The 71,706-nt window shown below is 45.5% G+C and overlaps 3 protein-coding genes across 5 annotated transcripts; all 3 read right to left on the bottom strand.

Moving 5' to 3' along the window:
- Positions 1–34,934: 34,934 nt before the first annotated feature.
- On the bottom strand, positions 34,935–45,214 carry LOC306757200 (inter-alpha-trypsin inhibitor heavy chain H3-like; the record flags this gene model as incomplete). Its single annotated transcript, XM_079242164.1, has 17 exons — positions 34,935–35,091; positions 35,166–35,259; positions 35,338–35,513; positions 35,592–35,793; positions 35,881–35,994; positions 39,742–39,771; positions 42,440–42,600; positions 42,727–42,866; positions 42,956–43,141; positions 43,215–43,396; positions 43,555–43,689; positions 43,790–43,958; positions 44,025–44,141; positions 44,237–44,362; positions 44,438–44,548; positions 44,652–44,814; positions 44,892–45,214. 17 exons carry the CDS (start codon positions 45,212–45,214, stop codon positions 34,935–34,937), a joined length of 2,586 nt encoding a protein of 861 aa, XP_079098290.1.
- Positions 45,215–48,606: 3,392 nt separating this feature from the next.
- LOC306757233 (inter-alpha-trypsin inhibitor heavy chain H3-like) lies at positions 48,607–67,979 on the bottom strand. 3 transcript variants are annotated; one of them, XM_079242210.1, is made up of 22 exons: positions 67,529–67,979; positions 67,208–67,237; positions 66,977–67,000; positions 65,053–65,207; positions 64,804–64,908; positions 64,536–64,698; positions 64,335–64,445; positions 64,119–64,247; positions 63,855–63,971; positions 54,230–54,398; positions 53,996–54,121; positions 53,744–53,916; positions 53,301–53,486; positions 53,073–53,209; positions 52,747–52,907; positions 52,542–52,571; positions 52,379–52,438; positions 52,156–52,269; positions 51,836–52,037; positions 50,220–50,392; positions 49,211–49,322; positions 48,607–49,118 (listed from the first exon to the last, which is right to left on the bottom strand). In XM_079242210.1, exons 1-22 carry the CDS (start codon positions 67,640–67,642, stop codon positions 48,980–48,982), a joined length of 2,730 nt encoding a protein of 909 aa, XP_079098336.1. In that variant the 5' UTR covers positions 67,643–67,979; the 3' UTR covers positions 48,607–48,979. The 3 variants fall into 3 exon arrangements, with proteins under 3 accessions (XP_079098336.1, XP_079098337.1, XP_079098338.1); XM_079242211.1 differs by having other exon boundaries at positions 52,545–52,571; XM_079242212.1 differs by having other exon boundaries at positions 67,697–67,979.
- Positions 67,980–67,999: 20 nt separating this feature from the next.
- mustn1b (musculoskeletal, embryonic nuclear protein 1b) lies at positions 68,000–71,089 on the bottom strand. The gene is made up of 3 exons (XM_079242214.1): positions 70,956–71,089; positions 70,719–70,842; positions 68,000–69,574 (listed from the first exon to the last, which is right to left on the bottom strand). Exons 1-3 carry the CDS (start codon positions 70,962–70,964, stop codon positions 69,459–69,461), a joined length of 249 nt encoding a protein of 82 aa, XP_079098340.1. The 5' UTR covers positions 70,965–71,089; the 3' UTR covers positions 68,000–69,458.
- Between the last annotated feature and the right edge of the window lie 617 nt (positions 71,090–71,706).

Genomic DNA, 71,706 nt, shown 5'->3' with positions numbered 1-71,706 from the left:
GGCGTCACCCAGCCACTAGATTAAATGGCATACTCAGAGGATTAAAGGATTTATACCCAAGAACAGCAATGCAGTGTAACAAGCCAGCATTCAGCTCACCTACTGTAATTACTACCAATGTGTTAAACTGCTATTATGACACTGTATCGCTTTGCTTCAAGCACCTCAAAAGCACCGAGAGAGGAGACTTCCTCCGATCACGAGGGGTTAAACAAAGAAAACTTTAATATTGTTGAATCTGACATGAAAAACACGGCGGCGACTAAACCTAACCATGCCCGGGGTTTTGACGCCGTGACAGCTGCCCCATGGTGAGAGATCCTGATATTCAGACCCCACCAGACTGGACGACCCTGTTTAGACAACTGGTTCGTATCCGAGACTCGCATGAGGTATGGTAGCCTGAAGGCACGTCGGGGCCGAGCCTCGGTGCGAACGCTGTGGTGGAAAGGTGGCTGTTTACCACCCACCAGCTTTACAGATGCATGTCAGTTTCAGTCACCTCAAAGCGAGAGCCCTCGGGCTGCCGGCGGGGCACTGAAGCCGCTCCAGTGAGGCAGAAACACAGAAACACGTGTAAGGCCTCAAAGAAGACTCCAACTTTACAGAGGAGTGTCCTCCCACCCCCCCATCCTACACCTTGGCCCATCCCGCTCATAGGAGATTATTGGGAGAGCGAGGAGCAGAGGGTAAAGATGGGGAACTGTGATATGAAAGTGAGCGAGTGAGGATGTTGAAGACAGAAAGAGGGAGATTTTGCTCTCCACCCCTCTCTGCAGATATTACTGCTTAATTAAAAGGGCAGCATGTGCTAAGTATTATTCCAGCTGAGATCTCTATCTTCGGCCTATGTAATAAGATCTTCAGCAGGCTTACAGCTAAATTTTCGAGCAAATTTCCTTCCTATTCTTTGCCCTTATTTCCTTTTGCTGTGTTTCGTGCTGTCGCTGCAATCTTCTTGCAGCGCAAAGGTGTGTATGTACCAATTGTGACTGCTTTGCATGTTAATTAATGTAATATTTTGTACACCTCTCGGGAGCGTGTAAGTGTTCTCTTGAATGTGTTCCAATTAAGAAACATCCCTCGGGCGCAAATCGGTTTGGATACACTGGAAACGTTGCAGTGTTTTTACATATCTGGGAGACCATGAAGAACGTGAAGAAAATGCAGAGCTGAAAAGATGTTTGTTCTCTCGAGTCTCCAGGAGAAGCGTCCTTCTCTCCCCGTCTACATCTGCACCGTATCCCCATGATGATTCACATCTTCTGCTAATGCTGCAAATCCAAAGAAAATGCCGTCAAAACGGCCTTCTTTTAAACCAGCATCTGCAGCAAAGTACGTTAGAATATGTATCCGGCTCTGTTGAGCTACATAATATTTACTGGAATACTCCATTAATTTAACTGGGAAATGTTTTCTTTCTTTAAAACGTGCTAACATCCTGATTGTACACAAATAAAAAGCCCGACAGCCAACTCAGTCATGGATCATGTCTGGCGGAGGAGTAGCCATGAACCGCTTTTGCATTTTTTTCCAATAGAGTGGCTTTGGACTCACATTCAATCATCTGGTAAATTAGTTTAATCCTGCAGCAAATCGGTCTCTCTCCTGGGACGTTTCCAGAGGTGTCAACCAGAGATAAGGACTATGCCACAATAAAGCCACTAAACCACTAAAGGTGGCTGTGAGAACGGCGTTTTACATCTTCCAAACATTTGATGCTATTTGATTTACAAAAGCAGAAAGAAAGTGTTTGCTTTTCTTTAAACTGCTAAAATAAAACTAAAAATAAATAACTAAATAAATACATGAATAAATAAAATAAATAACTAAATAAATAAATAGATAAATAAATAATAATGAAATAATAATAATAATAATAATATCATAATAATTACATAATAATTGTTATAATATATAATAATACTAATAATATAATATACAATAATAATAATATTAACAATCATAATAATAATAATAATAATAGTAAATTAGATGAAGTGTAGCTTGTAAATGCAAAGTTTCAGAGGTAAAAATCAAAACAAAGGAAATTTTCTGTATCATACTGGTGTAAAATCAACATTTGTAAAATCTCCACGAGCACTTTATTCTTCATTTTCTGTCTCATGATCTCTGGATGGGGCAAAATAATTAATCCTGTACTGACTATTCTTCGGGTTTATCACTGCCTCAGTTGTTAAAACAACCTTTGCCAGAATGGAAACAGCTGGATCAGTGTTGTAACAATGTTCACTGAAGGAATAAACAAGAAAACATGAAAATACACATGCCGCTCAGAGCTGGCCAGCATGTCTCGTTTCCCCTCATGTTCAGACGAGCAGATCACTTCTGCCCTCTGTTGACTGTGAAGTGGAGTGCGGCTGAAGTGTGAAGTTGATGTGCTGGCTGCGTCTTAAAACTACTTTAAAGGCTGGAAAAGAAGCATTGAGACGTCTTTATTAAGGCTCTTGTGTTGTATGAATGTGACAGCATGCACAAAAGGAGGAAGATGACAAACTTTAAACTTAATAACATAATTCAGTAAAAACTGTCATTTGTATAAACCTGTTTTAGTTTTTCATCAATAAAATAAGTTTTTACAATTTTCTGTATTTTTCAGTTAATTTTGTTAAGATTTTTTAAAAACTTTCTCAGCTTGGTTTATTTTCTCACAGCTAACAAGTAAAGATGAATAAAATCATGATGATAAAAAAAGAAAAGGCAGATTTTATTCAGTAAAGCAGCCAAAGTTTCCAGCGGAGAGAAAGACGAGGAGCTAAAGAGCTGCAGAATGGCATTAAAACAAGAGGAAAGAAACTTCAAAATGCTCTTTGAGGAAAATGAGATCACAGACGGCAATTATATAATTCTTGTCAAGTGATGGGGACGATAGCCGAAGAGGAATGCACCAACACACACACACACACACACACACACACACACACACACACAAACACTAGTTGGAGAACAGCGTCCATGACTACAGTTCTAAACGTTGGAAACTTGGGGGGGTCACATTGGGGTCAGGTACAGGAAGAGTATGTGCATGTGTGTGTGTCTGACTGCGTGTGTGTGTGTCTGACTGCGTGTGTGTGTGTCTGACTGCGTGTGTGTGTCGGCCTCTGAACACTGGGCCCCTGATAAAAGCACTTCTTCTGATTTCCTCCCCTGTTGTCCATTTGGTCCCCCTCTTTCTAGTTCTGATGAAAGTCAAAAAGTCAAGCGTTCCCAAGTGCCCTGATGCCAAACGCAGATTGGAGAGGAGAGCGGGACTTGGGAAGTGTGTGTTGTACGTTCTGCGTGTGTGTGTGTGCTTTTGCATGGCTGTGCTTCATTCGCTCAAGACTCCAACAAACCGTCTGTGTCGATGTGTGTCCATCACACAACCGACACGACTAAATGAAATGAAACTCGTACGACAAACGGTGGCAGCACGCCGCAGCATTCCGCAGCACGCCGCAGCATTCCGCAGCACGTCGCAGCATTCCACAGCACGCCGCAGCATTCCACAGCACGCCGCAGCATTCCGCAGCACGCCGCAGCATTCCGCAGCACGCCGCAGCATTCCGCAACACGCCGCAGCATTCCGCAGCATTCCGCAGCACGCCGCAGCACTCCGCAGCATTCCGCAGCATGCCGCAGCACGCCGCAGCACGCCGCAGCACGCCGCAGCATTCCGCAGCACGCCGCAACACGCCGCAGCATTCCGCAGCATTCCGCAGCACGCCGCAGCACTCCGCAGCATTCCGCAGCATGCCGCAGCATTCCGCAGCACGCCGCAACACGCCGCAGCATTCCGCAGCACGCCGCAGCATTCCGCAGCACGCCGCAGCACTCCGCAGCACTCCGCAGCATGCCGCAGCATTCCGCATCACGCCGCAGCATTCCGCATCACGCCGCAGCGTTCCGCAGCACGCCGCAACACGCCGCAGTTTCCAGCTGAACCTAAAATGGCTAAATCCATGTACAATGCTGGGTGTCAGACACAGAAGTTCAGTCTGAACCCTCGTTACACACACACACACACACAGATACATTTACTGTACATGCGCACACACACACACACACACACACACACACACACACACACACACCAGACTGGTGGTGGGGCCAGGGGGTCTGCTGGTACGTTCCCAGGGAGCCTCAGCGGTCTGGTGGAGGCACTTTGTCTGAAGCCGGTGCAGACTACAGCAGACTCCAGAGGAGATGCCTATCAGCTACTAGCTATGCTCCAGCCGGGAGGAGAGAGGGAGGGAGGGAGAGAGGGAGAGAGGGAGGGAGAGAGAGAGGGAGAGAGAGAGAGAGGGAGGGAGGGAGGGAGAGAGAGAGGGAGAGAGGGAGGGAGGGAGAGAGGGAGGGAGAGAGAGAGGGAGAGAGGGAGGGAGAGAGAGAGGGAGAGAGAGAGAGAGGGAGGGAGGGAGGGAGAGAGAGAGGGAGAGAGGGAGGGAGGGAGGGAGGGAGGGAGAGAGAGAGGGAGGGAGGGAGGGAGAGAGAGAGGGAGAGAGGGAGGGAGGGAGGGAGGGAGGGAAGACTATAACAGAAGGAGCAGATTTCAGACAAAAAACCCAAAACTTGGAAATTAGGTCAGAAAACAGTGAAGAACTGCGCCTGGCCTGAAGCTGCGAGTCATACCTGGCGGAGTTGTGCTGCAGATGTTGACCTCAACGTTTTACTGTTACAAGCTGCTGAATTAAGTTTAATAACACAACCGTTGTTCAGGCACAATAAAATGCTGCAGACAACAGAAGCGTTGAAGCATCGGGCAACCGCTGGCAGGCGACTGATGTATAGTAGAGCTGTTTGGGGTGGGGGGGGGTCACACCAGAGAGACGCTATAGCTCAACACGGAGTGAGACCTCTCCAGGTGTGGCCTCCTGTCTCAAACACAACACAGCGGCTCCTTTTCACTTCGCCGCTTCGCTTTTTATCCTCAAATCATCTCTGACGGGTTGGAAATGATGCAACATGCGGTTCATCCCTCACAATGGCAGGTATTGTAAGGTGCTGGGGGGTGATACGGACAACAAAAAGTGGATACGAGGATAAATGTAATTCCTTTCTTCCATTTTTCCCCCCACTAATCTCTCCCTGATTAGCCAAGGCGGTGCGGGGTTATGGATCGGTTGGGCTGGCTGACGTAGGGGGAGACAGATCTAATGTGTGCTGTCTGCTCCATGGCGACTTCTTAGTTAGACCGTGAGGGCGAGCTGGGGTGGGCAGGAGAGACTCGCACCGTGACCCAAGGATCTCCACGGCCTCTGTCAGCGGAAAATTAGATTACAACAATCCGACCGGGGGGGTGTGACCAAAGAGGGGGCGTCAAGAAGTCTAAATATGGAGGGCTCAGTATGTCCATAATCACTTTATACAAGTTAGATGAACAAAAAGACTTATCTGCTCCTCGCTGTCCAGATTGCCTACGCTGCGTCAAGCCAACGTGTGTGTGTGTGTGTGTGTGTGTGTGTGTGTGTGTGTGTGTGTGTGTGTGTGTGTGTGTGTGTGTGTGTGTGTGTGTGTGTGTGCTGCCCTCTGTGCTCTGAACTCAGCTGGAGAAGGTGGAGCATAAATTTTGGGAGGATTTTGACACAGTGTCAAACCGAACAGGCCGATTCAGCTGGTGCCATTTGGAACGAAGAGTTCTGAGAAACCAACCCGACAGGCTGCTCGCCGTTCTCAGCAAAATGACATTATCAACACGAGGCGGCAAATTGATTTGGACATTTTTACTGAGATCATGGATGCACCACCAACCCCCCCCAATGTCAAAACAACGGATACAAACAACTGTGTGCCGACTAACAGGAAAGCAGACAATCAATTTCTTCTTTCATAAAAAAAGTCACATGAACAGTCAGGAGCTGAGTTTACATGATGGAAGGGCTGGCCGATAAAGTACCACGTTGTAGATCTGAATGAATGAAATATTTTATTAAATACTTTGTTCTCTCCATAGCTGAATGGGCTAACAACAAAATCACACAAAAATTATCAATGAAAACCGTATCGACCCATGGAGGTCTGGATTTGGAGTTCTACTCCAAATGAAAGTGGAAAAACACACTACAGGCTGATCCAACTTTGATGTAATGTCCTTTAAACAAGTCAGAATGAGGCTCAGTAGTGTGTGTGGCCTCCGCGTGCCTGTATGACCTCCCTACAACGCCTGGGCATGCTCCTGATGAGGCGGTGGATGTTCTCCTGAGGGATCTCCTCCCAGACCTGGACTAAAGCATCCGCCAACTCCTGGACAGTCTGTGGTGCAACTTGGCGTTGGTGGATGGAGCGAGACATGATGTCCCAGATGTGCTCAGCTGGATCCAGGTCTGGGGAACGGGCGGGCCGGTCCAGAACATCAATGCCTTGGTGTTGCAGGAACTGCTGACACACTCCAGCCACATGAGGTCTAGCATTGTCTTGCATTAGGAGGAACCCAGGGCCAACCGCACCAGCATATGGTCCCACAAGGGGTCTGAGGATCTCATCTCGGTACCTAATGGCAGTCAGGCTACCTCTGGCGAGCACATGGAGGGCTGTGCGGCCCTCCAAAGAAATGCCCCCCCCACACCATTACTGACCCACTGCCAAACCGGTCCTGCTGGAGGATGTTGCAGGCAGCAGAACGTTCTCCACAGCGTCTCCAGACTCTGTCACGCCTTATACATGTGCTCAGTGTGAACCTGCTTCCATCTGTGAAGAGCTCAGGGCGCCAGTGGAGAATTTACCAATCTTGGTGTTCTCTGGCAAACGCCAAACGTCCTGCACGGTGTTGGGCTGGAAGCACAACCCCCACCTGTGGACGTCGGGCCCTCATACCACCCTCATGGAGTCTGTTTCTGACTGTTGGAGCAGACACATGCACATTTGTGTCCTGCTGGAGCTCATTCTGCAGGACTCTGGCAGTGCTCCTCCTGTTCCTCCTTGCACAAAGAAGGAGGTAGCGGTCCTGCTGCTGGGTTGTTGCCCTCCCACGGCCTTCTCCACGTCTCCTGATGTACTGGCCTGTCTCCTGGTAGCGCCTCCATGCTCTGGACACGACGCTGACAGACACAGCAAACCTTCTTGCCACAGCTGGCATTGATGTGCCATCCTGGATGAGCTGCACTACCTGAGCCACTTGTGTGGGTTGTAGACTCCGTCTCATGCAACCACTAGAGTGAAAGCACCGCCAGCATTCAGACCAAATCATCAGCCAGAAAGCATCGGAACTGAGAAGTGGTCTGTGGTCTCCACCTGCAGAAACACTCCTTTATTGGGTGTGTCTTGCCAGTTGCCTGTAATTTCCACCTGTTGTCTATTCCATTTGCACAACAGCATGTGGAACTGATTGTCAGTCAGTGTTGCTTCCTAAGTGGACAGTTCCATTTCCCAGAAGTCTGGCTGACTTGGAGTTACAGAGTGTTGTTTAAGTTCCCTGCTTAAGACGCTGCTTATTTCTTAGAGCAGTGTATATCGTCTGGACGATAGAAAATGTCTCTTTTCATATGAGGCTCTGTCGTTTACGCCACGATAAGCTGCTTTACTGCAGTATTTGACGGCATACAGGCTGTGATACACAAACAAACATGGAGGAAGATGGCAGCAGACGTGTTTCAGAGGATAATTCACTAAAAGATGAGCAGCCAACCCAAACTGATGAGTTTGTTCCTAAAAGAGGGAAATTTCTGTCTGGATGCATTTTGGATATAAAAAGAGCGACGTGGAACCGACAACAGACCAGCTCACAGTCCCAACAACGGACTCCGACACAACTAACTCATTTTATCACCTGCAGGAATCAGGATAAAGAATCCAGAATAAAGAATAGAGTCAATAAAAGCAGCGTCTAGTGGAGGAGAAAGCTCAGAATAAACTCCAAACACTGCAGCAGGTATTTACCTGTGGAACGTCATACGGCCATAGATCACTGCTGCTGTTGCCTAGCAACACCTGATACATAACTGATGGCTGACACAACATTACAGTTTTATATGGTTATGGATCGTTATGGGGATATAAAATTAGCGATATCAGGATATGAGGTTTTGGTTGTATCGCTCAGCCCTACATGACAGCGTTGATAAAAACCCTGGAAAGAGCTCAGGAGGAGCAGCTGAGGATGAACGGTGGCAGGAGGCAGCAGCCGTGACAAAAAACAAGGAAACAGAGGTGGGAGGGGGGTGAAGGACAGAGACAGAGGAGAAAACTGAAGTACATGTAACATGACACAAATGGACAAAAGTATTTAGCTAATGATTTATTATTAAACAGTGCAGGCAGCCCTCCCTGCCCAATCCCCGGCCTAGCCCTGGCTCTATTGTAGCCAGATGGACAGGCAGATAAGAAGGGCTGTAATGGTAGTCAGATGGCAGGTGGGCTGGCCGAATCCGGGGTTAATCACTGCTAAGTGCTGTGGAGAGCGGGCCTGGCTGAAACACTGTATCCTGGGGGGCATTGGGAGGCCAGGTAAGTCAGCCCAGGTAAGCCACCTCGACGACTCAGGCAGGCAGCTGGACGCTCGCACCGGTTGGATAATGGTGTTAACTCGGGAGAGTCACCACAACGATACGTTACATCAACACGCTCCCCACCGTCTCCCTCTCCGTCTTGCTCTTTCAAACCATGTTAAGCTCTTTTGTACGAGCTCCATCCTGCCTTTCTGCTTGGATCATTTCCGAGTAACACGAGTGATTTAATCTGTCGGCGAGGGTGGAGAGAACAAGGATGTAACAGAGTAACGCAACAGGGAGGCCTGAGAACTGAAGTCAAACGAAACAACGGCCAGATCTTTCCCTCACAGAGGAATGGAGCTGAAAATATCATGTGATGCGCGTTAAAGTTGGATTTTAGACATGATGCTGACAACTGAAAAGGCCAAAGACAAGAGAAGAGTCAAACACCAAAACCATTTTCACTTCCATGCGTGTTTCTAACCTAAATGCCCCCTAATGCCGGGCGATTTCGAGGCGATTTCACCAGGATTTTGCAGTCGCAGACCACGCTGCGTCATCATGGAAACATGGTGGCGTCGGGAGGTCGGGAGCCGTACAGTGTGAGAACACTCAGGAGGAAGGATTAACTGCTGCTACGTTCTAACGATGATGCTGCGACCTCCCGATCAAACTTCTGGCATGTCAGAAATGTTCGCCGTCGCTCGTACAGTGTGAGCGGTGATACGTCACGATTCTACGTTCGCACCTGCGCAGAAGACACCGGCGGAGCTTTAAACAATGGCGGGCAACCCCAACCTCAGACGTGTGCGGTGGACACAGCTGCTAGAAGAGAGATTAGTAGAGCTATGGAGAGAACACGAGGTTTTCTTTTTTAATTTTGTTTCAGCGCACAAGACAGCGCACACAACTGCAACAACTTGCTGCCCGCTCGCCATCTTGTCGTCAGGCACGCTGTGGTTGTCATAGGAACTAGGAACCTTTGTTTTTCGTTGTTCACACGCGAGCACGTCGTGCCGTCACACGCCGACTGACGGTGACAAGGTTGTCAATAATGGTGTCTGACAGCAGTCGTACAGTATGAGTACACATGTCGTCGGGTCAGATAGAGTACGAGGGACAAACCCGCTCGTGCAGTGGGAGCATTTCCCCGACAGTCAGGTGACACTGGGTTAGAAGCCTGACTCACCATGAAACGCAACCCTCCGTGCGTCTGACAAAGTCACAGACAGTAATCGGGACAATGACCAAATCCATCCTGCATGTTTTGGTTCTGATACGCCTGCCGCCATCAGGCCTTTCTCCAAAATCATTCCCAAACGTCAGGCGAATCAAAGCAAAACACGGCGAAGGGAAAACAGCGTTACTCAGCAGTGGCTTCTGAAGGGCCATTTCTGCTGGAGTCTGTGCAGAGGTGGGCCTTAATAAAGCCGTAACATGAAACAGGCCGCCTCTCTGGGCTACAGGGAGCTGCAACCGTCCAAGGTCTCGGTGCGCTCCAGCACACAAGCTGTTGGAGGTGTGAAAGAAGTGCCTGCATGTGAGGGAAAGAGGTGTGTATGCCCGGACTTTCCAATCTAACACACTCAGACCTGAACGCGCAACTATCAACCGTGCAGCTTTTGCCTCCACTTCCTCCTGTAAAATAGAGTCGTCGTGAACAACAAATGAAGTCATCTTGTTTTAGGAGAAGAAAAGAGGAGAGGTCAAGTTGAACAGAGCGTCTTAGTTAAATCATCTGCTTGTAGTAAACAGTTGAGAGGAACATCTATCAGCCCAGCACGTGCCGCTGACAGTATAATAATGCGGTAGCGAGAACTGAAACGTGCACTGAAAACAGATAAAGAGAAGCACTTCCCTTCAGAGACAGACGGAAGGTGCAGAGGAGCGAAGAAAGAAAGGGGACAAACAGAGAAGTAGCTCATCACCTTCTCCATCAGCATGGCGGGTGGTGCTGGCATGAGTGAGCAGAGTTTCACTGCACACCCGCCTCATAATCACAAGGTTATTGTTCATTGTTCAACATGACCTGCTGGACGTGAGTGACAAGGTGGGCAGCCGGGCTCTGCGCTGCTGTGCAGATAATTACCTCATGACGACAAAGCCAGCTTTGATGTCCAGTCTTCCCGCCGTAATGACCTTAGAGCTGGTATTTCTGCACACCCCTCTATGTATTTGTGTTTTTAAAAAAAAAACCTGCACCACGGAACAAAAAGTACATGCTAATAAATGTGCACACACTTTCTCTTCAGCTGCCAGTGGGCCTGATGTCAATCAAGAGGATGTCTAATTAAAAGTAACAGGAGGAAGCTGCTGGGGACAGCAATCACTATCGGACTCCCATTTTCATATGAATGGCCTTTTTTAATTAAACTGAACAGCTAATAAGCCTCAGTATCCAAACCATGTAGCAGCTTAACAGACAAAGAGACGCAAAGAAACACACACGTAGAGGAGGATGAGGACTGAAAGGTAAAGACAGTAGGATGAATAATGAAGAGTCAGAAGCAGAGTGATGCATTGCCTTTGAACCTGTTGGCTCCTCTTTGTTTGTGGAGGCGCTTTGCCAGAAGCTATTGTTGTCAACAAAGTTTATTTAACACCGATGGTATTAAAGAACACAGTCAAGCAGAATATGCCTTTGCTGTTAGGAAAAAAGGGGTAAAAGAAGAGAGCATAAAACGCTATCTCTCCCTCAGATGAAAAGGAGTGTCGACAAACAATTCGCGCACGTGCTCGTTATTCTGTCCCGCAGCTGAAGGCTAATTAGAAATGTGTTTGAGTTCCGGTTACTGGATCAAACATAAAAGGTATTAAAGCTAAACCAGCTATCTTTCTCCGTCTTATTCCAAAATATTTTGCTTGTTATAAAAGGGAAATGACATAAAAGTAAAACCTAATCTTTTGTCCATTATTGGATTTAGAAGTAATTCTGGAATAAAACTGAACAAGCGCGGCGGCATGATGCTACTCCGCCTCGCTTGCTCCAACAAGACGCTTGTTCCAAACATCATTAATGTGTTGATCCTCCTTTTACATGAAATTAGCAACCTGCTCAAATCCAGCATTTGTGAAAAAAAGACAGGTTTCATGCCTAATCACACCAGGTTGCCAGGATGTTCCAGGCGAGAAGAGACACAAAAGGCCAAATAAACAGGAAGAACAATCCATCCAGCTAAGATTCCTCTGTCGAAGAGATTACGCTTCCCTTCTAACACACACGACAAATCTCCATTTTTCCAACCTTTTACAGCAGATAAAAGGCCTTGGATCCCTTTTCCACACTAAATCCCAGATCAGCTTCTCTTCAGCTATTCAAACCACCCAGCAGGTTGTTTCTGAAAGGCTGGAAAGTGAGCAGAGAGATAGCCGGCTCTCAGCGCCGCCGTGACGTCGGCTCCACTTGCCAATTCTCTCGCTTCTTTACTTCTTCAGAAACTTTTAACATCATGACCCCGAGAAACATTTGCAAACTATAACAATAAAATTAACATGTAATGAGCAAAATAATTGCACATCAAACGCTGCTGGATGGTGGAGCGCAGCCTCGGAAGAAAGAGCCCAATTTACAGATTACATGGCTCATGACTACCAAAGTTCAAAACACAGAGAAATTGGTTGAGAAGTGAGGAAAAAGGGCCCTTCCAAAACGACTCCGAAGCATTCTTTAAACTTGTGTAATGGATACGCCGCGGGCAACTTGGCGAATTTACCATGCAAAGAATCTCCATTCTGCACGCAGCACTTCAAAGGAGGAAGGAACGGAGTTTCAGGCAGCCAGTGGGCACAAGGAGAGGGAACTCAGAGATGCACATTTCTCTCCCGGAGTGACAGAAATTGGGGGAAGTGGGGGTTGCACAAAATAAGAGATTTAGCTGATGTGGGGCAGAGTTAGTTTAGTCAACATCACAGAGCTTCCTTCCAGAAACAGAAGAAAATCTGAAAAGAAAAGAGAAACGGAAGAGAAAACACTACGTTGGAAAGTAAAACTCTGGAATATGAAGTGATAGAAGAGGAAGAACGATGGCTGTTGTGTTGTAGTTCCTCCATCAGGAAGTCTTTAGAAGTAGAACGGAGAACGAGATTACACGAGTCTCACTGTACTTCACCCAAGCGGCAACCTCTGGCGGTTAAAAGTGAAGCCTGTGCGGAAGTGTATAAAACTGCAGTTCCCCCTTCATCCACTAGGGGCTGCAAAACAGAGCAAATCCCCATAGACTCCCATGTTAAAAAGACCAACTTCACAGCAGAAATAAACATGTTTACAGCAGAAATAAACACGTTTACAGCAGAAATAAACACGTTTACAGCAGGAATAAACATGTTTACAGCAGGAATAAACACGTTTACAGCAGGAATAAACACGTTTACAGCAGAAATAAACATGTTTACAGCAGAAATAAACACGTTTACAGCAGGAATAAACACATTTACAGCAGAAATAAACATGTTTACAACAGGAATAAACACGTTTACAGCAGGAATAAACATGTTTACAGCAGGAATAAACACGTTTACAGCAGAAATAAACATGTTTACAACAAGAATAAACATGTTTACATCAGAAATAAACATGTTTACAGCAGGAATAAACATGTTTACAGCAGAAATAAACATGTTTACATCAGAAATAAACATGTTTACAACAAGAATAAACACGTTTACAGCAGAAATAAACATGTTTACAACAGGAATAAACATGTTTACATCAGAAATAAACATGTTTACAGCCTGGTTCAAAAATCCATTTCAGGTTTAATAGGTCAGGTTTACCTTCCTGACAACTGTGGGGGGAGTGAAATTTTCTTCTAATTCGCCCATTTTAAAGTAATTTAATCTCGAAGTTCGGCATATTTAGGGGCGTGTCCTTTTGATTGACAGGTACCCGATCTCCTGCTTCAAGTCAGAAGAACGTAGAACAACCGCGGTTTTTAGCCGGTTAACAACGTGACTTAGCTTTAGCCCGCTTACCTCCGTTAGCTGGTTAGCTCCTGTTAGCTCCGGGTTAGCTCGGTTAGCTCTTAGCTACAGAAAGCTCAGAGTTCGCTCGATGTCAATCATCCACCATGACGCTCACAGCCCCCCTCTCAGCTCCACCTCTTTGACCATGTATTTTTCTCCGGGAAAATACAAATTTCCGGGAGAAATGCGTGTCGTATATTACACGACGCGCATGCCCCTGCCAAGATGGCGATGGCAGGAACCGCCCACCGAGCTTCAATTCAGCTCTTCAGAAACCTACGGGTGACGTCACGGAGGCTCCGCCCATCTTTTATATACAGTCTATGGTTTCACCAGATTACCCTGAAAAAACAGTCAGGGAGACGCTCTGAGCTGCGTCACACGGCTCATCCCACCTCCACAAGTCCAGCAGGGAAATGCGAGGTACGGCACACGGTCACCATCGTGTTGTTACAACATGGAGGAATGCAAGCTGGCGGGAAACACAGCCTCCTCCCATCCTCGCCGCTGCAGCGCTGAAACGGCCTCAGAAAAACTCAAACTGCTCTTATTTAGGTGTCTCAAAATGATTCAACAGAGACGTTTTCTTGGGCTTCGAATCCGCGCTCATTCCTCACACTGCCTCCGCTCTCACCCCTTCCTCACCCGTCTTCCCTCCACCCCCCCCCCCCCCCCGCCTCACAAGGCTCCGTCTCCTGTTCTGCAGCCTTATCTGATGGGAGCCCTGCCACTGTTTGCATAAAACACTGTTTATAAGGGGTTGCATATGTTAAAACATTAAAGCATGCAGATACACTAATGTTGCATAGATGTGCACACACTGGCACGCCGAGCTCCTTACAAAAAGCTTCACAGCGAACATGCAGCGGATTTGTTTAAACACACCGTCTCTTTGCTCATTATCAAGGTAATAAAAAATAAAAGAGTTGGCAAAACACGTGAAAAAACACGTGTTTAAGTTGCTAAACAGCAACGCTTGGCCGTCTCCCCACAATGCTGTGGCCTCAAATGAACTGTTCTGTTGTTTTAAGAAAAAACACAGTCTCTGTTATTTTTCTCTCTGAAATGAAAACATCAATGAACATACAAAAACTTGATTTAAAATGTCTTTACAGCTACAGAGATACCAGATGAGTGTGTGTAATCTCACCTTTCCCTGTCTGAACATCATGACATGAGCTATCAGTGTGTCCAACTAGGCCTGTCACCGTAACAAATTCTGCCACACGATTAATCCTCTCAGAAATTATTGCAATAGACGATAATATTGTGCGAAGCGATATTTGTTGTCATTTTGAGACCATTTTTCAACTAAAATAACAATAAAGCCGCAATAATGCAAGTACACCAGATGAACATACTTTAGTTTCTGAAGGACATTTAGCTCGAAGTGGAGACCAGTTTATGCTCATCCAGTCTCCAGTCTGCTGAAACACATCAGGATTTCTCCTGGAGTTTTGGCAACGTGTTTATCTGGAACAAATGGTCTCTAAACACCATGTAACACCGTTACATAGTCTCTGGTATGGTCTCCATTTGGAGGTTGTGGTCTAGTCAGCAGTTATGTAGTCTATGGTCAGCTCAGATAAGGGGACATGTGTGGACTGGACCAGAGGTGGAATGGTAAAATGTCATTCTTCATGTCGGTGTAAAGTTGTGGAAATGTCGTTTGTAACATAAATGTTCATCCAGGCGATTCATACTGACTGAAATGTTTGCAACATTTTTCAAAATGTTGCCTTTTTAACAATATTAAATTGCAGCATGGCTTTACCAACCATGCTGTCTGAGTGCACGCCATGTTGCACCGTCCTGGTTGTTTTTGATCTGTGGGTTAAACACCGTGATCATGGACTGTGGGGAAAATGGAGCTATCCTGTTTGTTTAGGTCTTTTGTTTCCCAGCTGGGAAAACTGCAGTTGATGGTTGTGTTTTAAGTGCAGATGGAAGCTTGTTGTGTTGCTGTGTTTAATTAATATTTTCTTAAAACAAATGAGATTCTCGAGAGAGAAAAAAATTAAAATTATTGCATCCAGCAATCTTATTGCGCTCATTTTTTCTTATCGTGCGATTAATTGACTTATTGCGACGGGCCCATGTCTGATGCCAAAACTTCTTTTTGGTGTCTAAACATAGTCAGAATGAGGATTAAATACAAGGAGACCAGAAACAAGACAATGTTCCAACACAGGACTCACAGCAGACGTTCTCTGATCGTGTTCCTTCATACAGACAAAATAAATGCATGAATTTGTAGTTTTAACTCCAGCTTTTAGTCCACAAGCTGGGTTAACTCACCTGATTTACTCATGTCAGTCATGTGCATATATTCTTAAATAAACACATTTTCTGCTGATTTACAGATTTAAAAAGTCCTGGAAGGTGTCAGGCGAATGAAGGTGGCGATCTGTGCAAATATCTCCCTCCTCACAGAAGGCCGTTCTATTGAGCATACTTTGGAAAGGCCGGTGATAATTACTGTGGAAACAGTTCACACAAATCATTAGTGTTTCCATCCGTCTCGCTTCATTCTCCCCATTCCGCCTGGTGAGTTGATCACTGTTGCTCTCAATTAAAATTCCACCATTTGTTTTCATTGAAAATTAGGTTAGTTCTTCAAATTTACACTAATGTAGTTAAGTTGCGCAAACCTCAGGCTTCAGATTTTCAAACGGCCTCGCTGTTTGTTTAACACGCAACTCAAACCTGCGATTTTACACCCATCCAGACCTCTCCCCGGCTTGTTTCAGGAATAAAAACCAAAGGAGGTTTGAACATTCAGATGCATGAAGATGCCAGTTGAACTGGACGACCACATCACTTCCTGCGGGAGGCTTTGCCCTCAGCTCTCACCCCTGCAGGAGGCTCCCTTACATCTGAACTGCCAACAATGGGTCTCTATGCTTTGGTCGCTCACGTCAACGTGTCTTTTCCTGTGTGGACAGAGCCCTTTAAAGTGAACAGCCAGGGAGTAAGGTTCCCAGGAAGCTGAGGAGTGAGAGTTGTGTATAGATTGGAGAGGGTGCTGTCAACAGAATTGATCCTTTTACCCTGAAACATGACCCGACAACTTCCGGGTCATGTCGTGATAGCTTTCCTTAAGGTTATTCTGAGTGCCAGCGGTGTTTCACATGACCTTCAGCACATAACATTCCTCATGAAACCTTCTCCCTCGTTCTCCCACACACAAACACAACACTTGTCCACTCAGAGTCTGCGCATGCCAACCCAACCACAGACTGAGTGGTCGTTCATAGACGGGTGACGTGTGAACATTAGGCTGGTTTGGGGTTAGTGTGTGAGCCGCTGAGTCATGGGGTTAATGGATCCATCTGTAGCGGGCTTTTTCTTTGGGCACGCGTGACTGAGGACCATCATCATTAAAGAAGAGAGTACAAAGTTATGATCTCATCATGAAGCATGATGGCGCTCGTTTGTCATGCCAACTTACTGCCCCAAGAGTCAGAAAACTTTGCTTTTAACTTTCTGTTTAGTCGATTTTCTGGCAAAAGACAATGAATGTTTTCACAGTTTGAGTCTGACAGCAGGTGAAAAGCTGGTGTGCATCAAATATTTATCATTGCCTGTTCGCAGGGAGAAATGGGAAGTCAATTCCATAAAACGTTTTCTAGACATTTAATTGAGAAGCTGTTTTTTTATTTTCAAATAAATTTATTAAACATTTTTGAAGGGTTCAGTTATTTTTCACAAACTGGCCAGATTCCCTGTTTCTGCTTAAACCACAATACTTCACATATTGCAAAGATTTTCCTCTTTTATTGATCAAATATCCACACAAGTGCACCTAGAGATGGAAAGTCTGTAAAAACCGGTTTGGTTACACAAAGATCCAACTAAAAACATTCACTAAAACTGTTTCAGCCACCAGCTCAGCAAAATACAAAGTTTTGTTTGTTTTGTTTGTTCTGAATAACATGTCTAAAGCTGTCCGGGTCCGGTCCTGCAGATCTGCTACCCTGCAGCGTTTAGATGCATTCCTGCTCCAACACACCTGAACCAGATGTGTCACCAGGCTTCTGCAGAGCTGAATGACATGCAGGTGAGGGAAGTCAGCCATTTGTTTCAGGTTAGAGAAGGGATGCATCTAAAAGTTGCAGGACGGAAGATGTTGAGGACCAGAGTTGTTCTCCTGCAACAGAGAATCAGCTGATCTGATGAAATGAATTTTTGTTAAGGTTACATTCCCATCAGGACAGTCCGCTAGACTCGGTCTGGTCGGGGACTGGGTCCAGCTGTAGGGGGGTGTATCCATGCAGACCGTGTTCACGCTGCACTTTGGTCAAACCAGTCAAACCATTAGAATAATATCTCCCCATTCCCACCAGAGGTGGCGCTGCACTAGTATTTAGCAGAAGAGAGGACCAGACCGGCGTGAAGAAGAAAACTCTGTTTCCTCCACCTGCCAGTTAAACATGGAGACCAAACTATGGCTGTTTTGGGTTTTTATTGTGTCTTATGCAAGTATACTGCAGAAATCCACTGCAACAATGGACGCAGTATGAACACCAGACGAGGCAGAGGACCCTTAACGCCATCGCTATGGATTTACCCACAATGCAACGCTACGCCACATGCAGGAAGGGACTTGGTTTGTAGTCCGCTTCCTGTGTTTGGTCCGCTTGAAACAAGCCGAGACCTGCGTTTGTAGGCGGACCGAGTCGCTTCTTTGGTCAGGATCAGGAATCGTTTGGTGCGTTCACATTTCCCCAAACGTAGCGACTTTCTGAGCAAACGGACTCTGATTCGGAACAAAACCGCTGGTGTTAGCGTGTCCTAAATGTGTTTTTAATACTTCTGAAAACTATTTTCTCCTAACCTGAGCTCAATAAAGTTCCGCTGTGTAAACATGAAAGGGATATAAGATAATATATAAATCTTAATTATGGTTTGAAAGCCTTTATTAGATTTTAATAACTTCCTTTTCAGCTTTTGTCCCAAGATGTCGTCCTAACCCTTCAGCTTTGCACCATGTTGCACCACCATCACACAGTTTTCTTCTTCTAAAGTTAAGCTGGAATCATCTAAGGTCCTGTTAATGACACAGAGAGGAAAGTTCAAAGGTTTCTTAAGTTCGGACCTTTTGTTTCCATGGTAACAGTCTTAGTGGACTGAACTGGGAAGGTTTGAGAGCAGGCTCCAGCAAAAGGGGCATCATGTCTGCATGATGATGGACTGGAGTCTTACGGCGTTTCCATGGCAACAACAATGCTGAACCGCCGTGTTCGCTTCGTGCTGCTGAATCTTCTCCCATCGGCGAAGACGCAGACATTCCAACACACCGGTTCCGTCTGAAAGTCTGATGTGTATGTTGATACGTGTGTGTAAAGTGTCCTGTGACAACATTGTTGTGAAGTGGCGCTATACAAATAAAGTTGAACTGAATTGAATTGAAGTCTGATGAACGTTGTGTGTGTCCTTGCAACTTTCACCACGCGCTACAGGGATGCACACCACATCATTCCAGTCCTTTAACACAACAGCAGGATGTAAACTCACTGTTTTATGTACGCAATGTGCAGAAGGAAAATTAGTGGGTTTGCATGGAAACATCATGTAAACACGACCTAAAACCAGCAGCAGGATATTCAGTACTGTTAATGTTGCTACTGGACCTTTAACTTGGACTGAAGTGAAATCAAGCTTCAGTAATTATCAGGGCTGCGACGATATGCTTTCGTCCCGATTCAACTGGATTCCGATCTTTTGGATGCCGATTCAGTTTAAACTGTGATTCTCACGATATGACTGATTTTTATGGAGTAAAAACAACAACAAAAAATGTGCAAAACTTTTTTTGCTTGACATTTATTTTTATCATTCTTCATTTCAATGAGGGAAAAAAAAACAACACAGCGACCAGACCATCATTCTGCTGGTATAAGAAGACAAGTATAAAGATCAATAAAGACTATAAAAATGACAAAAAATTAATTTAGAATATTTGTATTTATTTGGGGGGAAAAAAAAGTGTTTTTTTTCCACAAAAAAAAAAAAAAATTAAAATTGTGAAGCAAAAAAATCCCGATATTTGATTTTTTAATTGAATTTCCCACCCTAGCAATTAGATGGGTGTGGATACGGCGAAGACCATCTGCATGTCTGCAAAGACGTTATTAATGCTGAACAATAAATGATCTGTATTGATCTGCATTTGCTGCCATCTAGATGATCTGCTTCCCAGCAACACAACACACATCTACACTCTGCTGCTGTCACAACATCCGGAGCAAACAGTTTGGGTAATACACACAGTCCGGCATCCTCATTCATCAAGCTTCATAAAAATGTTCTAAATTTAATCTGAAGAGTAAAATTTTATGTCCTGTTTCCTTCCTGGAGTTTAGTTGCTTCTCCTGCAACTAGATTAATGTTTACTTCACTCATTCAAGTCATGTTAACATTTATTTAAAAGGAACATTTCATGTATGAGGCAGCAGAAGTTGGAAAAACAAATTAATAATGAGGTTGAAAAACAACTAATACACAAAACAAGTTGTCAAAGAAGAAAAATGGTTTAATGACAAAAGTCCAAATATTAAATCCTGCATGAGAGACGGCCTTGCTCATGATTTAAGATCAAAACAATGATCAGAAATAAACATGATTAAATATTAAACAAAGAAATATTGCTCCACAGCACACATCTGGAGGAGATACTGGTCCCAGTATCACGGCACATGCAGCTGTTCTGCATTAGATTTCAGCTTGCTGTTAATTCTTCTAAAGTCAGTTAAAACATTCTGGTTTCAGGGGAAATGCATCCAACAACGTGTCATTAAACCAGTGATGGGTGGAAAATGTCTTATTTCTCTGCTTCTAGTTTTAAAAAACAAACTAGTTGGATGTGAATAGTTTCTGTGGAGTTAATATCGGTGCATCATGACATCACTCTGCCAGCATCTCTTTTGGGAAGCGGAATCTAATCAGAAGTCACATCCGGTGGTCACTGGTGGGTTTTTCTGCTTGGAGACGTTCAAACTAAACATAATTAATAACTGAGTAATTGTTATTTGGAGGAGATAAAGACCATACTGTGATACCAGAAACACCTTCTTTATGCACTCTTCTGGACATAAATACGGTCACAGTTGTTCAATTTCACGTTTTACCTGCTGAATGAGCAGAAATCTTAGCATTAGCATGGTTACCTGATGATGAACCACGTCTGTCAGCAGCTAAAAATGTCCCGACTGTTATAAAACAAACTAAACGCCCAGAAACGCCAACGCCGTTTGGTCTCAGTGTTATTCGTGGTTAACGTGCTGCTATTTTATAATGATATTTTGGAAAAGGAGTTTCGGCATTTGTCATGTTTTCATTCCAATAAAAAGTTTAAATAATGCCCTGGAAGGTAATCTGTGCTCTGACTTGCATTCTAAAACCTTTATAGCATCTCTCAGGATAAAATCTGCTTTAATGTTCATCATGTGACTGCAGACAAAGAAAAAGCTGCTGCTGATTTTTATTAAAACACTATTATTTCTTTTCTTTTGCTATCACATTTAAATCGTCTCTTATTTTCCCAGTAATGGTGAAATGTCCCAGTTTAAACATTGAATATGTCTAAGTTCTACTGGGAATAAACGGTGGCTTAATGAGAGTTAAGAATCAATGCTTTACATTTTTATTTACATTTTGCTCGACGTCCCGACTTGTAGCGGTGTTATATCTGGCTTTATGCGCTGCGGTTATCCTAAGGGCGTGCTGAGGTCACATGACGAGTCGCCTCCTAAAAGCAACCACAGGAAGCAGAGTTGAGGAACCGACTAATGGACAGCGATTACAGTTTCAGGCTCTGTTCACTCTCATTTGTTCCTTCAGTGCGAGGACGTGAAGTTTGTAGCTCCTGGCACATAAAGACAGTGATATCTGCACTTTGTTCATTATGCTGCAGTGATTGCCCATTTTCCCATTTCTTGGCTTTTATTGGTTTTAATTCATCCTGTAGTTGAGCCATTTCCCCAGCTGCTCTGCTCAGGCTGCAGCTCTGTTCTCTATCTCTTAATTCCCCTCTGACTGCTGGAGCTCAATGAAGGACCAAAGACATTAAAACTGCATCAATAAAGTTTCTGTGTTCTAAGAAGGGAAAGGCGTCATTCATCCCCCGGCAGCTGGTTTCGCACGTGGAGAAGTGGCTCCGATGAGGGCGGCTAATCAGAGCGCAGCTTTCTTCCAACACAGGACGACTCCTACTTCCTCTGTTCTCCTTCCAAACTTAGATAACCTAGCATTGTTTGTTCCACTTGCTGACAGCGTTCTGTCTTCCCGTCTCAGCACCTGTCTAAGCAAAACGGCCAAGGATGGATAGAAGAAAGGATGAGGCACCGGCAATATGGCTCCAATTGTTAAAGTACGCTTGAGAGACAGCCAAAAGAGACAGAGCCACCGAAGTGGGCCAGAAGAAAGCTGGCTGAATGGGGTGTGTGTGATGTGTGTGTATTTAGGGGGCAGCATGGATGGAAGATGTCAACATTCTTTCTTCATGGTGCCCATCTCCATTTGCATAATTTCCATTCCCCATGAGCAACAAAGAAAGGAAGGAGATGGTCATACAAAACCCCGAAGTGACGAGGGAACAATGGTGGCCTGAAGGGTCATTTTGTGTGGCGGCTACAGGTTCTCAAATCGTAGCTTAATATTTTGTCAGGTTAGTTTTGGAAAATGTAATTTAGCCAAAACTCAGTCCAACCTGTGCTTTGTCTGATGTGATGAGCGAAAAACGTCGCGCGCAAATAGACTTGAAACGAAATGAAAAGAACGGCTTTCATTTCACGTGTCAGCAAAACAAAAACGCGCGGTGAGAGACGGCGGCGCCGAGGACTGCGGACGTGTCAATGATTAATGCTCGGCCCTTTTAAATATGAGCTTTAGATGCATAAATCACCGAAGACCAAAACCCCAAACTACACGGGAAACAGAAAACCGTACGTTACAGCTGCCGTGGAATGCAACGTTTCACGCAGCAAAAAGTCAAAAAGAAGAAGATTTGTGTTATTAAGTTTTAATGATGGTCCAAAAGGGCAGCAGAGCTGGCAGGTGTAGGGAGTGAGAGCGGCTGATGTGAGGGCGAACGAGAGGGTGGGCAGGCGAAGATGGATGATGGATGGTGTTGATACAGGAGGAAACAGCCTGGCTTTATCTAAGCAGCACCAGCCAGACCTGCCGGGTGATGGGTGGCCTGTCAACCCTTTGTTTATGGACCATCTCCCATCTCCTATATGCCCCAAAAACCAAGATGAGTCAAAAAACAGCAACCTCCCTGCTCTTTGTCTCTCCATCTCCGACTCGTTTCCATTTATTCCTCCCAACTAAACCACTTTGTCTTCTGAACTTTCTTTAGATACGCATTTAGGAAGAATGATCCTGTTATGGGCCCGTTCCATTTTTCTCCTCTGGCTGGCAAATGTAGAAAAATAAATATTACAGTCCCTGCGATCATTTTAACTTCTGATAATGAAATGTGTCTCATACATTTAATTTGACGGAAGAAGAAGAAGAAGAAGAAGGAGAAGGAGAAGAAGAAGAAGGAGAAGGAGTGGGTGAAAAGGAGACTCTAATCCAGCCATATCCCCACGAGTTGCACGCTTCCAATTAACGAATGCTTGGTTTATCAGGCTCCAACGGCTGATTGCTGTTTTTAATCATTTTCTTTTTTTCCCCAGTCTATCAGTTCTTCCCGCTCTTATCATCTAACCCCCCCCCCCTCGTGCAGTCTTGCCTCCCAGCCCATCTCTGCTTCCGTTTCATCGCAGGTCTCAGCGAGCCGCTGTCTCACGCTGCGTCCAGCATTAAAGTCGGTCTGTTAAACAAAAACTTTGATGTGCTGCTTTAAAACGTGCCTGTGGTTGTTCTCCGACCCTCCACACAGAATTATCCTGCACCGCAGGACGGAAACCTGCTGAACACCTGAACGAGTCGAGCCAAAGCGAGGGGAAATGCGACGGACTCATGCAGGGAAAAACTCTTCTGGAAGTTTTGGCTGAACTTTGTTCGGGCCTTTTCCTCCACAGATACAGACCTGGCCGTCTTCCTTCAGCTGCCTGGTTGACGGGTTGATTTACTGACCTGCGGCGTGCCGTTCTGATCGATCTGCCCGCTCTGCCTGCTGGCGTGATAAGAAATGGCCGCTGATGGATTTAATTTAGTCGCCGCCCCCCCGCCAACGGAGACTCATAACGAGGTGACACGGCGCCGTAATGGTTACGCTCAGTCACCTCCCATCTGGAGGCGTGTGATGAGTGTGGATTTGGTGTGTGTGTGTGTGTGTGTGTGTGTGCTTGCAGAGGGTCAGTGATTCAGTGCTGCTGCCTCTCCTCCCTCTGGTCAAGGTGTTATTGAGAGTGTGGCTGTTATCTGAGGGCGCCCGCCACCTCGCTAACCGGGAGTACAGCAGCCGTAGCAATCCCAGCAAGCAGCGTGCACGGTGGGTCGTCGCGAGCCACATCCTCCTGGGTGGGCTATAACTCATCCGGAGATGGGGATAGGGCCTTATCTCAGTCCCCCTCCGCAGGCCGGCCCCTCTCCGGCTCGGAGGAGATTCTCCGCGCCCTGCCGGGTGAGTTATAGCTGGGGTTAAGGTGACTGAATGGGCCTGTCTGTCTGGACGGTTGGGGGGATTTATGTGTGTTTGGGAGGAATCTGGAGCCTTCCTGCAGCGGCGTGTTCATGCAGGTGAAACCCAGATGTATTCATCACCTAAACATTCCCAACTTGTGAACGCATCTCATTCCCCGCGGTAAAACATGATGGCCGTGAGTTATTTTATCATGTGAAGGGCATTGTTGCCATTGCATCTAAGAGTTGCCCCCCCCCACCTCCTCCTGCACTCCCCTCCGCCCATCCACACCGCCTCTCTCTGTCATCTCGGCCTATCAATCAAAAATGTATTAAGTCCGGAGTCGCGGCCGATCAAAGGCAGAATTCCTGGGAGGAGAGCAGATAAGGCCTATCTCATTAATAAGTGCTTTAGCATCGTAGGCCCCGCGCGCCTCGCCACACCCAGCCTGCCTTCCTTTGATATCTAATTATCCATCCGTTTCATTCTGTCAGAGAGGGACGACTCACAGTGTCATCGCCACAAAATACTGTTGCCTGTGTGTGTGTGTGTGTGTGTGTGTGTGTGTATCAGCATACAGGCTGCATCCAAACACCGTGGCATGCAGAAAATCCAAATGTGCAGACTGTGGCATGTGTAAACAAATGCAAATCGGCATCAGGAACCCCTCCTAACAAACTGTCACGCATACAGTGTGGGTCTTAGATGGTTAAGAGGGATCTGTTTTACAGAGTAATGCTGCTAAGACTCAGTGGCGTCTCACAAATCTTCCTTTTAACAATCTGCAGGAGCGGAGGGCTCCAAAGCGCCGCGGCGGCGGAGAGAAACAAGATATTAAAACATCAAGCTAAAGATACAGAGAAGGGCGACAATGGAAGGAGTTCAGGGGTTAACAGGATTTTCAAGAAACACTGGAGAAAGACTGATGGACAAAAGAAGAAGAAGAAATGCAGGAGGAAGGGAGAAGACAGGAGAAATGAGAGAATGGGGAATGGGAGGGAGAGAAAGAGCGAGGTATTCTTTCGCCTTCTCTCCTTGGTTTTCTGTAAGAGTAGCTCAGGAAGATAAGGCTAAAAGGTCCGTCAGTCTGTTGCGGAACAATCCGTTCTGTGTCTCTCTCTCAGGATCCTGCCTCTCGCTCCGTCTAATGGCACAACTCAGATTTCTAGCGATGCCTCTGGTGATACGGCTCATCTGGTGGCGAGCTTTACTGACATCATCCGTCCAGCTTAAAGCCTCAAATCTAACGTGACAGAAAACACTCGGCTCTGTAAAGGGAAACGTCTCGAATATTCAAACCAGTTTCATGCACTGATATAAAGGAAGACTATTCAAAGCTACAATACAGAAGTGAAATTATGTCTTCATTTACTCGAGCTTTTCCATCCCTAATCGCTCAAAGCAGAGCTGGAGACCACACAAACCGAGGAGGATTTAAAAGAACAAAACCAAGACAAAACGCAGGCCCACATGACCAACAAAGACTCCTAAGTCTGCCTCCCTGTCCCATGTTCTGTCTTAAAACGACACCTTCATCTCACGCCGTTCCGGTTCTGAAGAGACTTTCTTCAGGAGCCGAAAGGAGGCGTGTCAAAGCCACGGGTCACGATGTTTACAAAGAGCACTTTTAATCCAATCACAGCGTCCGCACGCCTTTTATTTCCTGTTTTAAGGGATTAAAATTAAATGAAATATCTTAAACGCTAAATTAATTTACAGCTGAAAAGCGTTTTTGTTGTTTTAAAGGGATGGGTTTAAAAAATAAAAGGAAATCTACAAAAGGTAATAATTAGTCAAAGCAGCAAATTAGTTTCTTTGGTGTAAAATTTGGGTTTTTATTTATATATTTCTGAAGACACACTGACGGAATCCAGTAAACAATACCAGGAAATTACTGCAAAAATATTACAGTCTGGCTTCTTATTAGAGAGAAAATCATCCCCATCTGACGCTGAGACACAAGTTAATCAGTAAATAATCAGCTGCTTTCTTTTCTCTCACTACGTCTCTGTTTCTGAGCGGTCCTGAAGCCGCCTGAGGGCCCGAATAACTGTCTGGTGCCAGCCTGCCTCACCCCAAGGCCTTGTGGGAGACCAACAGGAGGTCAGCAGAGGTGTGTGTGCGCGGCTGTGTGTGTGTGTACATGGGAAGGTGTGTGTGTCTTTGGCTGATGTTTATCCAGCAGAACGAGGAGTGTGTGTGAGAAAATGAAGCAATCTGTGAAGTTTTACATGAAAACTTGGATGTTTTCATGGAAGCGACGAGGCGACGCAACGAGGCGACGCAACGAGGCGAAGCGACGAGGCGAAGCGACGAGGCGAAGCGACGAGGCCAAGCGACGCGGCCAAGCGACGAGGCCAAGCGACGAGGCCAAGCGACGAGGCGAAGCGACGAGGCGACGCGACGAGGCCAAGCGACGAGGCCAAGCGACGCGGCCAAGCGACGCGGCGACGCGACGAGGCCAAGCGACGCGGCCAAGCGACGCGGCGACGCGACGAGGCCAAGCGACGTGACGCGGCGAAGCGACGAGGCGACGCGACGAGGCCAAGCGACGAGGCCAAGCGACGCGGCCAAGCGACGAGGCGACGCGACGAGGCGACGCGACGAGGCCAAGCGACGAGGCGACGCGACGAGGCCAAGCGACGAGGCGAAGCGACGCGGCGAAGCGACGCGGCCAAGCGACGAGGCGACGCGACGAGGCCAAGCGACGAGGCCAAGCGACGAGGCCAAGCGACGAGGCCAAGCGACGAGGCCAAGCGACGAGGCGAAGCGACGAGGCGAAGCGACGCGGCGAAGCGACGCGGCCAAGCGACGAGGCCAAGCGACGAGGCCAAGCGACGAGGCGACGCGACGAGGCCAAGCGACGAGGCGACGCGACGAGGCCAAGCGACGAGGCGACGCGACGAGGCCAAGCGACGTGACGCGGCGAAGCGACGAGGCGACGCGACGAGGCCAAGCGACGAGGCCAAGCGACGAGGCGACGCGACGCGGCGAAGCGACGCGGCGAAGCGACGAGGCGAAGCGACGAGGCGACGCGACGAGGCCAAGCGACGAGGCGACGCGACGAGGCCAAGCGACGAGGCGACGCGACGAGGCGACGCGACGAGGCGACGCGACGAGGCGACGCGACGAGGCGACGCGACGAGGCGACGCGACGAGGCGACGCGACGAGGCGACGCGACGCGACGACGCTGCACGTTCTCCCAGCAGAGGCGTGGTCGCATCACAGCGTGGAGAAGATAGCGGCGTTCCCTCCTCTGGGAAGGAGAACACTGCTCAGACACACATGCTGATGAAAGCGAGGTCGGTCCGCCAGGATGAACCTCTGGTCGGGCCGCTCGGGGCCGGAGGGGCCCGGCCGCCTGGGTGGCAGCGCTTCCACCTCCGAACCAACAGGTCTGGTTGTGATTTGACTCTTAGACACAGCAGAGTCTTCCTTCATTTAGTCCCTGGCTCTGCGGATGCCTCGGCGAGCGCGGGTTAGGAAGGGGTGACGGGGAGGTCAGGGGGCTCCAGCGGACTGAGCCCTGAGGGGGAATCCTGGAGAGGGACAGCGGTGTGATAGTGGGGAGGCGTCCCTCACCCCCCTCCCTGATGAAAACAAACAGAGTGGTCCTCTGATCTAATCTGGCTCTTCAGCCCTAAGAGGACGCTGCCTGGAGCCGCTCCGACTCCAAGCAGCTGCTTTTCCCTTCACTCTGCAGGTTAACAGGTGAAAGTGAAGGAAAATATTACTTCTGTTGCAGTAATGTTCATATCTGCGGCAGAGACGTGCATGCAGCTCGCTTCCCGAAGCAACGGCAGGAAAACTTCGCCGTCGTGTTTCTGCACGACTTCTGGCTCCTTCAGTCTGAGCCCAAACATTCCTTCTGCTTCTGCTGAAGCTTTTCTGTGGTTCAGACAGCAGACTAAACTTCTCGCTGCGTAACTGTAACAACAACACCATGCTGAACAAACCCCTCCTCCTCCGCAGAGCCGCAGCCAATCGCTGCGCAGCGTCCCGTCAGCTGACCAGTGAGAAAAGATAAAGGGTGAGATTAGACCAATCAGGGGTCAGACTGAGGTTATCACAACCTCTCCAAAACTAAAACAGATGGGGGAATGGAGTGCAGCTAAGCTCAGCATCTACTGTCAAGGCTCGTATCTTCAGGCCGTGTTTCCCTGCTCCGCTGGACTGGAAGGACGTCAGAGTTAGTTTGGCTTTTAAATTCTGGGTCATGTTGCTTCAGCAGCAAGGCGTGTGGATCAGCACACGATGCGACACATGATAAGATAACTCAGCTGCAGGGACGCACGACTTCTTCAGCTTTCTGCACACCTGCTTCAGGAAAACTTGATTTTATTAAAAAACCCAAAGTGTCGTCCATCTTTCTCTGCACGCGCAGCTCGAACATTTACCAGGAAGCTTCTCTTTCAGAGACGTTTTCACACCCTAAAGTCTAAATCAAGCTTATTTCAGAACGTCAGTCCTGTCGTCTGTCTGTCTGCTTCGGCTTTTCTCCCCCAAAATTTGTCTATTTTTGCATAATTGTTTGCTTATTTTCTTCATTATCTCAACATCTGGAATTCAACTCCCTGCAGTGATAAACATTCGGCCCCTCTCCGTCTGCTTCCTCCGCTCTCCAGCTCCTCGCACCTCGATGAGATAGAGCCGTGATTAACAACGCCGTGACAGGAGGACACAAACAAACAAAACCGGTGGGATAAAATGCTGGAAATATGTACAGCATCTTATCACAGATGCTAATTGTTTCCGTGTGTGAGAGGAGGGAGCGAGCGCGTGAGGGAGGGAAAGAGGAACTTGAGAATATCCTCCCTGTGCCTTTGGCCTGCGCCTGACTTCAGAGCTAAGCCCTCTCTCCAGAGAAGGTCAACAGCAGGTTCAACTTTTCACCTCGGCAGGCTGAGAGAACACACCACACACCGAGGATTACACCAAGGTGTGCTGCAACATCACACACACACACTCCCACTGCACTGCATTTACCAAGCAGACTTCAGGGATGCAGCTTCTTTCATGCAACATGAGGAGAAACAGCTGCAGAGACAACATGCAAACAAACATCACGACTGTTTCCTGAACTAAGCTGAGAAAGATCAAGCAGCCTGCAAATCTGTGTGTGTGTGTGTGTGTGTGTGTGTGTGTGTGTGTGCAGCGGTGTCATCGCCGGTCAGGTGTAACCAAACCGACAGACAGACAGACAGACAGGCAGGCAGGCAGGCAGCCGGCTGGCGTCAGCAGCCACACGCCTGTCACGACACACCGTACGCCAAGAGGCCGCATACCGCAGCGCCCACGCTGCGTGCACACAATGAGCGCTCAGTGTCCCACATCACGCACCAGCAGCAACAATGTGAAATATTCACACGGGGACAAAAGGTAGCGAGACGGGTGGCTGGGAGGGACAACGCAGGACAGGGTTTAAAGTGAGATGAGAGAAAACACACCTCGCTGTGGGAAGTGTGTTTGACACAGGACAGCTCGCTCCAAATTCTAAACTTTTTAACCATGAAGCTGCAAAAACATCCTCTTCTGTACAGGAAAAACTTTTCTCAGGAAGATTTAATACTTTCCAGAAATGATTCTGCAATAATTACAGCTGTTGTCCTGCTACATCCTCATCATCAGTCATGTTTACAGGAAAGTAAAGCTCCTTTCACACGGCTGCAAAACTATCAGCTGGTGGTAAAATAAAATATGCAGAATAATAACATAAAATTAAAAAAAGAATAAGAAAGTTTTATGTCTAAAGCATTTAATGGAATAATAAAAATATAAATCTGAATAACGGCGAAAGATTTGTGGAAAAACTTAAATTCATCAGTTTACAACAGAATACTAAAGTAGTTTGAGGATGAAGGAATATTTTGGTCTAAAATGTTCATATTGAAGCCAACAAGCTTTGCAGCGCCTTTTGTTCTCATGGAGAGAAAAATAAAAGTGAAAAACAAACAGAAGCTGGAAGCCGGTCCAGACCCGGAGGCCTCCAGCCGGACCCTGCAGATGTTCCACAGCTCTCTGCCGCCCTCTGCTGGAGCACAAGGACACCTACATCTCCATCCTGCTGGAACCCCCCAGGTTCACACTGACCCGGGGTCTCTGTCCTTATGTTGGGGGGGTGGGGGGGGGGGCCCGCATGTCGGACTGCAAACTCATCACCATCAGCCGGGTGTCACGATATCGCCTCAACGCCTTCTGCAACACGACCCAGACACGGTGAAGTGGGGCCCTACAGAGCTACTGCTGACACCCTGAGCCTGTGCACATCTGGTGCTCATCAAGGAAGCTTACACACACACACACACACACACACACACACACACACACACACACACACACACAGGTGAACACTTCTGCAAAGATCCTCTCAACTCCTGAACTTCCGACAGGGCTGGGGTCAGCTTGTTTGTTCTGGACGTATTGGTGCACAAACCACATGGCAAAGGAAGAGTTCTCACACACTCACACACACTCACACACACATCATGTGTTTTAATCTCACTGCATAGAGGAAACCTGAGCATGAAACCAACCACACAAAGGAACATTAATGAGGCCCAACTGTTCCCATTCAGCATAAATGGCTCTAAAACGGCGCGCTACATTTCCACAGGGGCACGTGCACTTTTACCTGCACGTACGTGCACTGACCGCACCGACAGGTAGGTCCTAAAACGCTCCCACCAGTCAGCAGAGGAAGAACATCTGAAGCCGGGTTCTGTTGGACCTGTAGGTCGCCCATCAGACTGGGATGACTGGTGACCAGTTCAGCTGAAACTAACAAGTTTCTGAGGATGAAGACTCTGGAGCTGAATGGAGGTCATGTGGTCTGATGAGTCCGGACCGGCCCTGTTCCACAGTGGTGAGGGTAAGAAGAGAGGCAGACATCATGAGGGGCCCGTCTGAGGCCCGTCTACGACCTGGATTCAGTTCATAAACATAAATCAGACGTGTTGGAGCAGGAAGACAACTAAAACATTCAGGGCAGTGGGTCCTGAGGATCTGGACTGAGAAACAAAGTCCAGATGAAATCAGGAGGTTTTCCTCTCCACTGTCGCCTCGTGCAGCTCAGATGGAGGACTGGACTGGAGCCCAGACTCCATGCAACCTGTTGGTTTCTCCTAGCTGGGATATTGATCATGAATTGGCTCCATGTGTCTGTAAAGTGTCCTGAAGTCATCTTGTTGTAAAGTACCGCGATACAAATAACGTTGACTTGAATTTAATTGAATTTAGGTTGTAAAAAAACCAAACAAAAAACGGTGAAATCGCCCTTTACATGACGAATCAGAAGCTAACTTCAGCGTACCTGTTCGTACCTGCATGTCACGTGACGTCTCCCTGCCTTTCTGAAGACCTGAACCAGGTGAGCGAGCAGGTGTCTTGAGGCACGTGGCCTCCTGCAGACTCCTCCTGGAAGGAGACATCTGCTGAGACATGTCGGAACCGGTCCGGTCCAGAGATTTACAGATGTGGTCCAGAATCCTCTCCTTCATTCACCTCCACGTGCTTGCTCCAGACCACGTGACGCTGCAGGTTTCTCACCTGTTCCCGGCGGTACCTGATCTAAGCAGGCTGGAGAGCAGTCAGGTTGGACTGAACCAAGCTGGGAGGGGGATGGGGGTGGGGCGGGGTGGGGTGGGGGGGAATATCACAGTTTATTTCTGTTTATTCAAGTTTTTCTCAGTTTTACTTCAAATAAGTAAACAAGTGATGACCAGAAGTTTGTTGGAAATGAACCAGTCTCCAGGTCTGGCAGCAGGATGACAGGATGGGGAACAAAACGCCCCCCCCCCCCCCCCCCCCCCCCCCTTTGCTGAACTGGGGTGCATGGCGCCATTTGCATCAGGGTCAGTAATGTCCTCATTCTGTCCCTGATCAGTCTAAATATAATATTCCTTAAAGGCAAAGCCAGTTATTTTAGAACCAAGCTGAACCAGTAGTTCTCTGTGGTGTGTGTGTGTGTGTGTGTGTGTGATTGAGATCATGTGACATTTACTGACGCAGATGGAATTTATGGAACTAATTCTGTGACTTCTGAAGAGATTTTCTGGAGAGGGAGGATGTCTGCAGGAAACTGGACATGCAGGCAGGTAGCGTGAGAGTTACCGCGACACGATGGCTTCAGAACACACTTTTATTGATTAGTAAACATGACAACAACAAAGAAGAAAGAATAAAACCTGTAATGCACCACAAGGATGATGTTTTCCACACACCTGAAGTTTTGCTTTTTTATTTTAATTCTGTTTTTTTCATCCACTGGTTTAAAAAACTATTTTACTTCACCTGTTATCTGTTGTTCTGTTATTGTTATTGTTCTGTTGCATGTAAACAAAACTAACAGTGAAATCTAGAAACCTTACGAAACACCGTAAACCACAGATGATACAACTTAAAGCCGCTTTTTTCTGTACAGCTGAAATCCAACTAGAGGCACGTTCAGAATGTAAAACTTGGTTTAAAGTCAGATTTACTGAAAACAAACAAACAAACCTTTTTTTTTTTTTTTTTTAAAAGCTCTTTGCTCATGTTCATAGCCGTCCAACTCGCAAGTTGTTTACATTACAACAAGCAATGGCGCAACAAAAGTCTGTTCCGTGGTCCAACACTGAGCCGGAGACGTTTCTTTGGTTGCTGAGGAAAGGATACAGAGGGAACCAGATGGAGCGACACGAAATGGAAAAATCTATCAGGAGCTTTCCGACTCCATGTCTACGTGTAACGGAGTTGGTTTGTGATGATTCCACTTGCCATCCTTTGTATTCCTATAATTTAAGCCTTGTGTGTAATTTGATTTATTATGAGTCTGCCATTTTTAGTCAACAGATTTTATTTATTTACATTTATTGTGATGGGTGCTTTAAGTTCAGATTTATTTTGAAGCACTTGAACGCCACCTGTCGAGCCCCTGCAGACTTGAGACGGACGCCCCCTCCGTCTAGCCTCAGTCTGATATCGGGAGGACTCGTGGTAAGTTGGCTTGCGCTGATCTCTACAGTGATCTTTGCATCATCGTGTTTTAAATATTTATTTTTCGTCTGTATGTATTCTGTTAAGTTATTAACTGCTGACGTAATGTGGTTGTGCTTTGAGAAAGGCTATATTACTCAGTAGCAACTTGTTAGCTTTGTGTGGCTAATGCTAGTAACTTGGCTGCGTAAAACAAGTGAGTTTTCTTTTTCAGTTGTGTCGATGCCGTGACTGTCGGAGCTGATGAGCCTTTTTATTTTTATGTTTTGAACCAGATGTCATAATAAAGAAGCTGTGGATTCTAAGACCGGGTACCTTCGTCATTTCACACAGCGCAGAGAAGAATAACCAAGCCGCTACATACGGCTAGCAACGGAGTTTCCAGCAGCGTCGAGAGAAGCTGGAAAAGCAGAAAGTGACCATCAGCAGGTCAAGGACCACGATGGTCGGAGTGGATCAAACAGACGAGACTGGAAGGGGCTCCAACAGGTGGAAACGATTTATGGTTGGCGACCGGCGAGCCGCAGACCAAGTAGCAGGTTGTCTCTAGGTCCTGTGTCGTTATAGAGCTTGTCGTGTACAACTCTGATGTCACAGCGATTTCACACAAACCCCGCCCCTTTCAGACCTGGAACTAAACTGTAATGGAAAAGAAACAGAACCAAGCTGAGACGGGTTGAGGCGAGTTAAGTTGAGACGAGCTGGTACTGATGGAAAAGATGCAATAGATCCAACAGCCAATGTAGTTAGTTGGAGTCAGGTGTGTTGGAGCAGGGATACATGGAAGACCTGCAGGACAGTGGCCCTCGAGGACCGCAGCTGGGCACCCCTGCTAGATGTTTCCCTGCTGCAACACATATGATTGAAATGAAATGGATCTGCTGCTGAGGCATCAGTTCGGGTCAGGCGTTGAAGCAGGGAAGCATCTACAACCTGCAGGCCAGCAGTCCAAGATGTTGGTCTGGTGATCCCTGCTGCAGGAGGTGCAAACTCACAGACTCTGTTCACGCATCAGAACCTGATCAAGATATTGATCCGACAATCATCTATGGTGGAAAGGTAAGCGTGTTAGTCGGCTTGGTTTGGAATCTTTTTCCAACTGTGTGTCCAAAGTCGAAGAAGATCAGACGTTGACAGAATCAGCAGTCCTGGGATTTCCTTAAAGATGAATATTTTATTTCATCGTACAGTTTCAAAGATCAGCGAGCAATCAGTCACCAGTTTCACTTTTCCTCTCTCTCTCCTCGCCAGCTCCCAAACTGACTACCTATACACCCCATTAGACACACACCTGATTAGCTTTAGCCTAAACCATTTCCCCATATCACTATCTCCAGCAACCTTATTCTACACCAACATTAATCAACTAATCTAAGAAGTCACTCACACATGCTGGGTTGGCCACTCCCCAACCTATCCTGCAAGGTGGAGTTAAACTAAGAATAAATTTAAATGGTAACACAATGAAAAATGCAACACAATGCAAAAACGAACAACCCTGCAGCACGGTTACCCGGCAACAGAAATAACAGAATAAAGTTAAAGGGACGAATATGAGAAAAGGTAAATGTTAGGAACAAGTGGTGAACAATCACAGTTTCACCCACTTTGTCACAAGAAGCAGGAAAGTTTTCTGAGTGTTTTTGGATGATTTCCTCAGTTTATCGATCATGTGAGTCAACATTTAATAAACTGCTCAAAATGACCCCAAATTTATCATCATAAGGCACCAAAATGTAGCCAGAACGCCAACATCTGCCTTGAAGCAGACTGAACCATCCATTTGTTTTAATCATTTGTAAGATGTTATAAAGATGTGACTTACAGTTTAGTTTGTGGTCTGTGTTTTGACTTTAGCACCTAATCTGATGTTGCGTTAACCTACAGGTTGCTTTTGAAGCACAACGTTGAACATGACGCAAACAGGCTGCTGCTCCATCATCCACCAAGACTCGGCTGATAAAGTGCAGCGTGTAGATATACCCTGCAACTCGCATTAAGAGGTTTTTTTTAGTGTTAAAACAGTAAAAAGGTCAGAAACGGTGTAGTCCAAGGCCGTCCCGTCAATCAGGCCTCTTCCACCATCGTTAACAAACCAACAGAGGATGTTTTCTCCGTTCCTCACATCACCGCTGAAGTCTTTCTGCAAGCGCCTGTCGAGGAAACAAATGGTTTAGCTAGTCTCTAGTCTTGTGCTTCTATTTGGACGTTGAAACGTAAAACGTACCTGGTCACGTTGAGCGTCTGTCCCTTCACATACACCATGGCTTCACCTGGATGCAGCTCTGTCACTTCGAAGGCGAGTCCATGGTAGAACTGACCTGGAGGATCACATGTAAATGGCGTGTTGTTTGGTTTGTTTTACTCAAAGTGAACCACAGCATGAGGTGAACCGCTACCGAGCAGGCCGTGGACTGAAGGAGACAGGTGGTGGCTGTCCAGTGTGTAGAAACCCAGGTAGTCCTGCTGGTCATGGCGACGCTTCCAAATCTTTCTGTGTTTTATGACCATAAACGTGACTGAATGCCTCAGTGTTACTGTCAGGCTGCAGTTATTTGTCAACGCCAGGTCCAGGCTGGAGAAAAGAGACAAAGCTGAGGCTTATAGCTGACATGTGCGGCTGTATCGACACCTTCTTAAAGCAGTTACTTACTGGAGATCTTTGAGGAGCGTTGTATCGGACCACAGCAGCTTCACCAGTTTGCCGTCGTAGAGAAGTGAGATGTCCTGAGTGTCTACTTCCAGCCTCACCCCCAGCTTCTGATGGCTGATGCCGAAACGGCCAAAGTAGGTGCTGTTCTCGCCATCGGGAGCAAACTTCTTCTTGCCGATAATTTGGCCGTTCACCACAAAGCCTAAAAGCAGTGAATGTTGGATGATGTCCCTTCTCATGTGACGCAGGAACTTTCTGGAACAACAAGCATGCAGGACTCAGCGCTGACCTGATTTCTTGTCTCTGACCAGGTTGAAAATGGTGCCTGGGTTTTCATTGATGGTGAAACAGAAAGCTTCTTCTCTGTCTGGCAGTTCTATGATGAAATGAGGATCTCCATCCACTGTAAAACAAACAGTGAAGTATTTGGTCTGAAATAAAGCAAACATGATAATCTGCATCCAGTCTCGGCCTTTGCGTCGGCTTTGGAACCCCGACGGTCGTGATGATGTGTGATCCTGAGAGCTGCTGCTTCGTAGGACTTTTCCTTGTGCTGCGAAGCTCACTGTGTTCAGTAGTGATATGTGGACGAGACAAACTGATTCCTGTCTAAGAGAGCGGAGTCTTCATCAGGGCCAGGACTTTTTTATGACGGTCACATCAATTCCATACGAGGAAAGACGTGATCATACCACGATGTGAAGAAGGAAGAGCCTGCTGGAAGGAAGTGTAGTGGAACAGACCAGGTAAATGCAGAGAGCTGAAGTGTGTCAGGGGAAATATGGAGTCAAAATGTTCAAATTTTGGCCTTTATTAATTTATTGTCTTGGTGTGGTTCTGTCTTCAGTTGTTTGATTAAAGGTTTGATTAAAATAACATAACTAAATTTTCTGATGGAAAAAATACAAAATAATTGCTTACAGACAAACAAAACACTCTTCATAGATAAATGAGACTGAAGTAGAGTTTCTGAATGACACTAAATGAAGAACGATTTGGGAGCTGAAAGAGCCGACTCTCCAACGGAAAGTCAAAAGTGATGAATCTTCCTGCTGGGCCTCCCCCAGACTCAAGCCTTGTCCACATGTAGCAGCTTTCTCACAAAGCCAAGATATTTTTCTCAGATTTGGCCGATCATCCACACCAAAACGCAGATTTATGCATCATAAACAATTCTTTAAAAAACCTGTGAAGATGTGGGAATGCTCCGTCTGCATGTGGACATATGTCACCGGGTTTTAGGTGTTGAAATGTCACAGTCTGCGACAGAAAATACCACGATGTCACATGTGTTGGAAACAGCATGGACATGCCGTTATCCGTCGTCCAGACGCTTTGTGTGTTGTGTGACGACCCATGGTTTGTTGGGTCGTTGAGTTCTTTCAGTTTGCTTTGATTTCTAATTATGTGTTGTTGCAGGTGGAGTTAATGGCTGATTGGTGACAGCTGGCCAGGATCTCCAACCGGCTCCTTAAGATCTGCTTGTCCCACGGCGCGGCCTGGTCCACAGGAGTTTGGGCCTGGCATTTTTGGGTGGATTTTGGTTTAGTTAATAAATATATATTTTTGTATTCCGGATTCCTTTTCTTCGTTTATTTTGTTATGGTCTTTGCACCCGATTGTAACAATTGGATGCTCGTCTTCATGTTTTTGGGGGGGCGTGTTGCGCTTTTGCTGGTTTTGGCGTTGCCGCCGTCGCACTGTGTGTTGTTTCGCTGTGTGCGGTCACCGCCGGTCTGGGTGGTTGCGGGCTCACTCCTCTGTAGGTGTAGCGTGTCTCCCCTTTGGGTTTTGTTAGCTTGCGCTTGGTAGTGTGGGGTTATATGGTTGGAGCGGTTGTCTCGGGGGCACGGCCATAAGGGGGGCAGCGGGTTTTGCGTTTGTCTCACTAGTGGTATTTAGTGCGTGAGTACCCACCATCCCTAATCCCTGAAGACCAGGGTTGAGTTAGGTATTTTGTGGTAGGCAGTTAGAGGCAGGGAGTTTGGACTGCTAGACCGGTGCGGTTGGTGGTTGTGGTTATGTCGGTCGAGGATTTTCTTAAGGCTCCATTTGAGGGGTTTTTGGATCAGTGTTCGCGAGATCAGCTGGTCCGGATTGCAGAGCACTACGAGATTGATGTTGGTGATAAGCGGTTGAAGGAAAATGTTAAGGCTAGTTTGCGGGCGAACCTGCATGAGATTGGGGTTTTCGCACGGGTTTCGCTGCCTTCTGGTTCCGCTGGTGCGTCTACGGAGCTGGCGCAGGAGTCTGTTCCTGCTGGGTCCCTGGGTTTTCAGTAGCAGAAAGAGTTGCTCTTGTTGCGTATGCAGCTGGAGACGGATAAGGAATTGGCATTGGAGAAGATGCGACAGGAGATGGAGTTGGAGAAGGAAAGGATGAGGCAGCGTACAGAGCTGGGCAGGTTGGATCTGGAGAGTACGCGATTGGATTTACTTAAAGATGGCACACTGGTCATGGGGTCTCGGCGTGACCTTGATAGATCCAGTATGGCTTTTGATGTGCTGGATAATTTACGTTTGGTTCCTAAGTTTAATGAGGATGATGTGGATTCCAAATTCATGCTGTTTGAGCGCATTGCTGATACGCAAGGCTGGTCTAGTTTGGACTGCACTGCGTTGCTTCAGTGTGTGGTGGTGGGACGCGCTCAGGAGGTGGTATCTTTATTAAGTCTGAGTGACTGTGCCGATTATGGTCAGGTGAAGGCTGCTATCCTGAAAGCGTATGAGTTGGTTCCAGAGGCATATCGCCAGCGGTTTCGGACTTGGAAACGAGGTGCAAGGACGCATTTGGAATTTGCCCAGGATTTGACCGTCCACTTTTCTCGTTGGTGCACTGCGGAACAGGTGCGGGATTTTCAGGGGTTATGAAATTTAATGATCCTGGAACAGTTCGCTTCCGGAGCGACTTGCTATGTATGTGCTGGAACGGAAAGCCGCTACAGTTTCTGAGGCTGCTGCTTCGGCTGATGACTACATGCTGACGCACAGAGGGAGTGGTGAGTCATGCTCTGGAGACGCTCGTGTGTATGAACCGGCTGTGGCCCAGTCAGCGTCTGGGCGGTCTCGGGGGTTTTTCCGGTACTCATGGACTGGACGCAGCTTGTCATTTTTGTCACAAAACGGGACACTGGAAGCCAGACTGCGTTGCTTTCAGGTCACGGCTGCAACAGACTGGTTCTGCAGCTTTGGCTGCTTCTACTATACCCCTGGCTGTTTCTGTTCCGGTTGACCACGTTGCGCAGCAGGGGCTGGGTAAGCCTGACTTGGGGTCCTATGCTCCTTTCATTTTACGGGGAAAGGTGTCCTTGTTGGGTGTACTGTTCCGGTGCCTGTTACAATCCTGCGGGATACGGGTGCATATGATTCTTTCATTCTTTCCTCTGCATTACCGTTTTTTGCGGAGTCTGACACCGGGGTGTCGTTGCCGGTGTTGTGTATGGGCATGAGGTTTTCCTGTGCCGGTGCATAGACTCATGTTGCATTCTGAACTATTCAGTGACCCTGTGGAGATGGGAGTGCGTCCTGCTCTCCCTGTAGAGGGTGTAACCGTGATTTTAGGGAATGGTCTCACACTGCCGTCAGCACCGCTCCACGTAGACGACCCACATAGAAGGACAAGATGAAGGACAGTTATTTTCCACCACTAACCAGATCCCGTTGGAGGCATGTTTGTTGTTTTGTGGAAGTGACGCTGTGAGATGGAAGGTTATTCTGATTGGACAGGATCAGGGACGCTACCGCCGCCTGATATGCTGATGAACGTGCTGAACAACGAGGTCATGGAGATCGGTTTGGATTGATTTGGTTTTGGAAAACGATGTCATATGGATTCATTGTTTTTACTGGCCAGGATCCACATTTCAGTGATAATGTACACACTTACCTGTTAAAGCCCTGCTGGTCATTAGATAAAAAGACTGAACATTGGTGTGATCACACATGGTGTCTACCAGCCAATCAGATGGCTAGTGAAGAAACAGGAACGTGGATCCGAACAGTTCAAGCCTGAACAGTGTCATACGTAGCATACGTACCATTTCCTCGGGTTCTGGCAGCAGCGGGTTGACTGAAAGCTGTGGAGGAAAACATGGTTTTGGATGAAGGTGTTCTGGATCATTTAACGAAGAGTTTAAAGAGAGTTTACACACCTCCGCTTCTCTCTGCTTTCTGTCGCTGGTCTGAAAACAGAAAAGAAAGTTGGAAACCGTCTGCAGGTTTTACTGAGAGGATAATAATCTGCTGTTTAACTGCATGGAAGACGTGCAGAGTAGAGCCCCTTGCAGAAAGGGGGCAGCCTGAGTTACCTGCAGCACAGAACACCTATCCTGATGTGAAGACTCTTCCAAGCGCTGCTGTCCAAAACAAACCCAATCCACATGCAAGCAACTACTTCTGATCATTTCTCCACAACAAACAAGCAAGATGGTGTCTCATCACCGAGGGGCATAAACTCCGGGACACGCCTCGTTCCTCGTCACTTTGCTCATTCCTACATGAACTGGGCTGCTGTCCTCTAGTTTTTACTGGAGGGAATGTGTTTTACCTATTCTATTCTATTCTATTCTATTCTATTCTATTCTACAGTCATTTAGACGCTTTTATCCAAAGCGACTTACATATGAGTGAGAACAACACAAGCACAAAATCAAACAGTAGAGGACATGGTAGGAAGGTGTTGGTGGACTGTCCAGTTGGATGCAGATCCTTGCATGAAGTGCTACAGGCTTTTTTTTTTTTTTGTTTGCTCCCTTCTCACCATATAATATCACCTATGTTACAATACAAAGAATTAATATCATAAAGTTTGTTGCAAAGGCGATAAGGGGTCACATTTGATGTACCTACATGGAAACACATCTGGATTCAGACGCTGGTGTCAAGTTAAGTCTTATCTTCTTTCAGTTGATTATTTTAAACTATAAATGGAATTTTATAGTCTTTTATTTTATGTATTCCACCTATTATTTACTTTAGGGTATGTTGTTTTATATGATTTCTTTTTTGTAATATTTCAGTTTTTATGTTGATTGTCCCATGTGTAAGTTTCCCTGATGTGTGTGTGTGTGTGTGTGTGTGTGTGTGTATGTGTGTGAGTGTTGTGTTTGTGCAGGTATTTTTTTTCATGCTTCATGTTACAGATTATGCTGATTTGATGGGAAAAGAATGGTGGGAGCGTGTTCAACACGTGTCTAATGTATTTGCAGGAGTAGCAGTGGCTCAGGTGGTAGAGCTGCAGTCGGCGGTTTGATTCCTGCTCCCTGACGCTGCTGCAGCCCTGAGAAGGATTGTTCTCTGAGAGTCGGTCCCAGATAAGTGCAGAGGGTTGCGTCAGGAAGGGCATCCGGCATAAAACGCGCCAATTCACCCAAGCAATGATTCGCTGTGGCGTCCGCTTCAGATGGACTTTCGGAAAGGGAAACAACAACTTGCATTTGTGCTCTATAAATAAAGATTGACTGATAATCTCAGGTTTGTTCCAAGCAGCAACCTCCAGCGGTTAAAAGTGAAGCCTGTGCGGAAGTGCATAAAACTGCAGTTCTCCCTTCATCCACTAGGGGCTGCAAAACAGAGCAAATCCCCATAGACTCCCATGTTAAAAAGACCAACTTCACAGCAGAAATAAACATGTTTACAGCAGAAATAAACATGTTTACAGCAGGAATAAACATGTTTACAGCAGAAATAAACATGTTTAAAATAAACATGTTCACAGCAGAAATAAACATGTTTACAGCAGAAATAAACATGTTTAAAATAAACATGTTTACAGCAGGAATCAACATGTTTACAGCAGGAATAAGCATGTTTAAAATAAACATGTTTACAGCAGGAATAAACATGTTTAAAATAAACATGTTTACAGCAGGAATAAACATGTTTAAAATAAACATGTTTACAGCAGGAATAAACATGTTTACAGCAGGAATAAGCATGTTTACAGCAGGAATAAACATGTTTAAAATAAACATGTTTACAGCAGGAATAAACATGTTTAAAATAAACACGTTTACAGCAGAAATAAACATGTTTAAAATAAACATGTTTACAGCAGGAATAAACATGTTTAAAATAAACATGTTTACAACAGGAATCAACATGTTTACAGCAGGAATAAGCATGTTTACAGCAGGAATAAACATGTTTAAAATAAACATGTTTACAGCAGGAATAAACATGTTTAAAATAAACATGTTTACAGCCTGGTACAACAATTCATTTTAGGTTTAATAGGTCAGGTTTACCTTCATGACAACTGTGGGGGGAGTGAAGTTTTTTTCTTACTCGCCCGTTTAAAAGTAATTTAATCTTGAAATTCTGCATATTTAGGGGCGTGTCCTTTTGACTGACAGGTACCCGATCTCCCGCTTCAAGTCATTAGAACGTAGAACAACCGCGGTTTTTAGCCGGTTAACAACGTGACTTAGCTTTGGCCCGCTTACCTCTGTTAGCTGGTTAGCTCCTGTTAGCACCTGGTTAGCTCGGTTAGCTCTTAGCTACAGAAATCTCGGATTTCGCTAGATGTCAATCATCCACCGTGACGCTCACAGCCCCCCTCTCAGCTCCACCTCTTTGCCCATATTTGTATTTTCTGGACGAGACGACACGCATGGCGACGGTAGGAACCGCCCACCGAGCTTCAGTTCAGCTCTTCAGAAACCTACGGGTGACGTCACTGAGGCTCCGCCCATCTTTTTATACAGTCTATGGTTTGTTCTGAGACAGGATCGTACACGCAGCCCTTGTGATAGTTGTGAAGATTTCGTCACATATCCGGGTGTCGTTCCAGGCTGGAGGCAGAAGTTTAAAAATCTTTTAAAAGAATCAGAAAGTGTGAGAAGACACTACCTTCAGTCAGTTTATCCGCTACAAGCGCGCTGTCTGCTCCATCCTGGCTTTCAGGCTTGGTGACCACCATGGACGTAAGAGGCGTGACAAAGCGGTATTGCAGAGACATAGCTAAGGCCTCCGCTACTGCATCGTCCTTGTCCTGCTGGGTACCAACATCACTGGAAGAAGAAGAAAGACGACATCCTAGTTTGTCAGTGGCAGACTCAGTGAAATAAGAATTTAGCTGAATGAAAAGTCCGAGCCGTCTCTCAGCACCCTCTGTCTCATTTTAAGGAGAGTGGGACCTCTTCTCCAGCAGCTGTTGGATGGTGAGATAAGCCCACAAACGCTCGGTGAAATCTCCAAAGATGTATTCCTTCTGTGGGTAGATGGTGGGCCAGTTCGCCATGCTGGGATTCTCTCGGATCTGGATTTCCCCTTCAGACTAAAGAGACAGAAGAAAAGATGCTCATAGACATTTTTACAAGAAACAACATTGACAATGTGAACGATGGCTTTCTGTGTGTTTCTCACCCCCTGAGCAACAACCTCCACCAAGAAATTATCCATGTGGCCCTCCTTCAGCTGACCAGCAACCACGATCTCCGAGCCATTAAACAACTGGTTGTAGTGGCTTTGGGTCAAGGAGTCGACCGCGTTGTCAGGGTAACGCAGGTCCACGTCCAGGAGCAGAGGGCTGGACACCTCTTTGTAGAAGCCCTGTGAAAGAGACAAGCTCCAGAACGCCTTTCCACAGTCCGTTCAGTGCTTTTCATATTCGTCTTCGCGTTACCTTGAGCTGAACGACCACATCTGAACCCTCAAAAACTCTGCGAGCCAGTCTTTTATTTTGCCTGCACATCACGTCCAGGAAGGAGTAGTCCACGTTGTTTCCGAATCCAAGACAGAACAGAGACATCTTCCCTGCAATGGCAGAATGCACATTCTGCTGGATGGTCCGTGTGTCCGACACCCCTGCAGGCGGACAGAAGGTTTGTGCACCAGACTGAAAGGGGTTTTTCAGCGTTTTTAACCCTGAAACTCCATTTTTCTGGACAAAGAAAGGAGGCAGGAGGGAGAAATCCCTCCGTAAGGTTTTCATTTTCTCTTCTTTTTCGTCAGATCTTCCAAACGCAGCTCAGCGCTGTTTGGCATCCCGTCCGTCAGCAGAATAATCATATCAGCGTGTCTTTCTGGAACTTTCTCCTCTTGTCCATTCAGCTTCAGGATGTCCACCGCCTTCAGAACAGCATCATTTATGTTTGTGGCTGAAAAGCATCGACACAAAGAGAAGATTTACAGGAGAGATCATATTTCACCAGTTTTAGCCTCTCTACACTGGCTTTCCACGATGGAAGGTCTTCGTACCGGAGCCTGCTTTAATCCCCCGGACATAGCGGATGGCTTCAGAAACGTTGTCAGTCGTTGCTTTGGTGAGCGAGTTCTGCCACTGGATGATCTCACTGTCAAACAGGATGATTGCAAAGTGGTCTTCTTCATGGAGGTCTTCCAGAATGGACGCCATGGCTTCCCGAGTCTGCAAAGTTTACATGGTAAAGACGAACCCAGGATCCTTTACTGATTAACACACACATCAGTCTACCTGGAAGATCTTGGTTCCCGACATTGATCCACTCTTGTCGATCACAAACACAACATTTGTTGGGACTCTGGTCAGGTCAGGCGGAGAGAAGAAGTGCACAAAGTGTCCGTTCACAGCCTGAAGAGAAACAGCTTTAATATAAGAAACATAAAAGAAGTTTAGAAGGCCTGCTTAGAGGTGGAGCCGTGCAACAACTCTCAGGACTCGCCCACCTGAAACTCCCCAAAAGTTTTTTCCCGCTTCACATCGTACTGGATGATAAAATCTCCGCTGATGACCCCTCCTTGGCACTGTGGACATCTCTGCTGTTCTGCTGGTGGTGAGAAGGAGACGTGTGCCTGCGGCATAAAGAAACGTGTTTTTATTAAACATGACTAGATCATAAACAGCTTTATGAGTGTTTAACTCTGTACCGTTGTGCCTGTGATGGTTTTCTCTATCAAAGGCAGCAGCTCGTTGCTGAGGAAAGTTGCATGGGCCTCAGTAAAAGCAATCCCCTGCGGCTCATAGATGTCTGTCACAATCTGTGCACATCTAAACACACACACAGATCATCGCAGAGACAGATCAGGAAAACACTCGTCACGTCGTCCAAGCCCTGCCGTCGTTCCGAAAAGGTCGTTTAACCTGAAACTCCTGCACTGGCTTGTGGATCTGAACTCGGATCAGGATCTCGTATCGGCCCAGTTTCCTCTGAAGCAGCTCCTCGTAGATGAGACTGAAGGTCACGTTGCTTTTTGCAGCGACATTAACAGACACTGAAAACTTCTCCATCTTTCTCCCAGAGACCCTGTGTTGGTGGAAAGGGATTACTTTGGTCTCCTGTTCATGCAACATGCTGAATTTCTTTCCTTCTGTCAGACTTACTTGACCAGTCCAGCAGATTGTCCTGAAGAAACAGCTTTCTCGTACTGTTTCCTGGCTTTCTCCTTCTCCTTCACCTCTCCAGCGTACACCTGACTGCTGATCTCCCTGCCAGGGACCAGGACATCCGTCAACATGGCAGTCACACATTTTTCATGCTTACGCTCAGTGGAAGTTTTCACTGACATGCTGAAGTTGGTGATGAAGGCAGACTTGGGAAGCTCCACTTCAAGGGTGATTTCTTGGGAGGAGTTTGCCGTGTTCAGAGCCTCGGAGGTCATGACAGTGTGAGCGAAGCGAGAGGTCACAGTGCAGGCCACTCTCATGCTGGACACCTCCACCTTCACGCCGCGTGGAGCCACAAGGATGGGAGATCAGATGCACTTAGTAAGTTTTTGGCTGACTCTTCTGGTTCAGATGGAATAAAGTATTTACATAACTAACATGCACCACAAAGCAAAAGGAGATCTGCAAACACAATGCAACGAGAAAACTTCTCATCCTGACAAATACAGGGAGAAATAAGAGACAGAGAAACGAATCACTTGATTTTCTCTCCAGTGAATCCAAGAGAAAATGAAAAGGTGCGTCTGGACATGGCAGCGAGTGGCGTCTGGAAGCAATATGGCTTACTATGAGACAGAAGCTTCCAGTCTCCTTTGTTTCTGATTATCTTACTAAACATTTCTCAACATTTGCATCAGAGTAATAAACAGTGACTTACATTTGCAGAGTTTATACTTCTCTTCTGTGGAAGAAAAGAAAGGTAAACATGATTAAAAAATCATCATCAGGTGAGATTATGTGACTTCTGCTGCATTTAATCCTGTAATCTGAGTACCTTTATAGATCTGGTGCTCATGGTGTCTCCAGGCATCTGGAACAGAATGTGACATTATGAAATAAGACACTAAATTTATAAGTATTTGTTTTTGATTCCCTCATTATTTATGCCGGATCACATCCTGGTAAGAATCTCTGAGATAAAAATGTAGTTCATCAGTATTTCTCCTTCCTTTGATGAGCTGGCTGCAGAACATTTCTTCCTGTAAAATATGAAGCATGCAACGCTTTCTGATGTTTGTGGACAGATTTTTATTCCCAGAATCAGACAAAGACCTCAGTGTAGGAGCAGAAAAGGATTTCTGTGTGCAACAGTCAGACTTGAATGAAGGAGAAGGGCGCTCGAGTCGGGGAGGGAGGGCTGGGAAACGGGCGAGTTTTGGGAATCTGGACTGACTCGATGTGTTTTTGCCGACGAGGCAAACAGTGGGAAACATAAGCAGCTGAATGATGATCAGAAGGAGAAAAATCAGAAGGGTAAACAGAAGATGTTGTAAATATTAATGTTAAAGAGAGAGAAAGCAACAGGTTTCCAGCATGAAACAAACTGGATGTCTTCTGCTTATTCAGTATAATTCTATTGTTATTAAATTAAAGTGCCTTTTTGTTTTTAATATTTCAGAAAAGCACAGAGAAACCTGCAAACACAGAACCAGAACCCAAAACCTAGCTACTAGTGTGTTTACTTGACTCAGCGTGAGAATGAAAAGTTGTCTCGCCTCTGTACGGTTGCCAGGCCATCACAGGGTGTTTATCTGAGAACATTTAACTGGAAACACTGGTTCTTAGCTGCAGAAGCAGATTTTAATTCACAGGACTTGCCATGATGAAAGAAAACATGGCAGCAGCCAAAGAAAACAAACTGCCATGTTTATCTGCAAATGCTGCACGCTCACTGTAAAATCTGACAAGCTGCTTTAAATCATAAAAAGTTTGCAAACTCACCAAATAAACATTTTAGAAATTTGATTCTGTGGAAACTAAATTTCCATGTTGTTGTTTTTTTACACATTGTGTAAGAAACGGGACCGGCATCGTCTCCAGAAGCTTCTGCAGCCTCTGCAGATTTATTTCCATCCAGCCTTGCTTTTATTTTTCTCTGAGATCTGATGATGGGAGAGTCGGATCGCAGCACAAAGCTTCTCCTCTGCAGCTTCAGGTGGGAAAATTGGCGTGCAGGCAATCGCTCACAATTTATTTTTTTTTCAGAAATTTGTATTTACAGCAAAGAAATGTTTCAAATAATCATCATCAAATTAGTTGAAAATCATCATTTTCACCACCAATCAACATTAATAACGGTATTTTTAACTCCGTGACATGTTGCACATGCACTGAAATGATAATTAGAGGTGGTTTCTGACTGATATGAGGTCATTATTTGATGCATTCTCATTTGTTTTACTAAAAACCGCATACGGAGAGATCCCAAAATGCTACTTGCATGCATTTTCTGTGTTTTATTCTTCATAATTAACTCTTATTCATTGAAGCAGCAAAGCAATATAAAAGAAAGCTAAATTACAGACACATTTAGAGACTTTTTAGTATTTATGACTGAAAAATGGACATGGTTTTAGAGTTTGTTTCATTATATTTTTTAGCTTTTAGTGAAATTCTTGACCTATGGTCATGAGCTGTGGGTCGTGACCGAAAGAAGGAGATCTCGTATACAGGCGGCTGAAATGAGTTTCCTCCGCAGGGTGGCCGGGCTCTCCCTTAGAGATAGGGTGAGGAGCTCAGTCATCCAGGAGGAGATCAGAGTAGAGCCGCTGCTCCTCCGCATCGAGAGGAACCAGTTGAGATGGCTCAGGCATCTGGTCAGGATGCCTCCTGGACCTCCCTGGTGAGGTGTTCCAGGCACGTCCCTCTGGGAGGAGACCCCGGGGAAGACCCAGGACACGCTGGAGGGATTATATCTCTGGCTGGCCTGGGAACGCCTCGGGATCCTCCCGCAGAGTTGGCAAATGTGGCTGGGGAGAGGGAAGTCTGGGCTTCCCTGCTTAGGCTGCTGCCCCCGCGGCCCGACCCCGGATAAGCGGCAGAAGATGGATGGATGGAGATGGAGTGAAATTCTTTTGTGTCAAAAGCTACTTTTAAACTGTTAAGAAGCTGAAAGTACAAAGTTTCATACAATGAACGACCTTGAAGTCGTTGTCATTTTGCACATAAAAATATTTGCATTCATTCAATTTAAGTGGATTAAAAAAACTACGATACTATTCATGACAGATCCAAGATGAGCGTTCATAAAAGCTTGATTGAAATGAAATTATTCCTGCTAAATAAAGTCAGTGTTACTGATCCAAACATTGCATTAAATACCTGTGCCAGCTCATCTCTTTTGGGAATAACAAAAGCTCCCTGTACTGGAAAACAGATGCAGAGGAAACTCCAGAGCAGCATGGCTCTCCGCATCATGGACATGACTGGAAAACAGGAGGGCTTCTCCTCTTGCAAGCCTGAAAACAAGCACACTAGGAATCTGAGGCAAGTGGGGATCAGGTCTTCCTGTAAGCTTCTCCGCCCACTGTTTTACAGGAAGAGGGATCCGTTACCAGTCTACCCCTCACCAGTCTGTCTGTGTGGTTTTCATTGGATGGATGTATGTTTGTCGGGATTAACGGAGGACTTTGATAAAATGTTCATCTTGTCTTAACATGCCTTATAGGGGCAGTTTTACTGAAAGGAAGCATGCAGGATAAAAGTTCATCCAAACATGATCATCTATTTTTATGCTGCAAATGGAACAAGGATGACAAGATATTTGAGTCAAAGTCGTTTTTATTCAGGATCACGTGATGAAGGAGTCCAGCAGCAGACGTTTCAGACCTTCACAAACTTCTCCATCACTGCTTAGAAACAGTTTGGGTCGAATCCCCTTTAAGGATGACGGCAGAAAGCACTTTTTAAGCAGGAAAATGTCCAGGTGTGTCGCTGTCATCACACAACGGTTTGAAATGCACAAAGTCAACAATGAAAAAATTACTCATTCATTATAAACCAGAGCAAAGAAAACATGAACAAAGCTGCTCCAATATGCTGCAATCTATGTGCTCAAAGAAAACACCTCTCAGTTCGTCGCATTGTTTCCCAGAATGCCAGAACTGACTCCTGTTGTCTTCATCACGGCGAATCAGGACGATTTTATGAGAGTATTTCTGATTTAATTACTGGTAGATGTGCTCTTCTACCCTCTGAATTTGACTGTAATGCTTTCAGTGGTAGAGATGAACATGTCGTCTGATTTAATCCACCTTAAAGAGGCCTGACACGATGTAGTCTGAAGCCTCGCCGTCAATGAGTCCTGATCCGTTGTTGTGAATGAACCAGCAGGGAACGTTTTCACCATTCTTCAGGTCTGTCCTGAAGTCCCTCTGCCAGCCTCTGTGGACCAGGACAAACATGCCATGAAGGCTGAACGATGAGGATTTCACAGCAACTCCTCGACGCAGAAGCATCTGAGACACTGAATGTACCTGGTTACGTTGAGCTCCTGTCCCTTCACGTACATGGTGGCGTCTGGTTTCTCTGGGACCTCTCCTGGACGCAGGTCTGTAACCTCATATTCAATCCCACGGTAGAACTGACCTGCAGGAGGATTTCAACTTTTACTTTAAACTAATTACTAGAATACAGGAAGTATTTCTTATGAAGTTGACATGAAGTTTGGTTGATTATTTCTCCTCTTTATTACAGCAAGGGGTTGGAAAGTCTGATTAGTCACCTTTACAGTGACCTTTAACTTGGACGGATCGTTATTCTGAGCAACACAGATGAACATGTGGGCACTAAAATGTGCCAAAATGCCCCCAACAACCTCCCGCTCGCATCTGACCAGCACCAATACAAACATCAGAACAAGATTCTGGAGTCAGTTGTGATCCCGCATCTCCAGAATCTGGGATCCAAATTCATCCTCCAGGAGGACAACGGACATCACCTCCAGAGTTTGCCAGCAGACCAGATGAAATGAGCTACCATGATTCCAAATCACAACCGATCAGCTCGGACGGGCTGCACGTACCAGAACGACCAACACAACCATGCTGGTTGACCTTCAGCTACTCCTGCTGAGGACTGGGAAATCAACCCCCAGCTAAATGCGACCAGGATGCGGAAGAGGTGCCAGCTTGTTGTGGCTGTGTGTCAACAGGAGAATATTTTAATGACTGCACCAAGTTTACCTGTATCACTCATTCCACACAATCCTGACAAGCTATGACGTGTTGTAAACATGTCTAACTGGACTGTCCAACATGGAAAACATCACAACACCAGCGATGACGAAGGGGGAGAAACAGTCAACCAAACACTATTTTGATAACGTGATGGAACAAAAAGAAAAAAAAATGTATGTGGGAACAACTTTGTCGATTTTTTTTTCAGTTTTATAAAATAAGGAAAATGGCATCAGAGAGTAAAACTAATTAAATGTAAGAATCTAAACTAGGGATGAAAAAAAAATCAATTCTTTTCATGTTGTACCTAGTAAGCCATGAACAGAAGAGGACAGCAGGTGACTGTCCAGCGTGTAGAAACCCAGGTAATCCTGGTGATACGGATGCTTCTCCCAAACTTTGTGCAGCAAGATGACAAATTTAACCGAGTCCTTCAGAGTCACTGTCAGACTACGATCCTTGATCACCTCCAGATCCACACTGGAACCAAACGTAAAGGAGAGTTATAATCATCTTTACAGCTTGCACAGACTCAACTTTTAGATTTTTCACGCTGGAGTTCAGATAACATGACAAAAGGCACATTTGTCACCACTGGAATAAGAGGACGACTGAGGTCCTACTGGGACTGGGACTGGGACCGCCTTCTGTAACTCTCTGAGCTGCTTTTACCATACTCGCCATTCTGGCGCCTCAGATCAGCTAATCAGCTTCTTCTGGAGGTACCGAGGTCAAAGTGGACACTCGGAGAGGAAGGAACGATTCCAGTCGCTGCTCTTTGGAACTTTGGAACTGTTTGCAGGTTAGAGAATCCCCATCGCTGTTTGTTGTTAAAAGCCGCCTGAAGACCCACTTTTATCACCTATTTCATCCAGCAGGAAACTCTGTTTATTATTTTCTGTTTATTATTGTTTTATCCCCTTTAACTGCTAATCTCAATCTGCATCTTTTTACTTCTTCATTCAGCACTTTGTTGCAGCTGGCGTTGTGTTAAAGTACTCTAGAAATAAAGGTGAGTTGAGTTGGGACAGATTGCCCATCTTTTAACAATGACAAATTAAAATAAAATCTGAAATTCGCTGTGCAGGTAATTCAGAAACCACCTTGCTTCCATCTGTTTTTGGCATTTTGGTCTCCCAGATTTGTTGTTTAATGTTCATTTTAAGTTGTAGAAGCAGATACTTGTGGGAACATGAATCCTACGCAGCAACCAGCAGAAGCTTCAGTTTGACTTTAAGCTCTAGTAGGTAACGTTGCTGAGAGACATGTTCCTCTGGGTGAAGTGGTTCCTCGTCCTGATAGTAGTCTATACATTCTGTAATCATCAACAATAAGAAATATAGTTATACCCCTCAGTTTACTGTAAATCTGTAAAAACTCTGACCAATCCAAACGTTCAGACCCAAATGGAGTTGTTCATTTCTTATATTTCGTAGCTTCTTCTCCCGGCTCCCCTCCTCCCCCTCCAGCAGCGCATACCTGATAGCCACACCCTGCATATAAACAGCGTGTTAGGATGAAAATACAAAGTAGTGAAGAAGAAACTCGGAAGGCAAACATGGCTGAGAAAATGCAGGAAGGATTTCCGGCTTGGTTTATTTGCCTCCTCCTGCTAAACAGCCGAGAAAGAGAAAATTGTTGGTGGAAAAAGCTGCAAATTAAAAAAGCCTCGGATCACGCAAGGAGCAGAACCAGAGGGGGAGGAGCCAAGACAAGGGGAGGAGCCAACACATGAGGAGGAGCCATTGCAAAGGGGAGGGGCAATATAAGGGGAGGAGCCAAGACAGGGTTTTGCTAGCTCCCCACCATCACCTACCGCAGCTTTAAAACGTCTAATAAAATATACAAGATGAAAAACAAAGACTAAAAACCAGCTTTTGGCAGAATTCCTGCTGTGAAAAGATGGCTCCCGGGATCACTTACTTGAGTCCTTTAACAGAAGCCATGTCACACCACAGCAGCCTGATCTGTTTACCGTCCTGGAACAGTGAAATGCTCTTAGTGCTCACTTCCAGCCTGACTCCCAGTTTCTGGTGGATGAGGCCAAAACGCCCAAAGTAGGTGTTAATTTTCCCATTGGGGGGAATCTTCTTGTCTCCGATGATCTGGCCGTTGACCAAAATACCTGAGTAAAGGAACGAGGCTGGTGTATGTTTACGTGTAAAGGCAGAAGAGCTGTGAGGACCGCGTTGTGAACCTGTTCTTGGGAAAGTCAGACATGATAAATAGGACAGGGAGCCAACCTGACTCTGGGTCTCTGACCAGGCTGAAAATGGTTCCTGGAGCATCGTTGATGTTGAAGCACAGAGCATCATTCCTATCTGGAAGTTCTATCATGAAATGAGGATCTCCGTCCACTGTAAGTGACACATGAAGCCAAAGATAGTAATGTGGCAGTAAAGAGGAGGTATAAATCTGGAACATAACTCGTCTCCCGATAGACTGACACAAAAGCAGAATAGTTACCAAAATATGTGGGAGATGGTAGCAGGGGCATGGCGTTTACAGGTCTAGCAGCCACATAGCCTGTACACAGAATCAGTAAAACGGAAAATAAGGCAATGCATCAGATGTATTTAATCCCCCAAAGTTGTTATTTAGTGCTGGATGATGAAGCACATGAACTCACCACCTCTTTTTTCTGCTTGCAGTCTTTGCTCTGTCAAAACAATGAATAAAAAAAACGCATGTTATTTTTGAGTTCCAGCCTTTGCTTTATGAAGACAACATGCTGAACGTGGTAGCTGATGATAAAAGCGCTACAGTCGTATCTTCAGTTTGCCGGTAAAGCTGGACGACACTCATGCAAAGAAAAACGGATTTGACTTGGTTACCTTCAGTCAGCTTGTCAGCAATGAGAGGTCCGTCTTTTCCATCCTCGGTTTCAGGCTTGGTGACCACCATGGAGGTGAGAGGAGTCACAAAGTTGTACTGCAGAGACATTTCCAGAGCCTTTGCCGTCGCATTGGCTTTCTCATTTGGTGTGCCGCTCTTACTACGACAAGGAGCATTAATGTTAATGTTGCCACAAATGACTTGAACAGAAGACAATGATGAACTCCAACAACTCAAATGACACAATTTCCTGACAGAAAAACATGTGAAAAATATAGTGAGACTGATTTCAGTCTGTGGCTGAAGTGAAATGACTCAAACCAACCTTTTATCCAGCAGCTGCTGGATGGTGAGGTAGGCCCACAGACGCTCAGTGAAATCTCCAAAGATGTACTGCTCGTCTGGGTACATCACGGCCCAGTCCACAACACTAGCCTGGCCCTGCACCTTGAAGTCTTCAGTCTACAGCGGAGAAGAAACCAACAAATCAAGCCCATAAACAGAATAATTACCATTACCACAACTCATATTTCTGGTTTGTTCTTCCTCTCACCCCCTGGCCAATCACTTCCACTAGGAAGTTGTTCAGGTCGTTGTCCATCAGACGCCCGGCCACCACAATTTCCGAACCATTAAACAAATAATTGAAGTGATTGGTGGTGACAAAGTCCACTGTATTGTCTGGATACTGCATGTCCACCTCTAAGAGCAGAGGGCTGGACACTTCCTCATAGAAACCCTGGAACAGAATACATTCACTTTAACATGTAGATAACGAAAAACAGTGGAGAACCGGTGTCCTACTCCCGCTCCCATCCTGCAGGTTTTGGTTTTTTCCGTCTCCAACACACCTGACTGAAACGAAGAAGTCATTATGAAGAAGCTGTTGGATCCTTCTGATCTGAATCAGGTGCGTTGAAGCAGGACAACAACACAAACCCATGAGGACCACTGACACCCCCGATCCAGAGGAATAAACACTTCGAAGTGCCTCACCTGGAGCTGAAGTGCTGCATCTGAAGCTTCATAGATTCTGCGAGCCAGTCCCTGGTTTTGTTGGCTCATCACATCCAGGAAATTGTAGTCCACATCATTTCCAAAGCCCAGACAGAACAGAGACATGTTTCCTCCAATTGCAGAATGCACATTCCTCTGGATGGTACTAATAACTCCAGATTCAACACAAACAGCGCTAAATATCAAGTGAAATGTTGCGTCTGTCTTACAGCACGTACAGAATCTGCTTACCACCATTTGGCAATCCATCAGTCAGCAGAATAATCATGTCAATGCTTCTCTCCGGGAGATTTTTCGCTTGTCTGTCTGTCCTCAGCATCTCCACACCTTTCAACACGCCATCGTTTAAACTGGTACCTTGGTGAAAAATACAAATCAATTGGAAAAATCTTATTTATGAAAATTAGGTTTGGTGTTTTTATTCATGTATTCTGATTTAGACTTAGTCCCTCTTGTTGTATTCACCTCCAGCTGACTTTATATTCTTGACAAAGTCCATGGCTTCAGCCACATTTTCCTTAGTTGCTTTGGTTAACGAAGCCTTCCAGTGACTGATTCTGCTTTCAAATAGGACCAGTGCAAAGTAGTCTTCTTCGTAAAGATCATTCAGGATGGTCAGCAATGCCTCTCGTGTCTGCAGAACGTCAGAGATCAACATCAGGCGTCAGAGATCAACATCAGGCGTCAGAGATCAACATCAGGAGTCAGAGATCAACATCAGGCGTCAGAGATCAACATCAGGCGTCAGAGATCAACATCAGGAGTCAGAGATCAACATCAGGAGTCAGAGATCAACATCAGGCGTCAGAGATCAACATCAGGAGTCAGAGATCAACATCAGGAGTCAGAGATCAACATCAGGCGTCAGAGATCAACATCAGGAGTCAGAGATCAACATCAGGCGTCAGAGATCAACATCAGGAGTCAGAGATCAACATCAGGCGTCAGAGATCAACATCAGGCGTCAGAGATCAACATCAGGCGTCAGAGATCAACATCAGGAGTCAGAGATCAACATCAGGCGTCAGAGATCAACATCAGGAGTCAGAGATCAACATCAGGAGTCAGAGATCAACATCAGGAGTCAGAGATCAACATCAGGAGTCAGAGATCAACATCAGGAGTCAGAGATCAACATCAGGCGTCAGAGATCAACATCAGGAGTCAGAGATCAACATCAGGCGTCAGAGATCAACATCAGGAGTCAGAGATCAACATCAGGCGTCAGAGATCAACATCAGGAGTCAGAGATCAACATCAGGCGTCAGAGATCAACATCAGGCGTCAGAGATCAACATCAGGAGTCAGAGATCAACATCAGGAGTCAGAGATCAACATCAGGAGTCAGAGATCAACATCAGGCGTCAGAGATCAACATCAGGCGTCAGAGATCAACATCAGGAGTCAGAGATCAATATCAGGAGTCAGAGATCAACATCAGGAGTCAGAGATCAACATCAGGCGTCAGAGATCAACATCAGGCGTCAGAGATCAACATCAGGAGTCAGAGATCAATATCAGGCGTCAGAGATCAACATCAGGAGTCAGAGATCAACATCAGGCGTCAGAGATCAACATCAGGAGTCAGAGATCAATATCAGGAGTCAGAGATCAACATCAGGCGTCAGAGATCAACATCAGGCGTCAGAGATCAACATCAGGCGTCAGAGATCAACATCAGGTGTCAGAGATCAACATCAGGAGTCAAAGATCAACATCAGGAGTCAGAGATCAACATCAGGTGTCAGAGATCAACATCAGGCGTCAGAGATCAACATCAGGCGTCAGAGATCAACATCAGGAGTCAGAGATCAATATCAGGAGTCAGAGATCAACATCAGGAGTCAGAGATCAACATCAGGAGTCAGAGATCAACATCAGGCGTCAGAGATCAACATCAGGCGTCAGAGATCAACATCAGGAGTCAGAGATCAACATCAGGCGTCAGAGATCAACATCAGGAGTCAGAGATCAACATCAGGCGTCAGAGATCAACATCAGGCGTCAGAGATCAACATCAGGAGTCAGAGATCAACATCAGGCGTCAGAGATCAACATCAGGCGTCAGAGATCAACATCAGGAGTCAGAGATCAACATCAGGCGTCAGAGATCAACATCAGGCGTCAGAGATCAACATCAGGCGTCAGAGATCAACATCAGGAGTCAGAGATCAACATCAGGCGTCAGAGATCAACATCAGGAGTCAGAGATCAACATCAGGCGTCAGAGATCAACATCAGGCGTCAGAGATCAACATCAGGAGTCAGAGATCAACATCAGGCGTCAGAGATCAACATCAGGCGTCAGAGATCATCATCAGGCGTCAGAGATCAACATCAGGAGTCAGAGATCAACATCAGGCGTCAGAGATCAACATCAGGAGTCAGAGATCAACATCAGGAGTCAGAGATCAACATCAGGAGTCAGAGATCAACATCAGGCGTCAGAGATCAACATCAGGCGTCAGAGATCAACATCAGGCGTCAGAGATCAACATCAGGAGTCAGAGATCAACATCAGGAGTCAGAGATCAACATCAGGCGTCAGAGATCAACATCAGGAGTCAGAGATCAACATCAGGAGTCAGAGATCAACATCAGGCGTCAGAGATCAACATCAGGCGTCAGAGATCAACATCAGGCGTCAGAGATCAACATCAGGAGTCAGAGATCAACATCAGGCGTCAGAGATCAACATCAGGAGTCAGAGATCAACATCAGGCGTCAGAGATCAACATCAGGAGTCAGAGATCAACATCAGGAGTCAGAGATCAACATCAGGAGTCAGAGATCAACATCAGGCGTCAGAGATCAACATCAGGAGTCAGAGATCAACATCAGGCGTCAGAGATCAACATCAGGAGTCAGAGATCAACATCAGGAGTCAGAGATCAACATCAGGAGTCAGAGATCAACATCAGGCGTCAGAGATCAACATCAGGCGTCAGAGATCAACATCAGGCGTCAGAGATCAACATCAGGAGTCAGAGATCAACATCAGGAGTCAGAGATCAACATCAGGCGTCAGAGATCAACATCAGGCGTCAGAGATCAACATCAGGAGTCAGAGATCAACATCAGGCGTCAGAGATCAACATCAGGCGTCAGAGATCATCATCAGGCGTCAGAGATCAACATCAGGAGTCAGAGATCAACATCAGGCGTCAGAGATCAACATCAGGAGTCAGAGATCAACATCAGGAGTCAGAGATCAACATCAGGAGTCAGAGATCAACATCAGGCGTCAGAGATCAACATCAGGCGTCAGAGATCAACATCAGGAGTCAGAGATCAATATCAGGAGTCAGAGATCAACATCAGGAGTCAGAGATCAACATCAGGCGTCAGAGATCAACATCAGGCGTCAGAGATCAACATCAGGAGTCAGAGATCAACATCAGGAGTCAGAGATCAACATCAGGAGTCAGAGATCAACATCAGGAGTCAGAGATCAACATCAGGCGTCAGAGATCAACATCAGGAGTCAGAGATCAACATCAGGCGTCAGAGATCAACATCAGGCGTCAGAGATCAACATCAGGCGTCAGAGATCAACATCAGGAGTCAGAGATCAACATCAGGAGTCAGAGATCAACATCAGGCGTCAGAGATCAACATCAGGAGTCAGAGATCAACATCAGGAGTCAGAGATCAACATCAGGCGTCAGAGATCAACATCAGGAGTCAGAGATCAACATCAGGCGTCAGAGATCAACATCAGGAGTCAGAGATCAACATCAGGCGTCAGAGATCAACATCAGGAGTCAGAGATCAACATCAGGAGTCAGAGATCAACATCAGGAGTCAGAGATCAACATCAGGCGTCAGAGATCAACATCAGGCGTCAGAGATCAACATCAGGAGTCAGAGATCAATATCAGGAGTCAGAGATCAACATCAGGAGTCAGAGATCAACATCAGGCGTCAGAGATCAACATCAGGCGTCAGAGATCAACATCAGGCGTCAGAGATCAACATCAGGAGTCAGAGATCAACATCAGGAGTCAGAGATCAACATCAGGAGTCAGAGATCAACATCAGGAGTCAGAGATCAACATCAGGCGTCAGAGATCAACATCAGGAGTCAGAGATCAACATCAGGCGTCAGAGATCAACATCAGGCGTCAGAGATCAACATCAGGCGTCAGAGATCAACATCAGGAGTCAGAGATCAACATCAGGAGTCAGAGATCAACATCAGGAGTCAGAGATCAACATCAGGCGTCAGAGATCAACATCAGGAGTCAGAGATCAACATCAGGCGTCAGAGATCAACATCAGGCGTCAGAGATCAACATCAGGCGTCAGAGATCAACATCAGGAGTCAGAGATCAACATCAGGAGTCAGAGATCAACATCAGGCGTCAGAGATCAACATCAGGCGTCAGAGATCAACATCAGGCGTCAGAGATCAACATCAGGCGTCAGAGATCAACATCAGGCGTCAGAGATCAACATCAGGCGTCAGAGATCAACATCAGGAGTCAGAGATCAACATCAGGAGTCAGAGATCAACATCAGGCGTCAGAGATCAACATCAGGAGTCAGAGATCAACATCAGGAGTCAGAGATCAACATCAGGAGTCAGAGATCAACATCAGGAGTCAGAGATCAACATCAGGAGTCAGAGATCAACATCAGGCGTCAGAGATCAACATCAGGAGTCAGAGATCAACATCAGGCGTCAGAGATCAACATCAGGAGTCAGAGATCAACATCAGGCGTCAGAGATCAACATCAGGAGTCAGAGATCAACATCAGGCGTCAGAGATCAACATCAGGAGTCAGAGATCAACATCAGGCGTCAGAGATCAACATCAGGCGTCAGAGATCAACATCAGGAGTCAGAGATCAACATCAGGAGTCAGAGATCAACATCAGGAGTCAGAGATCAACATCAGGCGTCAGAGATCAACATCAGGCGTCAGAGATCAACATCAGGAGTCAGAGATCAATATCAGGAGTCAGAGATCAACATCAGGAGTCAGAGATCAACATCAGGCGTCAGAGATCAACATCAGGCGTCAGAGATCAACATCAGGAGTCAGAGATCAATATCAGGCGTCAGAGATCAACATCAGGAGTCAGAGATCAACATCAGGCGTCAGAGATCAACATCAGGAGTCAGAGATCAATATCAGGAGTCAGAGATCAACATCAGGCGTCAGAGATCAACATCAGGCGTCAGAGATCAACATCAGGCGTCAGAGATCAACATCAGGTGTCAGAGATCAACATCAGGAGTCAAAGATCAACATCAGGAGTCAGAGATCAACATCAGGTGTCAGAGATCAACATCAGGCGTCAGAGATCAACATCAGGCGTCAGAGATCAACATCAGGAGTCAGAGATCAATATCAGGAGTCAGAGATCAACATCAGGAGTCAGAGATCAACATCAGGAGTCAGAGATCAACATCAGGCGTCAGAGATCAACATCAGGCGTCAGAGATCAACATCAGGAGTCAGAGATCAACATCAGGCGTCAGAGATCAACATCAGGAGTCAGAGATCAACATCAGGCGTCAGAGATCAACATCAGGCGTCAGAGATCAACATCAGGAGTCAGAGATCAACATCAGGCGTCAGAGATCAACATCAGGCGTCAGAGATCAACATCAGGAGTCAGAGATCAACATCAGGCGTCAGAGATCAACATCAGGCGTCAGAGATCAACATCAGGCGTCAGAGATCAACATCAGGAGTCAGAGATCAACATCAGGCGTCAGAGATCAACATCAGGAGTCAGAGATCAACATCAGGCGTCAGAGATCAACATCAGGCGTCAGAGATCAACATCAGGAGTCAGAGATCAACATCAGGCGTCAGAGATCAACATCAGGCGTCAGAGATCATCATCAGGCGTCAGAGATCAACATCAGGAGTCAGAGATCAACATCAGGCGTCAGAGATCAACATCAGGAGTCAGAGATCAACATCAGGAGTCAGAGATCAACATCAGGAGTCAGAGATCAACATCAGGCGTCAGAGATCAACATCAGGCGTCAGAGATCAACATCAGGCGTCAGAGATCAACATCAGGAGTCAGAGATCAACATCAGGAGTCAGAGATCAACATCAGGCGTCAGAGATCAACATCAGGAGTCAGAGATCAACATCAGGAGTCAGAGATCAACATCAGGCGTCAGAGATCAACATCAGGCGTCAGAGATCAACATCAGGCGTCAGAGATCAACATCAGGAGTCAGAGATCAACATCAGGCGTCAGAGATCAACATCAGGAGTCAGAGATCAACATCAGGCGTCAGAGATCAACATCAGGAGTCAGAGATCAACATCAGGAGTCAGAGATCAACATCAGGAGTCAGAGATCAACATCAGGCGTCAGAGATCAACATCAGGAGTCAGAGATCAACATCAGGCGTCAGAGATCAACATCAGGAGTCAGAGATCAACATCAGGAGTCAGAGATCAACATCAGGAGTCAGAGATCAACATCAGGCGTCAGAGATCAACATCAGGCGTCAGAGATCAACATCAGGCGTCAGAGATCAACATCAGGAGTCAGAGATCAACATCAGGAGTCAGAGATCAACATCAGGCGTCAGAGATCAACATCAGGCGTCAGAGATCAACATCAGGAGTCAGAGATCAACATCAGGCGTCAGAGATCAACATCAGGCGTCAGAGATCATCATCAGGCGTCAGAGATCAACATCAGGAGTCAGAGATCAACATCAGGCGTCAGAGATCAACATCAGGAGTCAGAGATCAACATCAGGAGTCAGAGATCAACATCAGGAGTCAGAGATCAACATCAGGCGTCAGAGATCAACATCAGGCGTCAGAGATCAACATCAGGAGTCAGAGATCAATATCAGGAGTCAGAGATCAACATCAGGAGTCAGAGATCAACATCAGGCGTCAGAGATCAACATCAGGCGTCAGAGATCAACATCAGGAGTCAGAGATCAACATCAGGAGTCAGAGATCAACATCAGGAGTCAGAGATCAACATCAGGAGTCAGAGATCAACATCAGGCGTCAGAGATCAACATCAGGAGTCAGAGATCAACATCAGGCGTCAGAGATCAACATCAGGCGTCAGAGATCAACATCAGGCGTCAGAGATCAACATCAGGAGTCAGAGATCAACATCAGGAGTCAGAGATCAACATCAGGCGTCAGAGATCAACATCAGGAGTCAGAGATCAACATCAGGAGTCAGAGATCAACATCAGGCGTCAGAGATCAACATCAGGAGTCAGAGATCAACATCAGGCGTCAGAGATCAACATCAGGAGTCAGAGATCAACATCAGGCGTCAGAGATCAACATCAGGAGTCAGAGATCAACATCAGGAGTCAGAGATCAACATCAGGAGTCAGAGATCAACATCAGGCGTCAGAGATCAACATCAGGCGTCAGAGATCAACATCAGGAGTCAGAGATCAATATCAGGAGTCAGAGATCAACATCAGGAGTCAGAGATCAACATCAGGCGTCAGAGATCAACATCAGGCGTCAGAGATCAACATCAGGCGTCAGAGATCAACATCAGGAGTCAGAGATCAACATCAGGAGTCAGAGATCAACATCAGGAGTCAGAGATCAACATCAGGAGTCAGAGATCAACATCAGGCGTCAGAGATCAACATCAGGAGTCAGAGATCAACATCAGGCGTCAGAGATCAACATCAGGCGTCAGAGATCAACATCAGGCGTCAGAGATCAACATCAGGAGTCAGAGATCAACATCAGGAGTCAGAGATCAACATCAGGAGTCAGAGATCAACATCAGGCGTCAGAGATCAACATCAGGAGTCAGAGATCAACATCAGGCGTCAGAGATCAACATCAGGCGTCAGAGATCAACATCAGGCGTCAGAGATCAACATCAGGAGTCAGAGATCAACATCAGGAGTCAGAGATCAACATCAGGCGTCAGAGATCAACATCAGGCGTCAGAGATCAACATCAGGCGTCAGAGATCAACATCAGGAGTCAGAGATCAACATCAGGAGTCAGAGATCAACATCAGGAGTCAGAGATCAACATCAGGAGTCAGAGATCAACATCAGGCGTCAGAGATCAACATCAGGAGTCAGAGATCAACATCAGTCGTCAGAGATCAACATCAGGCGTCAGAGATCAACATCAGGAGTCAGAGATCAACATCAGGCGTCAGAGATCAACATCAGGCGTCAGAGATCAACATCAGGCGTCAGAGATCAACATCAGGCGTCAGAGATCAACATCAGGAGTCAGAGATCAACATCAGGCGTCAGAGATCAACATCAGGAGTCAGAGATCAACATCAGGAGTCAGAGATCAACATCAGGCGTCAGAGATCAACATCAGGAGTCAGAGATCAACATCAGTCGTCAGAGATCAACATCAGGCGTCAGAGATCAACATCAGGCGTCAGAGATCAACATCAGGCGTCAGAGATCAACATCAGGAGTCAGAGATCAACATCAGGAGTCAGAGATCAACATCAGGAGTCAGAGATCAACATCAGGCGTCAGAGATCAACATCAGGAGTCAGAGATCAACATCAGGAGTCAGAGATCAACATCAGGCGTCAGAGATCAACATCAGGAGTCAGAGATCAACATCAGGCGTCAGAGATCAACATCAGGAGTCAGAGATCAACATCAGGCGTCAGAGATCAACATCAGGAGTCAGAGATCAACATCAGTCGTCAGAGATCAACATCAGGCGTCAGAGATCAACATCAGGCGTCAGAGATCAACATCAGGCGTCAGAGATCAACATCAGGAGTCAGAGATCAACATCAGGAGTCAGAGATCAACATCAGGATTCAGAGATCAACATCAGGCGTCAGAGATCAACATCAGGAGTCAGAGATCAACATCAGGAGTCAGAGATCAACATCAGGCGTCAGAGATCAACATCAGGAGTCAGAGATCAACATCAGGCGTCAGAGATCAACATCAGGAGTCAGAGATCAACATCAGTCGTCAGAGATCAACATCAGGCGTCAGAGATCAACATCAGGAGTCAGAGATCAACATCAGGAGTCAGAGATCAACATCAGGAGTCAGAGATCAACATCAGGAGTCAGAGATCAACATCAGGCGTCAGAGATCAACATCAGGAGTCAGAGATCAACATCAGGAGTCAGAGATCAACATCAGGCGTCAGAGATCAACATCAGGCGTCAGAGATCAACATCAGGAGTCAGAGATCAACATCAGGCGTCAGAGATCAACATCAGGAGTCAGAGATCAACATCAGGAGTCAGAGATCAACATCAGGCGTCAGAGATCAACATCAGGCGTCAGAGATCAACATCAGGCGTCAGAGATCAACATCAGGCGTCAGAGATCAACATCAGGAGTCAGAGATCAACATCAGGCGTCAGAGATCAACATCAGGCGTCAGAGATCAACATCAGGAGTCAGAGATCAACATCAGGAGTCAGAGATCAACATCAGGAGTCAGAGATCAACATCAGGCGTCAGAGATCAACATCAGGAGTCAGAGATCAACATCAGGAGTCAGAGATCAACATCAGGCGTCAGAGATCAACATCAGGAGTCAGAGATCAACATCAGGAGTCAGAGATCAACATCAGGAGTCAGAGATCAACATCAGGAGTCAGAGATCAACATCAGGCGTCAGAGATCAACATCAGGTGTCAGAGATCAACATCAGGCGTCAGAGATCAACATCAGGAGTCAGAGATCAACATCAGGCGTCAGAGATCAACATCAGGAGTCAGAGATCAACATCTGGCGTCAGAGATCAACATCAGGCGTCAGAGATCAACATCAGGAGTCAGAGATCAACATCAGGCGTCAGAGATCAACATCAGGCGTCAGAGATCAACATCAGGAGTCAGAGATCAACATCAGGAGTCAGAGATCAACATCAGGCGTCAGAGATCAACATCAGGAGTCAGAGATCAACATCTGGCGTCAGAGATCAACATCAGGCGTCAGAGATCAACATCAGGCGTCAGAGATCAACATCAGGCGTCAGAGATCAACATCAGGCGTCAGAGATCAACATCAGGCGTCAGAGATCAACATCAGGAGTCAGAGATCAACACGTGTGCATGTGAGCATCGCTACATCAGGTCGACAGTCTGCACATTCGCTCACCTGCGCAAGCTTTCTACCATACATTGATCCACTGTGGTCAATAACAAACACCACGTTCTTGGGGACTCGGTGCAGGCCAGGTGGGGAAAAGAAGTGCACAAAGTATCCATTCACAATCTGAAGGGGAAAAAGATCAGAGTGACAGAAATCAACGTGTGAACTATCAGAACTTTCTACCTGAACAATCTAAACCTTCCAAAGCTCCAAATCCACACAGAGATCGCAGTGAACACATGATGATGCAGGTTTTTACTGAAGGCTGACCTGAATCTCTCCGACGCTCGTCTCTCGCTTCACGTCATACTTAATGATAAAATCCCCATCAATGAGTGTCCCATCACAACCTGGACATTTCCTCTGCTGTTCCATTGTTGGTGAGAAACTGATGCGAGCCTGACAAGTGGACAGACACGCTGCATTAAATAGTTTGGTTTTAAAGGGAGTGAAGACAAGCTTGGTGGAACATGTGAGATGGTGCACCTTCTTGTCCATGACGGTTTTCTCTACGAGGGGGAGCAGCTCATTGGACAGGAAGGTTGCATGGGCATCAACATGAGAAAGGCCCTGCGGCTCATAGATGTTGGTCACAATCTGTTTCCACACAGACAAAGTGAAACACTCAGTCCTTGTGTCTTTACAGGGAAATCACCGTGAGCTGGATTTAATCACAAGCATGTCCACCTGAAATTGTTGGACCAATGTTTTGGGTTTAACTCTGGTCAGAATCTCATATTGGCCAAATTTCCTTTGAAGAAGCTCCTCATGGGTCAAAATAAAAGTCACGTTACTTTCTGCTGCAATGTTGACAGACACTGAAAATTTCTCCATCTTTCTTCCAGAAACCCTGCAATAAATCAGAAATCAGACATAACTATCTGTTGCTGAGCTGGCATCATAAACACCATGAGTTATGGGTTTAGGTAAAGGATTTTTATCTGGAGACACTGACTTGACCAGTCCAGCTGTCTGTCCAGCGGAGACAGCCTTCTCGTACTGTTTCTTCGCTTTCTCCTTCTCCTTTACCACACCAACATACACCTTCCCTTCAATTTCCCTGTGAAGGAACAGACAATGAAACATAAAGCACTTAAATCAACTACAGAATAAAGAAAACGTAGCTTGAGAGCTGAGATAGATAAATTTCCGTGACGTTAGATGGTGAATATGGACAGAACAGGTAAGAAACAATCCGACTGACATGCTGAAGTTTGTGATGAAGGCAGACTTTGGTAAATCCACTTCAAAAAAGATTTCCTTGGATGAGTTTGCTTTGTTTAAAGCCACTGAGGTCATAACGGTGTGGGCGAAGCGAGACGTCACAGTGCACTCCACAGTCACACTGTGCACTTCCACCTGAGGGTGGAGACAAACAAGGACAGATTAAACAACTCTGACCCTAAACGGTAGGAGCTAAAGGGTTACATTCTGTACATTATTACGTTTTACATGAGATTTTTCTTGGACAAGATTAACATAGAAGGGTTCGAACAGTGGCCTTTCTGTGTGGAGTCTCCGCGTGAGTTCTACTCCAGCTAAAGTGTCCAAAGACGTGCATGTTAGGAAGATCTGTTACTCTAAAATCAGGGTTTTTCCGTCCTACAATGACCTCAGTCCTGCCGGTTTTCAACGTGTCCCTGCTCCAACGTGCTTGACTCATGAGTCATTGTGCAGAATTCATAGGTTGTTGATTCCATTTAATATCAGTCGGGTGTGCTATAGCCTGCACACCAGCAGCCTTCGTAGAACCAAACTGCTGTAAATTTCCTCTAAGACTGGTTGAGCGTGAGTGATCATTTGTCTCTCTGTGTTTGCCCTACAACAGCCTGGTGACCTCTCCAGGGTTTACCTGCCTCTGGCCTAGTAAGCCCTGGGTTGACTCCAACTTCCCTGCAAGGCTGAATTGGAATAAGCAGTGTGACAGATATGGATGAATGGAACAGTAACATAACATGGTTATAAAAACATACGCAGTATTTACTTTAGTGTTAAGTTGCCCAGCACCAAGTCACAGAATACAGCAGTTGTTTTAGGGTTTTTACGAAGCAAGGCAACTTTAATTTACAAGTTTATTTTCCCCCCGTCTACCCAAACTGATGGAGCTTTAACTGCAAAACACTTCAGTCACGACATGAACTATTCATACACTCATACCTCATACCAACCAACGTTGGAGTAAAACACTGAATTAAATGTTCACAGTGACACCTCATTGACTCAAAATTTGTGAGCTCAGACTATAACTTAGACATTTTGGACAGTTAATTTATAGTTCTTAACAGAAACTTTGATGCACTGAGAGGTGCAGCAAGTCTTGCTGGTTGGAAAGGGTTTCTAAAAACATTATGTCACTGATTCCACCCTGGGTGTGTTATAATGAGCGGTGGGTGTGTTATGACTTCCTAGCAATAGTTACCCCGTGAAGTGGAAATCGCAGGGTATTAAACCACGTTAAGTATTACAAACCACCAGAAGCAGAAAAGCTCAGGTCAAATGGAACTGGGAATTAAATGAATGTTTGTTGCTTCCTCTTCAGTGAATGACAAGATTAGCATCAACTTGAGCAACAAACCGCAAATGAAACAAAAGAAAACTTTCTGAACATATTTAACAACAAATTTCTACTAATATTTTTTGGAAAACAAGCTGACGTCACAATTAGGCCTTTAGCATGCTAAGCTAATGCCTTTTAAGCTAGCTTTAGCTGTGGAACTAAATGTCAACTTAAGCTTTTGGTTCTAAAAAGTTACAGATATCTAACTTCATCATTGTTGGAGGTCATTTTAAGTAATTTTATTTGGGATATATTGATGTTTTCTTTTACTTCCTGAAGCAGAGATTATTGGAGTTGTAGAGTTGTGTTGTAGAGAGATCAGTCAGCAAGGCCTGAAATTTATCTGAAGATTAATGGAGTCAAAACAATGTGTTTCTGTTGTGATTTACTTTTCAGTTTTTTATATGTTAAGCAAAAAAAGAAAAAAAGAAAAGAAAACTCAGAACATGTCCTCCTTGAGAAGATTCCAGATTGGCTCCAAAATGTGAAGGCTGCCTCACAAGTTTTATGAAATATAGTTTTTATAGCAATATTTTCATATGATCAGCACACACACAGAATCTTCTCTTACCATCGTCACATCTGCGCTTCTTTTCTATCAGGGAGGAGGGATAAAGACAGAGAAAGAAAACATATATAAATTCAGCTTAGACAGGGTTTTTTTTTTATGTTTTTGATGTTTAAGCTGCAAATATTTTATATTTAGTTTCTGCATTTATTCAGCTCATTTTTGAAGATTTACTGAAATGGTTTTCACCAACACAAACAAACTATTCATCTGTGGATAGTTTGTGCAAAGTACCTGCAGGGATCTGGCAACTCTTCTGTCCTCCTGAGAGATAAACAGGATGTCAGACCAATGTGGTGCCAGTATATCAGAAAAAACGGCACTGCTACGACATGATCTGCTGCTGCTGCACCAAACGCCTGACATTCTGCCGCACACATAAACTAAAAAGGAACTAATACAGTGGTAAACTGGTTAAAAATAATGATTTAGGAAAGTTATATCAGTAAAATAGACTGATGGCCACATCAGGAACTATGCATAAAACTGAAATGACATTTTCTAATCAGCATAAAACAGGATGATTTGAAACTGATGGCAGAATAAAAACGTTACCTGAGGAGCTTCATCGTTCCTGGAGATGACCAGAGCTCCTGAAGCCAAAGCGGACAGCCAGATGCAGGCGCAGCTGCAAAGCAGCAGCAGGCGAACGCCCTTCTGTCCAGACATGACTGAACCCAAAATGAACACTGGCTCACTTCACTACTGAGCAAAAGCACTCACTCTGTGGGCGTATTGCCGTCATCTATTGACCAACAGATTTTTGCCTCATGTGGAGGAGGTCCAGAGGTACAAAGGTGGTCCTTAAAAAACACAACAAAACAAAAAAACACAACAAAAACAAATAACATGATTGTACAGTTTAGACATTGAGCAAAATATCAATTAGAGGACATTAATGTCTAACAGACGACTGAAAAAGGCACCAATTACAGGCATCAACCTGTCATTTAGTGTATGAGATATGTGCATAACACAAACACTCTTCTGATACGACAACCAGCATTTTGTGTTGCTTCCTGCTACGTTTCTGAGATATATATAAAAAACAAGATTTGTTTTGCAGCCTGTCAGCAGTTGGAGATGATTTATGCCATTCATCCAGATACAAAGTGTAAAATGAAAGGCTCATTTTTTTGTTTGTTTTGATGAGTGATAAGTCATTGTGAAACTATGTTTGTTTTTTTTAACAACTTTGAGCCAATATAAACACGTTTCTGCTTTGCACAAACAGAAAAGATGAGCCAGCTCTTTATCTACTGAACCTGAAGCAACGTTTGTTTGAGTTGGAACTTTTTCATGGCGTTTTCTCAGGCTTGCTTTATTCAAATTGGGACTGGCTTTTCATCTTGTGACAGTTTATTTCTCCTCAGAGAAATTTATTTTCTTATAGAAACCTTCAATAAGGAAAGATTTCCTGTTATTTCAGTGGACACTTAAAATTTCTTGTTTGTCTCGCATTACTGAGCATGTTTCACGCTGGTCCAGGGATTAGTGAAGAGAAGCAATTAGGGGAAAACATGGATTATAGATGTACTGTTGGTTCCATATTGCAGAAGGAAACAGGAAGGGTCTTTATGGTAATTTGCACAATATTTGTACTCACTTTAACCCACAACATCCCACCAATGGCATGCGAAACATCAACTAACCTCATTTAACCCTATGAGCCATATAATATCTGATACATACAGTTTCTGAGGCATTTCCTACCACTTTATGGCAGAAACTTTGCTGAAAACCCTGTTGTGCGTCTTATCATACCAGTCGTCTTCCCCATGGCGAACACCAAAGCAGAATATAACACCACAATAATTTCACATGATCATAAATGCCAGTAATACAGAAGAATAAATTGTTAATGTTATTCTTAATTTTCGTTACAGGACCAAATAAAGGCTTCAGACTTTACTTTCGATGGATTAATGGATCTGTCAGTGAGTTTCCATCTGGTAGTCAGTTTTAGAGGATGTGTTTAGTTTTATTCTTCAAGTTTGAGTTAAAATACGCTTTTGTTAACAGGTTTTTTTTTTTTTTTTTTTAAGCCTTTCCGCAATCAAATACTTTCAGTAATGTTTATTTTTTCATTTAACCAAATTTCTAGTTTGGACAATTCACCAATAAGACACAATACAAGGGAAACTTTATGCAAATAAAGGTTTGAGGGACACAGAGTTTGGCCAAAAAACCTGCAAAACATCCACCCACTCATGTTTACCTAAAGTACAATGGTTGATTACTCCGTTGCTGTGGACCTATTTCTATACATACAAGGACACTGTATTTCAACAGGGAAAATCCTTTATGTGGAAAAAAAATGAGCAAATACAAAAACAGAATAGCATAGCACAGCATGCATAACAGTAATATCAAAATACTTTAATGCAGCCAGCGACCTCCTTCATTCCACTTAAACTTCACACATATTGATTTATATATAAAAAACGAAACAATAAAATCATATAGCGAGTGTTCCTTCGGTGTTCTACTTGCTGAAGACACTGGCAGCAGGATCTTTGGTTGCTGTAGGCTTGGAGAGGACCGTCTCTGTCCCTGTCCTCACACCGCTGAACACAGATGGAGCCACCTTCCCCATTCGCTCTGAACACAAAAGCCAAAAAAACACATCCTGATCATCCTCAAGGAGAAGCTGGATGCAGGAATATGCATCATGTTGGAAACAACATGTTTAACTCAGATGGAAACAAAACAATCTCAGCCATTAGGCTTTATTTTGTCATCATCCAATGTAAATTAAATGTACTTGACTTTGGTAAATACTTCACATTTTTGTGTATAGTTGACAGTACTTTAGGTGAAGTTATATTTTACTGACTGAGCTGCAGAGCATTATTGTTGTCTGTTTATCATGATGTTTGCTGTGTAAACTAATATAATAAACATTAAAACAATAAACGTTCTCATGGCTATTAGTGATTACATGGTAAATGAAGGCCTGCTCATTCACATCTGTTCATACCTGATCATTTAATACCCAGTTTGTTCACCTGGTGTGCTGTAAAACGTGGTGCTGGTATTTATCTACATTCAAGCCAAACAAAGGAACTATGAACCGTACACACACACACAGGTTCACATTTACCATACTTGCTTTTATGGACAAATTATATTCATGTGATTTTCACCGAGAATCAATGAACTGAGGAGAACAGTGATGTAAACATGCTTCCACCTCACCTCCTGCTTAATCAAAATGGTTTTAGATTTATATTAAAGACATTTTATTTTAGAAAATCTTTTTGTATTTTTCTAAGTCCTTGGTTTTTAGGTAGTTATGTGATGACTAATGGGGAATATACAAACAAGAGAGGCATGTGGTGCGTAACATAGCTATGCTAGCTTGCAACTGCTATGAGACGCTAATGTTGCTAATGCGCTGACACGCAACGAGCTACATTGTGATAAAACAAATAAATGAAAACTAAAATCCTGAATAAATAAAACAAACAACAATTTTTATAAAATTAAAACGAAGATTGTTTGGATTTATCCTCATATGGAAGATATCTTTAGGTATCCCTGGTGGTCTAGTGGTTAGGATTCGGCGCTCTCACCGCCGCGGCCCGGGTTCGATTCCCGGTCAGGGAACAGGCCTGTTTTATACAATTTTAACTTTCGAAAGCCATTTAAATACCTTTTTCATCGCACAGTTTTTAGTCTTTTTAAAACTGACAACAAGTGAATCCTTCACGACATGACGACAGATAATTTACAGAAAACTTACCACACTCCACCATGACCTCATAGGTCTTACTCTTGACCTCGCCCTTCAAGCCCAGTTTACTGCGGGCTCCTTTCAGGTCTTCCTCCTTAACTGGTGGGCGCTTCTTCTTTTTCACCTCGCCTGGCTACAGTCAAGAGAGGAACACAAATAATGGATGATTTTGCCCAAATCTGCTGTCAAACATGGAACAATGTTAAAATGTGCTTGTAGAAAATCAAAACAACTCATGAAACATACCTGTGACATAGTTTAAACTGAGAAAAGTCTTCCACAGACAGTCTTTCTGGAGCAGTGGATGGTTGTGTCCGTCTCCCAGCAAGCTTGGCAGTTTATATAGTCTGCACCCAGACAAGTGAGACCCCCTACCTCCTGCCTGTTGTCAGAGTGTATTATTAGGAGTGACGTGAGGGATGGTACAGCTGGAACGGGGCTCCCATCAGCTTACAAGCCAACAGCTGATCATTCTAGACATAAATGGCACTAAAGGGAAAGCATTGCATGTCCACCAGCCAGCGACACCTCCCTGCAGCTCCAGAAGCTCAGACTCTGCCTGACCGTGGAAAAAAACTTGATTTAAGGCCGAAGTTCTTCCTTTTTCCATCTTGGAGCTGGTGAAAAGCATTTCCAGACATTTAACACGCGAACAAGCTGGAAACTTGCCCAGAAAAGTGTGAAAATGTCTCATTTTAATCATGTTGTTGGGAGAAACTTTGTTTTCTTATGTTATTTTTTATGTGAAATTTAGGATTTTCTCTCTAAGAATGTATGTTAAAGTGGAGAAGATGAGCAAGCAGTTAAAGCAACATTAGTCATACTTGGCAGCGTAATTCCAAGTAAAGAGCTGTGAGGTGATGGTCAAACTGACTCACTGAGTCTTGAATGAAGACAGCGACGCACTGAGCAACCAGATCTGAAAGACAACATGTTCATTGAAGCAGTTCCTTGACACACAATCTATTTTTGTTGTTTAGGCGTTTTCATATAAGTA

The sequence above is a fragment of the Telmatherina bonti genome, assembly GCF_933228915.1.
Source record: "Telmatherina bonti genome assembly, chromosome: 6".
In the NCBI taxonomy this organism is placed as follows: Eukaryota; Metazoa; Chordata; class Actinopteri; order Atheriniformes; family Telmatherinidae; genus Telmatherina; species Telmatherina bonti.
The sequence above is the reverse complement of the archived record's forward strand: the minus strand, read 5'-3'. Positions and strand labels throughout refer to the sequence as shown.

Excerpts from the sequence above, each read along its gene's own strand:
- LOC306757233 (XM_079242210.1), bottom strand. The coding sequence starts at position 67,642 with ATGTCTGGACAGAAGGGCGTTCGCCTGCTGCTGCTTTGCAGCTGCGCC. Across the intron at positions 64,446-64,535 it reads CATTGGTCCAACAATTTCAG|ATTGTGACCAACATCTATGA; the intron begins GTGGACATGCTT and ends GTGTGGAAACAG. Across the intron at positions 64,248-64,334 it reads AAACCGTCATGGACAAGAAG|GCTCGCATCAGTTTCTCACC; the intron begins GTGCACCATCTC and ends TCCACTTGTCAG.
- mustn1b (XM_079242214.1), bottom strand. Across the intron at positions 69,575-70,718 it reads TGAGGTCATGGTGGAGTGTG|AGCGAATGGGGAAGGTGGCT; the intron begins GTAAGTTTTCTG and ends TTTTGTGTTCAG.